This window comes from Capsicum annuum, chromosome 4 (assembly GCF_002878395.1).
Source record: "Capsicum annuum cultivar UCD-10X-F1 chromosome 4, UCD10Xv1.1, whole genome shotgun sequence".
In the NCBI taxonomy this organism is placed as follows: Eukaryota; Viridiplantae; Streptophyta; class Magnoliopsida; order Solanales; family Solanaceae; genus Capsicum; species Capsicum annuum.
The window spans coordinates 175,770,384-175,842,472 of NC_061114.1; the positions used below are offsets into that span (position 1 = coordinate 175,770,384).

Below are 72,089 nucleotides of genomic sequence, written 5' to 3' on the forward strand. Positions count from 1 at the left end.
AAGAAATGTAACAGAGTTATATGCAGAATAAGTTAATAAAATAATATGTAAGACATGTGGGTGGAAAAAGGGAAGCATCTTTTGGGATTTTCCATACTAGAGTTCTAACATGATTAGACATAATCTTGATGTTATGCATATTGAGAAAAACTTCTTTGATAATGTATTTAACACTGTTCTTAATTTTGATGACAAAACTAAAGATAATCCACAGTCACGGTTAGATACGGCAAAATATTGTGATCGACCTCAATTGGGAAAGAATAGTAATGGCCAATATCCAAAAGTTGTCTATACATTAGACAAAGAAGCAAGACCGATCTTGTTTAATTAGGTGAAATGCTTAAAGTTTCCAGATGGGTATGTTTCAAATTTGGGTAGGTTTCTAGACACAAATGCGAAAAGGTTATTTGGAATGAAGAGTCACGATTGTCATGTGTTCATGCAACGACTAATGCCTATTGATTTTCTTGAACTACTTCCTAGTAATGTGTGGCAGGCACTTACAGAATTGAGCTTATTTTTTAAGGATCTTACTTCGAATACTCTACGAATGGATGATATGGTGCGATTAGAGAGAGATATTCCACAAATTTTGTCCAAGTTGGAACGTATATTTCCTCCTGGGTTCTTTGACTCAATGGAACATCTTCCTGTGCACCTTCCATATGAAGCAAGGGTTGCTGGACTTGTGCAATATCGATGGATGTATCCTTTTGAAAGGTAAATATGTAGCTCTATGTCAAACTTGTGACGGTTAATTAATACATAACCTTCCAAAACATAATGTTACATCTTTTTCTATATATAGGTATTTAGGAACTCTTAAAAAGATGATTAGGAATAAAGCTAGTGTTGAGGGTTCCATTTGTGAAGCGAACTTGATGATGGAGTCAACACAACTATTTTCTCATTATTTTGAACCTCATGTCATGTCACGAAATCATAATGTGGATCGTAATGATGATGGTGGTATTGTGGAATATCTTAAAGGAAATCTTTCAATATTCTCCCATCCAGGTCGACTTTGGGGAGAAGCAAAGAAAAAAGATTTAACCTTAGATGAAATCAAGGCGGCTCAAACTTATATTTTACTAAATTGTGAGGAGGTTGAGCCATTTGTGAGGTAACCAAATTCTCTTAATTAATAATAATAAAATCTATTCTTATATCGTGACTTCTCATAGATAAATTAATTTGTTGCAATGAAGTATGTACCTGCAACGTTTGGAAGAAGAATTTCTGAATCTCTCTCAAAGCGAAATAGACGAGAGCCTTGAAGAAAATTTTGCTATATGGTTCAAGGGATATGTAAGATTTAAATAAATATTAACTTTCATATAATGATGCATGTACTTAAATTGGCTTCTCATGTTTAACTAGATCTTTGTTTTTTTTTTAAATAGGCTCGGTGCAATCCCATTGAAAATGAATACTTGCGTAGTCTTGCTCGTGGACCATTAATAGGAGCTACATCCCATTCAGTTTATTTTGTTAACGGATATAAATTTCATACAGAATGTCATGGTAGCATGAGATCAACAATGAATAATGGAGTTTGTATCTCGGATCCAAATTTTGGGGATTATTATGGGTGAATAAAAGAGATCATACAAGTGGACTACCGTGAATCACCTTTAAAGCAAATTGTGTTATTCAAATGCGAATGGTTTGACCCAATAATAGATGTCGGTGTTAATAAGCAACCATCATCGTCGATATAAAAAGTATGAGCCTTTTATTCTTGCAATGCAAGCAATGCAAGTATGTTATGTACCTTATCCAAGCAAGAAAAAGGACAAAGAAAATTGGCTAGCTGTATTAAAGGTCAAACCTCAAAATGTTATTGAATTACCAGTTGAGGAAGTGGTGATAACTTCAGAACTGAATGTTTCTTTTCAAGTTGAAGAAGTTGAAGTCCATGAGATAGATATGTCTGTTTCTGTAGATGAAGATATTCTATTGCATGATCCAAATGGGGGTGTACTTAAAATGAATGAACGTATTAATGATGGTTTATTTGAAGAGCATCATGAAATTTAAGATGGATGTACAGAAGAAGAATATGAAACCGAGGAAATTGAGGAGGAGGATGAAGAGGAAGAGTTTGAAGAAGACATAGATAGTGAATAGAACTTGATAAATATCTGCTATTTTAGCTTTGTTGTATTTTGTTTTTAGTAAGAAACTACGGAATCTGCTATTTTAGTTTTGTTGTAGTTTGTTTTTAGTTCAAAACATAGACTATGCCAAGTTCTTCAAAAAATGTGTTATTTTAGCTTTGTTGTATGTTGTTTTTACTAATTTTTCTCTAAGATATCATCATTTTATAAGTTTTTGATTTCCTTTTAATAATCTGCTAATTTTTCATATTGCATCATTTTAATTTGATTTTTAATAGTGATAATCTAATGACACCATTATTTTTTCAGATATGACTCAAGGTGCATATCGTGCTGGTGATCGAACAGGATGATACAAGTTCCATTCCAACCATGCCACCCGATCAAACACCGGTCATTCCTGAGACATCTCATGTTTCACTTAACCAAAGCAGACCAACAGGCTAGAATTTGAATGCTCAAAGCAACACAGCAGCTGAGGCAATATCTAGTCAGAGAAATGTATCTGCTTCAGGAGATTCCAGTTGTAACAATGGCCGGACCCTTATTTTTCTGACTTCTTCAGGGTTAGTACCTAATACTTATATGTTTACTATTTTTGTACATAGATGTTATGTAGCGTTATTGATTTTGAATTTGATGTTGTACAGGTTGGAACCATCTTCCAAATGCTCCAGTTCCATTACATTGTCTTTCAGAAGTGAAGTTGATCCTAATGGGATCAATTGGAAAGGTGTTTCAAAAAGATGTCAAAGATGGTTATTTTGGAGAATTCAAGGTATGTTTTTTAAGATCATAATCAATAGAAGTTGTTTGAGTTTGCATCTAACACTTAATTATATTACTTTAAACTAAATTTCAGAAGAATTTCTGTTGGGATGCTTCCGTTAGTGAAGTTTTGGTGAAGCAACAATGAATGAAGAAGGCTACATTATGCTACAAGAATTTCATTTCCAATATAAAGAAGCATAGAGCTACAGTTCAACTGGAATTTGTAAATGACCATGTAGGGGAAAAGTGGATGGAACTTTGGCAAAGTGATGACTGTGTTAAGAAGTCCGAGATAAATTCAAAGAATCGTTGTGGTGGACACGAAGTAGCTGCTGGGACACACACTGGTGGCTCTATCACAGCTGGAGAGCACCGGAAAAAACTTGTAAGTATATATTTCATGAAAATTGTTCATCAACCCAAAAAGTTATTTTGTTTGGGCTGCTGCTATGTTCTTTTGGCTGTTGACATACTAGTTTTTCCACTTTATTTTGGTGCTATATGTGATGCTCTCGTCTGCTGCTACGTACCTTGAAATAGCTGATTAGTTTTAAGTCGTTACTTCGTTGTTTTAGTCACTATGGTTGTGTCTAAAGTGCGTAGCAAGAAGCTGGTAGTGGTGCTACCTTGTTTGGGCTGCAAAACAAGGATATTAAGACAGACATTTTAACCCTAAAATATCTGCCTTAATATCCTTTACTTCTATTTAAATGCTATCTACTATTTATATTAATGATGTTTCTTCAATCATCAACTTTTTTTTTATTAATTCTATTGGCAGATCTTTTCAATGAAACATATCCTCATTTTGTTCCTAACTGTACTTCATGGTTCCAACCAACAACGTAGCTAGTGTAATCTCACCGTGTGCGTGAGGGTAGTGTATTTACAATCTTACCTCTATCTATCTTGCAATAAAAAGAGTATTTTCTCTGTGGAATATATCTGCTATTTTCTATTATTGCAGCTGCTGCTGGTTTTATGCTACTTTACCAGCAAGCAGTTGTTTTCCAAAACTGCAACATACTACCCAAGAAACCAATAGTTGTTGTTTTCCAGAACTGTAACAGCTGTTTTCTATGTGTACATTCTTATTTGTTACACTAATAGTTGCTGGAAATTGTTACTGCTGTTGTTTTCTGTTATTGCAGCTGCTGCTGGTTTTATGCTATTTTTTCAGCAAGCAGTTGCTGCAGTTTCTCTTGCTTTTCCTCTTTATTTTGCAATAATTCTTTCCTGCTACTCTCTTCTTTTTCCTCTTTATTTTTCTGCTATACCAACATGTTTGGTGATATTTTTTTTGCTTAGAATAGGGCAAAGAAACTTCGTGGTGTGTCATGATTCTCTTTTGGTATACTGCTAATATACATTGGTCTCGTTCTAAATACCTGAAAATTCTGTATAGGCTCTTAAAATAGGCCGAGATCCAACTCTAAGTGAGTTACATTTGCACGTCCATACGCATAATCATGATGGAAAATCTTTTGTTGGTGAGCGTTCCCGACTTCTACATGTAAGTCCATAACTTACATATAACGATATGATACTCGATCTCTTATTTTTCTTTTGTGTTGACATGAACTTGAGTTTATTTTAATAACTTCACTTGTTACAGGAAAGGTATAAAGAAATTATACGGAAAAAAGTACAATGTTAATTTGAAATAGATCAATTGGAGATATATTATGAAGCTGCAAGAGGAGCAAAGAAGAAAAGATTGTTTGGTCTTGGATCTGAGGCTACAAGTTACTTTGGAAAAAAACTGTGTGCCTGCAATGCTTCCACCTCATCAGTACCACCTTCGATTTCTTTATCGACAACAAATATGGAGGAGTTGGTGAAGCAATTGATTCCGTCCCTTACTACTCATTTTCTTCTGATAGTTATTGAGCGTGTTGGTGGCACTAGGGTATAAGATGGGGCCGTGCTTGATCCTCCTCCTACTCATGATGATGATGACGACGTTGATTCGTAGCTTCATATTATTCGTAGTCCATGATCGTTGCATTAATTTTTGATAGACTATTTTGACATTAGTTTATGTTTGATAAAATACTTGAAATTGTGGGTGTTGCACACAATTGTTGTGAATTTTTCTATCTATTTGAATGTTGAATATTTAATCATTTTATAATTTACGTGTTTCAACTATTTTCTTATAAAATTATTAGCGACAAAAAATTAGTGACTAACTTTTGTCGTTGCTACTGAAAAACTTTAGGGACAGATTAATTTAGTTGCTAAAGACGGTTGTAATTAGCGACAAAAAATTAGTGACTAACATCAGTCGTAGCTACTGAAAAACTTTAGCGATGGATAAATTTGGTTGCTAAATAAGTAGACCAAATTATGTTGCAACAGATCAATGACAAAATATTCCGTCGTAAATTAAGCCACGACCAAAATGAATTTTGGGAATAGCAACGCTATAGCAACGGAAATGTACGTCAGTAATATCAACAACCAAACTTTTTCGTCGCTAATTGGTCACAAATTTTGCGACGAAAATTAATTTTTTGTTGCTATGAGGTTAGCAACGAGCAATATAGCGACAGAACAAATTTCGTTGCTATTCCGTCGCTATTTCAATTTAGCGACGGATTTTCATATGATAGCGACGAATATGGTGTGTCGCTAAATGCTTTTTTTTTGGAGTGATATGATAATCGTCATTTATGGAAAATGCTCCACAAAAATATTACTGAACAATATATAAAGTATCAACACATCTTTGTGAGCAATAGCTAGCGCAGCTATCAAATATTTTTTTATAAAAATAAAAGTAAATCTCTATGTTAAAATGTACATAACTAACTAATCTACATCTATCCAACATTGATTAAATCTTTTTCGTTCGAAGGTATGAAGTTGAATTTTAATTTAGATGAATCGCCATTGTCACTAGAATAACTATTTTAAGCCTTTATAACTCCATAGTTGCATAAAATAATGTGTATCTCATGCGATGAAATTCAATATCAATCTCTGAAGATATTACTTGAAGTCCATTACTTAGGTACTCAACAAATTCAGCTTTATAAATTTCACAATCCCTATAAAAGCATGTATCATTATTTAAAAATTTGCTGACACTAACATACTCGGTTAAGTATGAAAAATGCATAAATTTAAAAAAAATCCATATACAAACTACCATTTGCTTGTTGAGCAATACCAGGACATATTCAACATCAAATAAGTGTTGCTCATTCTTTTATTTGTAAGATTCAAGCAAACACCAGTTGGTTCGATCATTTTGATCTAAAAAATTATTGATTTGAAGGTAAGTGAGTAACATTACAAAAAACTTTTGGACCTCAATGGACTTTCTTTATGTGTTGATGAAAACATCGAATCATTCACATACATAAGTCTCTCCTTTAGTACAACAACAACCAACACCTAATGAAATTTTTTATCGCAATTTATCAAAATGTATATCTCGTTTATCAGATGTCAAGACATATTAGCGAAGGTATTAAATTCATTGATAACATTATAAATTGAATGTTCATTCTCAACCACAATCATAAAATGTACATAATCCTCCTGCATAGGAAGAACCTCACTCCTTCCCTCCTTTTTATAGAAATCGGATAATACCTTCTATATGATTTATCAATGTTAGTTTTGAACAAAAAATTATCCATAATGTATTTGTTGTAGATATAGTTATGTTGCTTGGACTTCTTCTACAAGTAATAGAATATGACATAAATATATTGCACAAATACATCAAAAATTGATAACTTAATAAAAAAATATAAACTAATACATGGTCATGACATGTGACTTTGACATATACATTGATATCCTTTGTTTTCTAAAAAAAATTATCAACGTGGCTGAATTTTACAAAATCTAATACATAAATTTGTATGTATGAGCTGCATAATATATTTTGATATTACATATTCATGTTTTAAAAGTAATTTTTATGTTATACCTCATCATTCCAACCTCTTCTTGGTTGGGACATCAAGTAGAATCAATTTTTTGTCTTAAAATTATAACTACAAAATTAAGTTGTTCAAATTCAAAGTCCCAGCATCTAACTTTGTATGATCATCCTTGTCTTTCCTATATGAGTAAAAAATATTTAGATAATATTAAAAAATAAATAATTTTTTTATTGAATAAGATAGCATAATTGTCTTACTTGTATGCATGTTGCTTGAAAGTCGCTTCTGTTTACTTCTTGAACTTGAACCAAAATTCATCAAATAAGATGACTTGAATATCTTCAATGTCTATCTAGTGTCGTCATCTTGTAATTTTTAATTTAGTTATATAATGTATCAGATATATAATTTAGTTAACTTTTAACAAAGATTTTAATGAAGAATTTGATATAGTTGATACATAGCTAAATTATTTAAAACAAAAATATATTAGTGTATGTAATGTCTAATACACTACTAGTGTTTCAATAGGTACAAAGGATACATCTACTATAATCGATGTATCAAATACATTGATAATGTATCTTATACATTATTATTTTCTGTTTTATGCATCTCTGTAGCGTGTTGTTTATTTACCATAAACAACACGAGAAGATGTATCATTATCTGCTATAGTAATTTTTAATGTTTCCAACGGTTATTTTTTTTTTTATGCAAATGTTATGAATTTGTTAATTTCTCTTTTCATTATACTTTTTTAGGATATAAATAATATTCCTCCTCTTAGTGGAGAGGCAAATGATGTATTATAATTGTGTCAGATGATTTTATACTAAACTCCTCAAAGCCATTATATTTAAAAATAATTGTCGGTTCAGTACCTCCAGGCTCCATTTGTTTGAGGAGATCATCTCATGTAGCCGGCTTAGATAATGTGGCGGGATCATATAATACAATACTCAATGAACCAGGAAAATCAAGTTTATCCAACTACTCCACTGTAGAAACTAGATTGAAATATGAATACTATAATTATAAGTTACAAAGAAAAAATTAAAAATAATTACAAAAACAGTTAATAGATTTGTAACTGCACTTTATTTGACAGGTTATATGTATCAGTTAACCCATTTTTATATTTAATTAATTCAAATATATCAAAATTTCCTTCTATATAAAAAAAGTACATAAGTAGTGATGTATCAATGAATTGTATAGTGTATCAGGGATGTTTAGATAATCATTTACAGAAAAATATATCCTCTTTGTAAAATTAAAGAACTTTAGTAAAATATGAAATTTACCTTGCTAAATATTTCTCTCATAAGTTTATCGTATTTAAGTTTTTTCACAACTCTTCATTTTAGTATCCTCAAAATATGGTTATCCACATAAATTTTTATATCTTTGTCAACTTTCAAACAACATACATGTATTCAGACATTCAATTTGTATGACATGCCCTTTCGATATAATTGTTTCGCTATATATAATTTTTGTCTCGAGAAATGATCAACTTGGAGAAGGTAGTCTTTTTTCATGAAAAGGTGTTTATAACTATCATATTCTACTATTTTAAAATCTTCTAAGGTAATCAGTGCAACATCTTATTGTGATAGCAGATCGGGAAAATATTTCACCATCAGACAACTAGGAGAGGAATTGGGTTATTCAAAATTTAGATATTATCGGTGCACTTCAAACTGGTAAGAAGAGCAAACTCAAAAACAAAAAATCTAAGCATAATGTCCTTGATGCAAACATGAAGTTCATCCAATTTGTTTTTGCTCTAACTCAAGCATTAAAAAATATTTGATAATGTATCCTTGAAAATTATATTCGGACATTTGAGATATAAATCAAAGCTTGTTTGTCGGAATAACTCCACTATCTGTTTGTCCATAACATTTTTAAAATCGTCTAAGATATTGACATTGCATGAGTTGTCAAATCTGAGAGAATGAAGTGGAATATCTTGGATAAGATATTTCATACGCCATATTTAGATATACTACAAGTATCAACATATTATTCTGTACATATTATGTGTGAGATACATTACACTAGACATAATTTTTGACATATACGTAAGACTTATGTATCCAACTTAAAGATCTAACAAAATATAATGTATCGTTCCCTTATATTTACATTCGCTATAAAAATTTTGAGCGAGATATAATTACACTAGACAGAATTTGAGATCGATACATAAGACCTATGTATCGCACACATAGACTTGACAAACAAAATGCATTTTTGCCCCATTTGTTTATGTATTTTCATGTCCTTTTATTCTAATACATAGACATTGTACCATCTTAGAGGATCTCTTGATGAATCTTCAACAACTTTTCCTTTTAAAACATCAACATTTTATTTTTTTTACTTTTAACTACCTCCTTGAGCAGCTTCTTCATCATAACAAGATCGTTACATTGTTTTAATATTTTTTCATGAAATTCTAAAAGAATCCTTATTAAAAGTACCAAAAATAAAATGAACAACACATGTCGTTTAAGATTTTTCTAATTGAGAAATTCTAATACTAAAACATGGTCCTAAATTCAAATCCATTAACTAAATTAAATTTGAGTTAAGAACAGTAAATTGAACCCATATTGGTTCAAACATTTGATCTACTCAATTTTAAAAAATCATGAAAATAAACTAACCTTCAAAAAGTTGAAGAAGAAAATTAAATGGAGATTTGAAAGTAGTTGTTGAAAATTTTAAGTTGAAATTGAAGATGATGTTGGGAAAAACATGACTCCAATTCAAAATCGGAGAATTAAGATAATTGCAAGTTTTTTTTTGGTTTTTCATTCGGTGTTCGGTGCCTGCATTGGAGCCCTGACTAATTCGGATCGCGCGTTGCAGGGCTCATTAAGGTGGCAGCTCTCCCAACAAAGTTTTCTCCATACCCAGGGTCGAACCCTCGACCTCTGATTAAGGGTGGAGCAGCCCCATCCACTTCATCACAACCCATGTTGGTAGGGTAATTGCAAGTTACACTTGCATGATTTGCGTCGTTAATAGCAAAAATGTGGTTGATATGGGGTGAGAGTAATGTATTCGATATTTTGTATAAATAAGGTAAATCAAGAATTTTAGTGATTAATCAAACGTATAGGAATTTTAAGAAGATAAGGTAAGACAAGGTGTGATATTAGGTAGTTTTTTCATAAAGTAAAACTTTTAGCAAGAGGGCAACTAAAACAAAATGGAGAAAGTGCTTCTTGTGTTCCTATTTACTTCACCTTTTTAAGTTACACACTTTTTAAGAAAAACATTAATTAGAAGGTAATTTGACTAAATAATTTTTATTTATTATTCATCTTTATTTAATGGTTCTCTGTTTTCCACTATATTAATATCTCTCCATATTTATTACTAAAGGTAAAAGTGAAAACAAACAACTAATTATGCCTAGGTTTTGTGATGTTCAACAATACTTGTCCAATTTATAAAATCAATGAATAATTTACCTATTTTTATCCATTTTATCTAGCCGTGATGGGTATCTAGACTTCCACGTAGACTAGAGACCACCCCCTGCACCTAACCAAGTAAACACAACATTTCAAATGTCGTATGAATTTCGAACATATAACAAGATAGATTTTAGAATAATTGACATTTCTATGACCAATATCTAAAAATCCGACCGAAACAACTGACCAACACCACCCAAGTCCACAGTAATCCAACAAGCCTTCTAAACAAGAACCAAAATTGAACATCAATAAAGTATTGGGACACGCTCCCGACAATAGCCAAAACAAGTCTAAGCAATCTAAACATAAGATACAAAAATATGGAATTTAGTATTCCGATGTATAAAAGCTCACCACTTCAATGTCAACTCACGAGATGATCTCAAATCCTAATCACTGAGAAAGAGAAGTAGAAGTACAGCCAAATCCTACATCGCGTGGGGATACAGTGTTCGAAGACGGTTAGCGATTGGAGCGCTAGCATGTAACTCAGGAATACATGATAACATAATGTCATGATCAACAATACAAAATCATTGAGATTCCATGCACATCCTCCAATACATATATATATGTATCACATGTCAAGATAAGGAACAAGGTTTAACATGTATTTTAAAACCTTAGTCTGGATTGTATAGCTTAAACGTCATAACATACAAGGCACCCATGTGCTATATGAGCCCAGCTCTCCCCCAGATGGTAGGGCCCCAGTGCGTGTGGCCGCACAAACCATAGGGTGTACATATGCACTTTGGGAGACTCAAACCTCGATGCATATCAAGGTGATATGAGCACCAAATCATGTAATGAGATATGGGGGACTCGAACCCCCCAATCATATAATCATCATCACCATCATCATTATCATCATCATTCATCATCATCATCATCATCATCATCATCATCATCATCATCATAATAATAATAATAATAATAATAATAATAATAATAATAACAGGAGGACTCTAACTACCCGGTCATATAGACCCCAGCGTCGGCAATCGTAATTTCCAGTGTTGGTCTCTCAGACCTACACTTTCATGACTCAGCTACACAATCCTCTTTAAAGCCCAATTAAAAAAATTATCATAAAATCTCATTCAATGAACCATAATACACATTTAGGCATACATTGTTGGTATCGTCATACCAACCACACTTGAAAAGTAACATCAACATGCCAAAATAATTTGATTACTTAGGAAATTCACAAACCCTCTTTGTTAAATTATGCAATAGCTTTTGAAAATACCAACCCACAAGGTTTAATTCAACATCTTAATGCAATAGTTCTACAATAGTTAAATTCCCATATTTCTCATAACTAAAATAATTTTACAATATGGGGTTAGGACATAATCACTTCAAAAGTCACAAGTTTGGGGAAAATTATAATTCTCAAGTTCATTCACCATACCCATGAACCCACAAGTTCATAGCCATAGTTAAAACATGAGTAATGCACAATAAAACCATGGGAAAATAAATAATTGACCCTTCATGTCAAAACTCTTACTTTTAATCACGTAAATAGCCATGTAATTTCATACAATAGAGATATTAAGTTTAAGGGTAGAGTCACATATCTGAAATATAAAGTTTCACGGAGAGAATTTAACTCTAGAGCCCTTAGATGACTAACTTGAGGATACCCTAGATTGACTTACTTGAGAAAATTTTAGAGAGCCTTTTGAAATGTTTGAGAAGTTATTTAGATTAGTTTTTGAGTGTTAATAACACCCTAAAGAGGTTATAAAACATGGGTGTTGACACTCAATTTTGGCTCTCCAAACATAAAATTAATGGATTTAGGCTTCCTGATCATTAAATGACACAATATATAATTTTTTTTACTTATTTTTTGCAATTGTTAATAAATTGTTGATAATCGTCATTATTTTACAATTTTTACCCATTTGTTGTCATATTTTAATTTTACATTATTTATTGATAATTATCTTTAATTTCATAAACTGTAGGATTTTTATCAGTTTATTATTATTTTAATATTCTTGCATAGTCCTCTGCATACGTATACGACATAGCACTGCAATTCTTTATAGCATCGTATAATTTTAATCATTTATAGCATAATATATTTTTTAGGACAATTATATTTTTTATTTGTTGTTTATTTTTTTCTGTAATTATACATCGGCATTCATATTTTTGTATATTATTTGATATGACTTACAAATGTGAGTCGATTTAATTATTTTAACACACAGAATAATAAATTAGTCAAGTTAAAGTCTTATCATTTTTTAATTTTTTGACTTTATTTCACCCACTATCCTTAATTTAAGGAACTTGTTGGGAAAAAGTAGATATGAATATTATTTTTTATTATTTATATTTTTTTAAATACTCCACACCAAACAATACACATACATACACACGTATATTTTCCATTAGATTTTTCTTTCTCTGTCTCGAAATCCAACGCCACTTCTCTCACTTTCTTTCCCCTTTCTCTCATCTCTTTCTCCCAAGACTAAGACATTACCATCCATGGCCGCTTCACCGCCAGTCTCCAGCAAACCACCATGACGCCACCACTCCTTTCCCACCTCCAACCGCACCACAATACCACCAGCCCCCTGCTCTCTTTCCTCTTTCACTCTTTTTTTCTTTTAATGTATCAACTGGATGTGGTCTGCTTTGGCCGGATTATTGTTACTTCGGCGTTGCTCCGGCGAAGGCTGTGGAAGCAACGTCATTTTCTCCACTTGTTTATTGTGTTGTCCCCATTGAAGAGGTCTTTTATTTTTATGATGTTGCGTTATTGTACATATCTGTTAAAAAAATAAGTTCACTCCGATCACCGCTTTGTTTTGTTGTAATACATTAAATATGATTATTTGATTTTTATTTTCACAGATCTGACCGGAGTTTCTCATTCTCCGGAGAAACTTCATTAAAAATGACGAAGCTCCACTGTTTTTACTATTTTTTTTAATGATTGCATTTACAATTTTTTTCTTTTGCTTGCTGCCTGTAACATTTATAGTGCTATGATTTTGCTTTATTTTTTACTGTCTTTGTTATTGATATGTTGTTGTTGCACTTTATTGTTATTTTATGATTAATTTTTAGTCAAAAATTAATTTAAAAATGTTGCTGCGTTGCTACTGTTTTGGGTAATTTTTGAACTGATTTGAGTAATTTTATTTTACTTTTATTGCCTTGTCATTTATTAGACTGATAACGAATAAATACTATGATAATGGCCAATGAAATTATCTCTCTGTCTGGATATTTGAGGCCACCCCATTATAAAAGACGCACTTTATTTTATCAAAATTATTATTTTATATTAAGGGTTGACACTTGACCGATGAAGGAATTTTCCGTCGTTTTCGAGGCCTGCACAAATAAAAGACGAATATTACATGTATAAATACGTAATAAAATAAATTAATTTAGGCGATGACGAAATTTTTATAACAACGCAAAAAAATTTATGATTCGTATCTTGGCAAGACAATTTAGGCCGGCTAATAAATCAGCAACCACTTCGTAGTCATGTCGTATTTAAAATCTAATCTGAGCCCACCTTTTAACGAAAAATTATATTTTTTATACATATATGCACACATACGTTCTCAATTTATTTTGATAGTTGTTTATTTGTTACTAATATTTTACTACAAATGTTTATACAGGTTATTAGGAATATTTATCGGGAATGGCATGCAAAGAAGATTTTAATTTTTATGTTTGTATTTTATATTCTTACACTTGTACAAAGAGTGATTATAGTGAAAACTTTATTTTTCGGGGCATTGGGTGGGGATATTTTTACTTACACAATATCCATAGCACGTTTAGGCAAATTTAGGTCGTCAATATTTATATTAAAATGATTTAGATATTTAATCAAATAATTCACTCTTTTTAAACTAAAAATATTACGTAGTTTTTTCCTTAAAACAAGTTTTCTTTATTCGATTTAGTCTATTCTTTACATACATACACTAATATACATTTGTTAATATATTTTACGATAGCATACATATTATATAATTTAATGCATATATTTGTAATTACAAACATTAATTTTTTCCTTTATCTTTTAATAAACTTAAGTCTGCCCCGGAACCATATTTGTGGATTCTGAAGGATGTCTAATCCCTTTCCTTCAGAATAATTTGAACCTTACCTAGAATCTAATTTGGTTCGTAAATTAAATGAAGTTATACTTGTTAATAAATAAATAGGTTTTCTATTTTTTCCTTAAAAATTAGGTGGTGACTCTGTACATAATTTATTCTTCTATATTTCATAATGTCGTGCTCGTTTTGACCTTAGGTAAAAATCGGATACGACTGTTTGGCGACTCTGCTGGGGACAATGCAAAAGGTTCTAACCATTACAGACTTAGGTAAATATTTGCGCTTTTATACATTATTACTTATTTCATACTAATTGAATTGATTTATCTTGTTTATGTGACATAAATTATTTATTTGTTATTATTTTGTATAGATTGTTTATTTGTTTATCGCTTTACATAAATTGGCATTCCGTTCATATCTCCTTCATTTTGGAAAATTGACATTCACACACATTGTACACACGAATTTCCAAAGTTCTTTCAAATTACCTTAATTTAGAGAGTCGGCATATGCGTGGGGTGAGTGGGAGTTTTACTTCCGGGGGACTACGTGCCTTCGCATAAAGGAAATTCAAGTCTGTGTCCACTCACTCTTAGTCAACATAGGATAGAACTAAAACAATATCTTTTGGGTACATGCATATTAGTTAATTTTGTGTAAGTGTCCGAAGGGTTCACGACTAGTGACAATATTATTTTTTTGTACATATTTGAAGAATTATTGTATTTGTACATATTTATTTGCTCTAAATTGATTATATTTTAGTGGGAAGGTGTAATCTAACCTTTGTTTTGCATAGCGGATCATTAAAAAATGCACCTTAGCAACATCTCCACTGGCTGCATATAGGTTTGAACTATGTTTTGACCTGATTCTTGCCCTAACAAGATACGTAGCAACCCTGCATTAGGGTCCCGTCTCTTCACTATTTTAGAATAATTTCTCTAGTACTTAAAACTAGGGCAATTTTCTAGAACAGTTCAAAAAACGCTCTCCAAAATTCTTCAAGAGCACAAATCAATAAGTCCTCAAATTCAAATCTTAATTATATTAGTGCCTAACCGGCCTACCTTCAATTTCTCGCCTATTTTTGTGTAAGAATACTTGGATTATGCTTTCGAACGTCGTAAACCATTAAATTTATGGCGTGTCGATCCTTACTTTCAAAAGAAAGGGTTCAATATTATTCAGTTATAATAATCCTACCAACTGAGGCGAAATAATATCATAATTCCTTCAATGTCTGACTTTTTTTAATTCTGTTAGCATACTGAAGTTGTGTCAAAGATCTCCCCATGCTTTAACGACATTCTTTCAATCATTTGATCAAAACAATTTTGATGATAAAAACAGTTCTTTCTTGATTGTCTTTCACATTATTTTATGAATGACCATCAACTTTTTTTTTACAATCATACATTGCACATACAAATTTGCAAATTTGCCTGAACTACGCAGGCCTGAATTTTGTTTTCACAAGATACGTAGGCAACCCTCGGTTGGGTTCAGTCCCATTCTTTTAGAAAAATAATAAATCGTGACTTGGTTGGTATCAATACAATTAGGAGTGTGCATGCAAAAGAACTAATTGGTATGATAAAAAGGACCGACTTTATGGTAAACCATAGATTCTTTTGATACCTTTTATCACACCTAAATAACACTTGAAAATTCTTTTGCATATACTTAAGACAAAGACGAAGCAAACCTCATTGTTTCATGTGCATTGTATGGCGAGCTTTAGTTTAATTCATTGCATTGCATTGCATTGTTGATCTAGAACTTGGCCTAAATGTTTGTTGAGGTGAAATTCTGAGTTATACTTGATTTGGTAAAGGACCGTAGGCATTCTTTGACCCGATTGAGCCTTTCACAACCCACCAAATAACATTAATCCCTAGCATTCCCTTTTTTGATCCTAAAACCTCTTTTTTGGACAACCGCATCTGAGCCTATACCTTTTTGAGTGATTATATGCACTATCCTTCTCTTGGCCCTATCTCCTTGAGCGCACTAAATATGTGCAAATTGCGTATGAAGATTCAAAATCAAAAATGCAAAATGCAAAATGCAAAGAATATGTTGTCCAGATAAACAAAAATTAAAAAATAACTTCAAAAGGAGCAAAAATCCCACAAAAAAGAAAGAAAAAAAGAACAAAAAATATATAGTTTGTTAAAAAAAAAGGAAAAAAACTCCAACACAAGGTTCAAAAGAAGTTGAAGCAAATACAAAACAAGGGGCAACAAAGCACAACAAAGAAAATCATGCGTCAAAGCACAACATATGTTGAAAGCACAAATGCAGTGTAATGCTCATTGAGGAATTAGTCACTTTTATCCCAAATATTATCTTACCCGTCTCCAAGACTATATTACAAGCAAATAGCAAGTCCTAAGAAATTCTATTTCAAGTGTTCTCACATTAGTAGATCTTACATGAAGGTCAAGCCTATGGTATCACAATTGCATTTATTGAATTTCTTTTTGAGTGTGAGTGTATCTCTTTAAATGTCCCTAAATTTCAAAAAAAAATTCCAAATATGTTTAAAATAGGACTTTCTTTCTGGAGAGGGTACTTTAAGAATGAGGATAGGCATAGCCCAAAATATTTTTTTTTGTAGCAAGACGAGCAAGCCTTGTGGATACTTAGGCGTGTGTGAGGTACCACTTGAAACTATAAGAGTTACCCTGAAGTCGATCTCGGTTAGTTGGAAAGGATATGGGAAATTCTTATGCACACTACTAATTATTGGTACCAATTGAAGTCAAGATACGATTGTACCTTCTTCATCTTTCAACATTTTTTACCTAAAAATACAATAGTTTTGTTTCTTTTTTATTTTTCAAGAGGCCTACTTTCATAGACAGGCATTTTCTTACCTTTCATTCAAGGCACTCACTTTACATACATGCATTTTTTACTTTTCATTCAAGGCGCCTAATTTTGAAATACGGGCATTTGACTTTTTCTTTCAAGCACTTACCTTTAATATAGGTATTTTATTATTTTTGTTAGACACTCATCTTGAGTATTTTATATTTTTTATAGTCTTACCGATTGAGAGGCTATTAGATTTCAGTCACCTCACTAGTTGAGGGCCTCAGTCTGCATTGACAATCGAAAATAGCAATCAGCATCAATCCCCGTACGCAATCGAAAACGTCATGCATCTTTTCAATCCACAATAGCAAAATTATTTTTTTAGTTTCCTTAGAACAAGACAATGTCAACATAAATAATACATTGGGGCAAATTTTGAGAGCCGCCTCAAAATTTACTCTATTTTTTAATTTCGAACTATATTAATCTGATTCTTGTGACACTCAAGATATGTAGGAAGCTCTATGCAGAGTTCGATCGTCACAACCCCATAATCATTCTTTCTCCCCAACAAGTACATAATTTTGCATTTCTAGTATCTCACAGCTTGATACAAGGGCAATTTAAAAGCAGCATCGGGAATATGTGAATACTTGAATTTCCAAAAATATTCTTTGCTCGATATTCATCTTTTTACCTGGGTTTGTCCACCCTAAAATAGGATAATTAGGTCAGTTTGCCCTCTAATAAGACAGTTATGTTTGTTTTTCTTCAATTAAATATTTATGCTTTGTTGCCTTTACTTGCACATATCGCACTTCATTTATTTCTTTTGCACTGTATGATATCTTTGTCTGTACTTGCACGTATCACAATTTATTTGTTTTAGCATTTGTTATTTAAGCATTGTATGTTTTTCTTGTCTTAATTTTTACATCTCACAATTCATTCATTTTATTATTTAAGCACTGTGTTTCTTTATGCCTTTGCCTACACATACCGCAATGCATTTATTTTATCATTTAAGCACTATATTTTATCTTTGCCTTTATTTTATGCATCGTAATGCATTTATTTCATCGTTTAAGCATCACATTTTATCTTTATCTTTACTTGCGCACACTTCCATGTATTTATTTTATAGTTTAAGCACTACAGTTTATCTTTGTCTTTACTTGCACCCACTTCAATGTATTTATTTTATAGTTTAAGCACTATAATTTTTCTTTGCCTTTACTTTCACGCATCGCAATGCATTTATTTATTTTATTATTTAAGTATCACATGTCACTCTTGCCTTTATCGACAAATGTTGCTATACATTTAAGCACCGCACGCACATAACACAATGCATTTATTTTGTCATTTGGGCACTACTGCCTCGCAAATATTGCAATACATTTATTTTGTCATGTAAGCACTGCACGCACATATCGCAATGCATTTTATCATTTAAGCACTGAATGCCTTGCAAATATCGCAACACATTTATCTTAGCATTTAAGCACTGGATGTCATCTTTGCCTTTGCTAGCAACATATCTCAATGCATTTATTTGTTATTTAAGCACTGCATTTTACTCTTACCTTTACTTGCACGCATCTCAATGCATTTATTTATTTTATCATTTAAGTACCACATGCTATCATTTTCTTTATCTGCACGCATCGCAATGCATTTAAGTACTGCATGTTATCTTTGCCTTTATCTGCATGCATCACAATGCATTTATTTTATCATGTATTCACCGCATGTCATTTTTGCCTTTATCGACGAATATTGCTATGCATTTAAGCACTGCACACATATATCGCAATGCATTCATTTTATCATTTAGGCACTGCACACCTCGCAAATATCGCAATCTATTTATTTTATCATTTAAGCATCACATGACATTCTTGTCCGCACTTATCGCAATGCATTTATTTTATCATTTCAGCATCGCATGCCATTCTTGCCTTTATCGGCGCATATTGCTATGCATTCAAGCACTGCATGCACATAACGCAATGCATTTATTTTGTCATTTAGGCACTGCAGCCTCGTAAATATTGCAATGCATTTATTTTGTCATTTAAGCACTGCACGCAGATATCGCAATGCATTTTTTTATTTAAGCATTGCATGATTCACAAATATCGCAATGCATTTATTTCATCATTTAAGCATTGCATGCCATTTTGCCTTTGCTGGCACATATCTCAATGCATTTATTTTATTATTTAAGTACTAGAAGCACATATCACAATGCATTTATTTTAGCATTTAGGCACTGCACGCCTCGCAATTATCGCAATGCATTTATTTTATCATTTAAGCATTGCATGTCATCTTGACCTTTACCAGCATATATTGCAATGCATTCGTTTTATCATTTAAACACTGCATGTCATTTTTTGCTTTTACTTTCACATCACAATGTATTTATTTTGTTATTTAGCACTGCATACTTTGTCTTTACCTGCATATATCGCAATGCACTTATTTTACCATTTAAGCACTAATGTTATCTTTGTCTGTATTTTTTTTCTTATTTAGTTAAGCACTACATATTATCTTTAATTTCTCAAAAAAAAAAGAAAAAGGAAAAAGAAAAAAAATCCACCTTAATTTTTTCTAAAAAAATTTCAAGTATGAATGGAGTTTGTCCATGCTAAAATAAAATATTTTGGATTAGTCTGCCCTCTAATAAGACCTTTATGCGAGTCTGCCTTCAGTGGAATATTTTTCTTATCTTTGATTTCAATTGTGCAATGCCTTTATTTATTTATCTTTACATTAGTTAAAGCATTACATGTCTTTTTTGAAATTTCTTGAAAAACAAAAAAAAATCAAGCTTAGTTACTTGTATTGTCTACTGTTTTTTAGTTTAATAAATTTTGCAAGCATAGAATTCAATGACACATTGGGTTTATCCAACCCAAAATAGGACATGTCGGGATAGGTTTTGAGCTATACCTTACCTGTTTCCCATGCAACTTGAAGCATATATGCGACTCTAAATTGGAGTTCACACAATTTTTTACATCAACAATAATTTTTTGTCGAGTAAAATTTGCTACACGTCAACGTTTTCATTTGAAGACTTCTACATTATCTTCAAACGAAAAGAGGCAAACTTTTGACACCCAATTTTGGCTCCCCAAACATTTAATTAATGCATTTAGGCTTCCTGATCGTTAAATGACATAATATGCAACTTTTTACATATTTTTTGCAATTGTTAATAAATTGTTGATAATCATCATTATTTTACAATTTTTATTCATTTGTTATCATATTTTAATTTTACATTATTTATTGATAATTATCTTTAATTTCATAAATTTTAGGATTTTTATCAGTTTATTATTATTTTAATATTTTTTGCACAGTCCTCTACATACGTATACAACATAGCACTGCAATTCTTTATAGAATCGTATCATTTTAACCATTTATAACATAACATATTTTTTAAGACAATTATATTTTTTATTTTTTTCTGTAATTATACATCGGCATTCATATTTTTGTATATTATTTAATATGACTTACAAATGTGAGTCGATTTAATTATTTTAATACACAAAATAATAAATTAGTCAAGTCAAAGTCTTATCATTTTTTATTTTTTTTTACTTTACTTCACCCACTATCCCTAATTTAAGGAACTTGTTAGGAAAAAGTGGATATGAATATTATTTTTTTTTATTTTTCTTTTTTAAAAAACTCCACACCATACAATACACACGCATATTTCCCATCGAATTTTTCTTTCTCCCTCTCTAAATCCAACACCACTTCTCTCACTTTCTTTCCCCTCTCTCTCATCTCTCTCTGCCAAGACTAAGACATCACCATCAATGGTTGCTTCACCGTTGGTCTCCGATGAACCACCATGATGCCACCACTCCTTTCCCATCTCCAGCCATACCACAACGCTGCCAGCCCCCTACTCTCCTTCCTCTTTCACTCTTCTTTATTTTTAATGTATCAACTGGATGTGGTCTGATTTGGCTGGATTACTGTTTCTTCGGCATTGCTCCGTCGAAGGTCGTGGAAGCAACATTTTTCCCACTGGTTTATTGTGTTGTCCCTATTGAATGGGATTTCTTATTTTTATGATGTTGTATTATTTTATAGATTTGTTAAAAAATTAAGTTCACTCCGATCACCGCTTTATTTTGTTGTAGTACATTAAATATGATTTTTTGATTTTTATTTTAACAGATTTGATCGGAGTGTCTTGTTCTCTGGTGATGCTCCATTAAAAACTGACGAAGCTCCACTGTTTTTACTATTTTTTCGTTGATTACATTTACAATTCTTTTCTTTTGCTTGCTGCCTGTAAAATTTATATTGTTATGATTTTGCTCTATTTTTTACTATCTTTGTTATTTTATGATTAATTTCTAGTCAAAAATTAATTTGAAAATGCTTCTACGTTGCTACTGTTTTGGGTAATTTTTGAACTGATTTGAGTAATTTCATTTTACTTTTATTGCCTTGTCATTTATTAGACTGATAATGAATAAATACTATGATAATGACCAATGAAATCATCTCTCTGTCTGGATATTTGAGGCCACCCCATTATAAAAGACGCACTTTATTTTATCAAAGTTATTATTTTATATTAAGGGTTGACACTTGACCGATGTAGTCTTTTCTTTAAAATAAGTTTCTTTATTCGATTTAGTCTATTCTTTACATACATACACTAATATACATTTGTTTATATATTTTACGATAGCATACGTATTATATTATTTAATGTATATATTTGTAATTACAAGCATTGATTTTTTCCTTTATCTTTTAATAAACCTAAGTCTGCCTGGGAATCACATTTGTTGATTCTGAAGGATGCTTAATCCCTTCCCTCCAGAATAATTTAAACCCTTACCTATAATTTAATTTGTTCATAAATTAAATAAAGTTATACTTGTTAATAAATAAATAGGTTTCCTATTTTTCCTTTAAAATTAGGTGGCGACTCTGTACATAATTTATTCTAATAGAGTCCATAATGTCGTGCTCGTTTTGACCTTAGGTAAAAATCGGGTATGACAGTGGGTTTCAATTTGGTTAAGAGAGAAAATGTCCAGAATACCCTTAACTTAAAAGCTAAAAAAGTGCCACCATTGACTACGGGTTAACTATTGACTCGTAGCCACTCCTTATGACTCTTAATGGGTGCACACATTAGGATCCCAACTAGATATTGATACTTACTCCAAAAGAGGAATAGTGACTAGGAAAAAATAAAGACAACAATAATTTGAAGTTAATTGTCATCTATGCTACAATGGAATATAGTGAATGACCGTTAACTGTAATCTAATAACTAGAGACTCAAAAGGTAATAGTTAATTGGGATCAAGATAAAGGTTAGTAAGGTGACATCCTAACACTCAAAAGGTAAAGGGTGAAATCCTTCTACTTGTCCAAAAAACTGTAGAAGGTACATAACCTATCGATTCTGCATACAAGGTATTGGGTTGGTTCAACAACGCATGATAAGACTACGGAGTTGAGAAGCCAGGGGGAACACAATCCTAGTGTTCACCTACACTAATTACAACCAAAGTTAATATAGTTACTTGCTCGAGATTACTATACAAAAACCCCCATTTACTTTTCTTGTTTTGCCCATTGACTACAACTGCTGAGATCTGCAAAGTCACGTGTTCCCATGAGATTCGACCCCAAACTTTGTTGGATTACTATATTTTGGCATGAACGTATCATTATCTAATAGGAGGTGTTGTTTGGACTCCAATCAAAATTTTGGCGCCATTTTTGGGGAACATGATGTTGATTTGTAATTTGTGGTTGTTTGCAGTTTTTAAGTTTTTATTTATTGTTTTGTTCATAGTTAGGTATATGTCGGTATTTTCCTAGCACACGGAGTATATTCAATCCTTACTCCCCATGAATCTGAATCCAGATAGGATCCTACAAACACCAAGTATGATGTCTGACCAGAAAAGAGATGAACTTCTTGAAGGGGTTTATGATGTTGTACCTCCACCTTCTCCCGGTGGAGTTCAAGATATCGTTGATCGTTAGATGGGTGAGCTGTTAGCTCAAGATGAAGTCGTGAGAAGGGCAACTGAAGAAGCTTAGAGAGTAGCTAGGGAGGCAGAGCTAGATAAGCAGATAAAGGCAGCAGACCTATTACAACCCGAGTTGAGGCCCTAGCTGCGATGGGCATCCCAAACCGTGAAGGCCCGAACGCCCTTCTCTATCTGGTAATCATACACACATTCATATAATATGAAGGAAAAATACAGAATAAATCATAATATAGAATCATGGTCAATAGGATAATTCAACTGAATGGTTCAAAATGAAATACATAACCCTCTGACAACATCCAACATCAGTTTGTGAAATCTCTACTAACTGAAAAATAATATTTGTCTGAGATCTGAGACAAAGCCCCCAATCAGACCATGAATCAAAATAAAATAATGACTTATAGATTAGGCCTTCCAGAATAATGGACGCTCACCAACTGCAAATCTCTGACAATTCAATCTACATTTTGGCGGGCCCCTGAGCCTAAGCCTAAGATCCTTAGAATGCTAGCTTTACACCTCTAATCACAGAACTTTCAACTTAAGAAAATTTGCGAAACTATACAAAAGGAACATATTACCTACCTATATTTTCTCAATTCCGCTATAACGAACACCATACAACAACTCCTTAGTCTTCCCCAGACGTCTCCATACTACAAATTTCAAAAACACAGACTAGGTACACCAAACACTTATACACATAAAACTTAATCTAACAACCTACTACCTGGGGTTCAACTTATTCCTTTATACTCACGTTCTTATCCACTTAATGATACAACCATAGTTCATCGTTTTAACACTAGTCCTCATGTATACATATATCTCACGATTACCACTTAAACCTTTCATAAATTATCAACCTAGGCCATTTCACACATCATATCAAGACTGCTAATTAATTCTAACAAAACATGCATCATTAATCTTAAGCTACTACTCTTGCCACCATACCTTACATCTAACTTTCAAGCCTATAGTCTAACGTCAATCATGTACCACCAACGACGCATGCCACATGCTATGCTAATCCATCAAATTTGGAAATTAACCCAAAATACTTTATTTCGTCTAGCTACTTCCTACAATCACATCCCCCCATGAAATTACTATTACACCTCAAATTCCACTACCTATATTCTCACATAGTACTAGTTTACAACTACTAAAGAAAAGACAATCAAAAGGGGTGAAGTCACATAATAGGGATAGTCGATCTTAACCTTATAATATAATCCATTTCAATCTTATCAACATATTCTAATTTCTTACATCATACTTACTTACCCATGAATACATTCTCACTATCACCAAATTCCATAAACACCAATGAGCCTCTACCCATAACTTATTAACTAGTCTACCCCTTTCCATTCATAACCTATAACTAATTTCTATAACCACCATAACTATACACTCTAGGCTCCTTCCCTAATTTAAATAAATAAAGATCATATCCTACCACTTTTTTCACGGACTACCATACAATCTACAAATATTGCTACCACATTAGTCTACCACTATAAAATGGCAAACCATCCCTAAATCAATGGTTATACAACTAAAACTACTTATTTACACAAAAGTCACCCTCACTTTGACTTCTAACCTTGTGACTTCATATCACAAACTTTGGAACTATTTTACTACCGGTAGGTTATGACATATTAACATATACTATTACTTGGGTGGTAATACAATTCCAATATTCTGCTACACATCATTACCGGTATACATGACATCGACAACAAGAATTTTATAAAGGAGACTGAATACACTTTGTACCTTAGGCTGAAAAGCATAATTTCATCAAGATAAAGGTATACACTCGAATTAATACACCTTGAAGCACTAATGGACTCCTCTCAAGTCCTTGTGATATCTCATAACTTTATGGATAACTCAATAAGAAAGAACCACCTGGATGGGAGAGCTAGACTCTTAGACTTGTATCACCTCGATAATGAGGCATGGCCCATGAAATTAGAACAAGAAAGAAATTTGGATAACTTTCTTATGGAAAATGCTATTGCACGAACTAGAGTAAGAAAGAATAAGAACTAACTCCTAAATGCCCGGTAGCCTCCTGATTATAACTATGGTGCACAAAACACCCATAAGAAAGACTCTACTAGACATGACTTTGCAGACACCATGGGACTATAAACCATGCTCTGATACCAAGTTTGTCACGACCCAAGTTGAGGCCCTGGCCACGATGGGCATCTCAAATCGTGAAGGCCCGAGCGCCCTTCTTTATCTGGTAATCATACATATATTTATATAATATGAAGGAAAAATACAAAATAAATCATAATACGGAATCATGGTCAATAGGATAATTCAACTGAATGGTTCAAAATGAAATACATAACCCTCTGATAACATCCAACATCAGTCTGCGAAATCTCTACTAACTGAAAAATAACATCTGTCTGAGATCTAGGATAGGGTCCCCAGTCGGACCATGAATCAAAATAAAATAACAATGACTTATAGATTAGGCCTTCCGAAATAAAGAAGGCTCACCAACTGCAAATCTCTAACAATTTAATTTACGTCTTAGTGGGGCCCCGAGCCTAAGACTAAGATCCTGATATATAGGGGGTCAATACAGATGTACTAGTACGTAGAGCAATCCTAAATAATGTACTTTTATATATAACATAAGTGAGAGCATTTCATAAAATAAAATGTACTTTTGAATCATGCTTCTCAATATGCAATAAAATAATGCACAACATATGAAAACAAGGGGTTTTATAACAAGAGGGGGATTATAATTCTTTATGCTCTCAATTCAAGTTTCAACAATCAAACCACATGCATACATACGTATATATATATATAAATATATATATATATATATATATATATGAAAAAAATCGAGTTTAAGGGGGAAGGCTCAAGACCAAAACATTTTTATCAAGAATGTTTCATAGTGCATGATTGTAAATGTAAATTCAAGCCCCTTTGTAAGTTCATGATTTCTCAACCTTTATACATAATTAATAAAATTTTACTATGCCCATGTAGTTTAGGAAAACCTCACGTACCTTAAATTACTTAGTTTAAAGTGTAGAACTCGAATCTTGATTTGTTCCTTGGAAATCATGGACTTAAGGATTGATTTTTCTTGATTTCTTGTTCTTGGAGGAAACCCTAGTTTGATCTTGTACTTGAGAGTGAAGAGAGAATTTTGATGTTGTATAACTAATAATGATTGATTAACAACCTTTAGAGTGTAATTAAATTTGTGGGAAAGGTTTTTGGAGTGAGAAAAAGACCAAAATAACCCTAAGGAAACCAAAAAAGTCATAGAACTTCATCAGTTGACGACCAAGGTTGATGGGCCGTCAACTAGGTCATCACTTTTGGGATGGATTTTACTACTTTCTGCTCTAGGCTGAGGACTAGGGCTGATGGGCCGTCACCTACCTGATAGGTCGCCAGCTTCGTCGTCATATTTTGGCAGACAAATACTTCAAAGTAAAATGAGCGTAACATTCTACTATGATATCGGATTAAGGCAAAACCAATGGAGTTGGAAAAAATACTCAAATACCTTTTATTTGATATATAGTAGTCCCTCTAACTCATTATATCCAAGAAGTTATGGTCGATAGAATTTGACCCAAGTTTAAACATTCACTAAAACTTAAGCGATAGGAAAGTTTTCAACTCGTCTTTGAGCTAGGATTTTTTGTGACATTAATTCATATTTAAAGGTATTCACACACTATAGGATTGATCATCACCCATTGACTAACAAATAATCATTGGGTTTGGGTCTATACGAGTAGAGACAGTTCAAACTTTAGGTCGAAAGTACATGGTGTTACAAGACCGCAGAGCAACACTCGGTGGAAATTAGAATTGAGCTAGAGGTGCTCGTGTTCAAATAATTCCAGCATACCAGTATGTGTATACATATATAGATGATAAAAAAGATCTTGGATACATTGAACCGACTGAGACTAGAGCCATAGTTTCTCCCGTTTTACCCCAAGCATCAAATTTGGCATCACGAGCGCAATGATCCAACTTCTAAATTTGAATGGTGTGTTTGCAGGTCTGCCTAGAAATGATGCAAATTTTTACATTGCCAATTTGCTTGGGACTTGTAGTTCATATACGAATCCAGGGGAGAATCAAGAAGCACTTAAATTGAGGCTTTTCCCCTATTTCCTTATAGGAGAAGCATTTTTATGGTTAGGGTATCTGCCAAGAGGCTCTATCACCACATGGAATGAATTCTTCAATAGTTTCTTTCCTCTATCCAAGATGTTGTAGCTAAAGGATGAGATTTATAATTTCAGGCAGCTACAGTCAGAGTCTATGTACGAGGCTTGGTTCAGGTTTAAGAAGAAGTTTAGAATGGTGTCCAATCATTGGTTGTCAGGGATGAGCTTACTGGAGATATTTTATAGATCCCTGACTATTAGTTCCAGAGCCATGGTAGACACCATATCTAGAGGATCTTTTATGAGACTACGCTGGGAGATAGCTTCAGAGATGTTAGATTAAATCTTACTTACTAACTGAGGGTGGCAAACTCGGGAGGCTGGGAGGGGATCTGACACTTATGATATTAGTGCCTCCTGCAACTAAAAAGTAGATAATAACACAGTATCGCAAAAGATTACATTGCTAAGGATAGATCTAGCGGTACTAGCAAAGTATCTTGCAATAACAAATCTTGAGAAAATGAATACAGCAGCAGCAGAGGGGTTAGCATCCAAAGCATACGAGTCATAATTGGAAGAGAAATAGAATTATCTAGATCATCATATAATAGGTTTTTGATCCCTAGGGTAAGAGAGCCAAGTTTGAAACTACTCTGATAGATACAGAGACCGTAGTAGGGAGCGAGATGGTGACTAGAGAAAGAATGATGACAACAGAGAAGGGAGATAGATAAATTCCACCTAGCAGACGAGATGTTGAATCCAGAATGGAAGAGATGTTAGCTAAGTTCGTGAAGGGTCAGGAAAATCAAGAGATCAACCTTAAGGAAATTAAGGTTGATATTTCAGGATTGACCTAGAAGGTCGAGTTAAATGCCACTGCTACCAAGTAGTTATAGCACCAGTTCAGTCAGATGTCAGCCACTCTGAACTAGAGATAGCTAGGTACCCTTCCGAGTAACACAGTGCAAAATTTGAGAAATAATGGTCATGTACTTACTATTACCACGAGGAGTGGTCCACTACTATGGATCCTTTATAACCTGCTGCAAAAGCTACTGATGATGAGACATCTGATATTGATTCTAGGAAGGTAAAATGTGATAATGGTAATGTTGTCAAAGATAAAGGTAAGGGTCTGGTCACTGAGCCGAACCTCAGACAAATTCTGAGACCACCCCCACCTTATCTTTAGAGATTGAGGTAAAAAAAAAAAGGTAAGTTCAAGTAATTCATTGAGATGCTAAAAAATTTGAGCTTGAACATACCTCTTATTGAGGCGTTAGAGAAGATGCCTCGATACTCCAGTTTCATGAAACAATTGGTCACGAGGAAGAAATAAGCAATAATTGAGGATGTTGATGGTATGCACCATTACAGTGCCGTCACGACTAGGTCTTTAGCGTAGATAATGGGTGATCTTAGAGCATTTACTATACTATGAACTATTGGGTCACCCCAATTTGCCAGAGCCTTATATGATTTAAGAGATAGCATAAATTTGATGCCGCTGGTTGTATTCAAGCAATAGGGCTAGAATCCTTCAGAACTGACTCCAATATGGCTATTGATGGCTTACCGCATAATGAACAAGCCTGTGGGAATCTCTTTTGATGTGATCATAAGGGTGGATAACTTTATCTTTCCAGCTAACTTTGTCGTCCCGGACTGTGAGGTTGACACCGAGATGCCCATTATTCTAGAGCTATGGTTGACATGGAGAAAAGGTGAGCTGGTTTTTTGAGTCAACAGTAAGGAGGCCACATTTAACATCCGAAATTCAATGAAGCATCAGACTAACATGAGGGTCGTGTTGGTGATTGATTGTATTGATGACCCTGAGGATACTCCTATGGGTATCTTGATGAATTCTGAGTTGCCAAGACACCCGTGTAGTACCACGATGTTAAATCAAGAATTGCATAGGAGGCAAACCATGGGATAGTTAGTTAAGTTTGAGTAACCAACACATCCATGGCATGCAGAAATACTAAATCAAGCACTGAGTGAGAGGCAAGCCACTATTGTTAGTGTTCACATTATTGTTGTTTTTCCTTTTTGTAGGTTTTTAGCTTTTAGACTTACCCAAATTACAGTAAAAAATTGCTACATTCATCGATTACCAGGTAAGGGGACTGTGTCATCATCCCATCATTGTCATAAGTCCCACACGGTAAGTTGAGTAATAAGTTGAAAATTTGAAATTTTGAGGATGAAAAATGAAAAGTTATGGACTTTGCCATCTAATTTTAATTTTGGGACCTTAAACTTAGGTTACGGGACTATAAGTATCTAGTAAAATATCAAAATGTCAAGTTTGGTTTGCAGGAAAGTGAGCTAAAATTTTTGGCCCAACACCTTTTGGCCGCAGATGGTACTTGCCCCTACAGTCTGACCGCAGGTGTAGGCCGCGGGTAGGCTATTTGTGGGCCCAATTTTTAATTTATATTTTGGGTGCACCAACACTTATATATGACCTTAAATAGCCCCCCGCATATATAAAAATATCCTTAACCTCATTCTAACTCATTCAAATCCTAAAAACTTCATTTTCTCATTAAATTCAAACTTCTCTGTTAAAACATAAACTAACCCCACACTTCAATAAATTCTAGATTGACACTTATTTGAGATATCAACTTGTCCCAACAATCCAAAAACAAGTTCAACTTTGTTTTTGCTTGAGTTCTTCATTATTCACTTCTGGTTCTTCATATAAAAGGTAACTTTCATGGCTCCTAATGGTTATGTCTTGATTTATTTGTTCTTTAAACAAGTTGATATGTGCATTCCTTTGCAAAATATATATAATGCATCATTCTTGTGAATAAGATCCTTGAAATAGCCTAAAAGTTGTTTTGAAGAAAAAACTAAAGTAGGCCCCAATCAGAAGTTGAACTTGAATGAATTTAAATGATAGCGTTAGTTGATCATGTTTATTTGCTTTTAAAGTTGTGATTTATGATAGGAGTGTGGACATTGGACTTGTTGGGATTTCAAAGAGGTTATAGGAGTGTGAAAATAGAGGAAAAATTCAAACTTTTTAAATTTTGAATTTTTCTTCAACTTTTGCTATCCCTCACTTTTGTTGGAAACTAACAACCAATTTTTTAGGTACATATGGCACATAAAGTTGTGAAGAAGATGAAGGCCGATCCTTTAGGAGATGGTCAAAGTCTTTCGAGCCTAGTGGCCCAGGCAGAGACGTAGAGATACTACCATTGGGGTGACACGCCGAGTTATAAGAGGTCAGATGCTCCAGGCTGCTCAGACAATTGCAGCCCGGTCAAGGATGAATTTGGCAAGGATATCACCCTCATACACTCTTCTACCTGGTGATAATTATGAGGAGACAATTTTTGAGTCTACTCTACAGGTTACTGCTTAGGACCCCCAGTCTGAGGAGGGATCCCAGGATTCATCTAATGAAGTAGAGTAGGAGGAGTCATTCATGGTACCCCAGTCTGAGAAGGGTATCGCTACTCAGGTACAACAGTCAGAGGTACCCTAGTCTGAGAAGGGTACAAAGCAGCCTTGATACGATGCATCAGTGCAGCAGAGTCCCGCTCCCACACCTGTCTCGGATGCATCTCCCAATGAGGGACATCAGAGGTAGTATGTGGAAGGGATGCGGGAGATTTATGATATTGGAAGTTGTGTTTAGAAGGCAGGCAAGCCCACCAGGTACATATATTAGGAGCACCAAATTGACCTATTGAGACTAGAGTGAGTACCACAGTTATGGGCAAATATTTGATTGATATTAGCTAGAGTGGAAGACTAGGCCATCGGTTCCTACAGTCCAGCTATGGTACGGGAACTTTATGCATCCTACAGAGCTATGGTAGTCATTCCTATGAATAGACATCAATACCTTGTTAGATTTGTGAGGCAGCCACACCTTAATTATACACTTGTTAGAGCGGCCAGAGTTGACATTTTGATAGAGACTAACCGCAAAATATCGACATATCATATGGGAGGCTGAGAACCTACGATAGAGAATGGAGATGGCTAGGTGGATAGTCAGTTATATTTCACCTTTGGGTGATGTGACCCCATGGATTGAGGGGCATGTTGTGATCAAGAAGGGCCAATTGACATTTGAGGCCAAGTTTGGTAGTTTTTGATTAGATACCGATTGAAACCCACTACTTTGGATAATACGTTGATGTAAGAGGGAGCAACACAGGTTGCTTGTCTGATGGCTGGATATGATGTTGATTTTGCTACTATTCTTCATCATGATTTACATGACAGAGCATTTAGGAGTTGATTAATCTGCCCTTCCCTTGCATGATTCAACAACTATGTGATAAGTCTGGCGTGCTTGAGATACCGAGTGTAGAAAAGAGGGTAGCTGATATGATGACTGTGCAGACAAAGACTATGAGAGACCTAGAATATCCAGGAACTTCTAGGAGATTAAGACAACAGAAAGCAGTACCATGGGCTCGACCTGAGGTCCCAGTAGTTTCCATGGAGCCTGATGAGGCATATCGAGGTGGTATGGGTGTTAGTATTGAGATGGAGATAGGAGCAGAGAGAAGCAGTATTGAGATGGAGATAGGGGAGCAGGGAGAGGCTCCAGATTATAGTATGCAGGGCGAGGGGACATCGGCTACTTCTTCTTCAGCCCCGGCTTAGACCTCAGAGCGGGTGGGTGTACCTTTAGAGCCTACTCTCCCATCCACTACAGCTTTTGGTTAAGGTATGATCACTATATCTAGCGATTTTTTATAGAGCTTAATGGACAGCTAGAGGTCCATCGATGCTAGGGTGAGGGTCGTTGAGACTGATATGACTACATTATATGATTAGATGAGATCAGGGGTTAGGACTATATTTGAGCAGGCAGAGGCCAGATGGGAGGCCACACTGAGTGTTATGTTATTTGGGCTACGTACTTATTTCTAGGCATAGCTCAATAGTTTTAGAGATGGGTTATAGCCCGATATACAATGGCAGTTGCACCAGATCTAGCCCAGATGAGAAAGGAGTTTCATGTATTACAAGCAAAGGTACGCTCTCTCACAAAGAGTCATGTTACAGCCACTCCCTCAGTTATACCCCAGGTGGTCCAAATATCACCTTCATATGGACCGAGATAGTTTGATTTCTTCGTAGAGAATATTGGGAGGTCCAATAGTTAGGACCAAGAGAGGTCATATTGACGACTTGCAGGATCCTCACTTACCATATAATCAGGTCGTTAAAAGGACCATACATGATTCTATAGAGACTGCATTCATAGATAGGTAGAGGCATGTATCTATAGTAGTAGGTACCTCATCTAGTAGTGCACTGCCACCACCACCGCCTTCGCCAGTTGATATGCCCCCATCTGGGAATGTTCATGATTTGGGCACCTAGTGAATCCTAGGTATGTTCTCATTTTCCTTTGTTTTACTTTATTTTAGTGCATTGAGGATAATGCACAGTGTTTAGTTAGGGGTGGGCATACCATGTCATCGCGGATTTTTGTTGTTGTGCTTCTTTTCCTATCGGCCACGGTATGGTTGTAGAACTGGCATGTCTAGGATAATTTTATGTCGTATTGTATTTTCTTCGTATTGTGTTGTTTTGGTGTAATTAGGAGATTTTTAAGTATTTAGGACAGTGGTCATGTTTTGACTAATTTTTGATACCCCTCCAAAATTTTGTGTTTTAAGAACTGTGTGTATATATATGTGTGAACTTTATGGATCTTGTTATGGCATTTGGATTAGGAACATGATAATCACTTGACAACAATTGCATGAACTGGATAGGTAGTAGTTGTTAATATTGACTCTGTGCCATGTGTGTGTGAGACGCTACCTAGTTCCCTTTGTGTGTTGAATACAAAACTTGCCTGGTTAGTCTTGCCTAGATTGAAGGATAGTCGGTTAGGAAAGAATCATAGGGCATTTTTTATTTCAATCCACTTTTATCCTAAATAACCTTCCATGTGTAAATAATATCCCTTGATCCTTACTTTGAGCCTTGTAGCCTATTTTTCTTGTTTCATCGTTCACCTTCCCCTTTAGATTACAAAGAACCTATTTTGGACATTGTACACCTTAACTCATGCAAAATGCCTAAGTTGAGGGTGGCAATAATAGGGGTGTGTAGTGTAGAATGAGTATGAAAAAGGGTGAAATAAGAGAAAAAGTTAGTAGGGATGGGTATGGTAGAAGAAGAATAGAAAACAAATGAAAAGAAAAATTATAAAAAAGTGAAAAAGAAAGAATAAAAGACCACATCCAACCTGAATACGCAAAAACGAATAAAAGGGCGGAATAAAAAGAAAATTTGTTAATAAGTGAGACCTTAAGGTTAGTGTAGTGCCAAGGAAAATTAGTCACTTGATATGTCCATATGTACCATACCAGCCCCCAAGCCTACATTGCAAGACAATAGAAACCCTATAATAATCCTAACCAGACTATCTGAATGCTAACGTAATGAAAATAAGATCAAGCCTATGGTATTTGACATGCATTGATTGGAACTTCTTGTTGAGTGTGAGTGTCTCGTGACCATCCCTGCATTGGCATGCATTATTTCATATGAGTGAGTGAGACATCTTTTTTGTGAGGGCACTTGAGTTATATTGCTAGCTATTTGCTTGTTTCAGGTAGTGTAATTTATATATATGAGTGGTTGTCTATTGCTAATGTAATTGTCATACCTTGATCTCATTGTGTCACCTTGTTGTGCTTCATGTTCATACACAGTTGGTTTTGAAAAGTGAGATTGGATGGGCTGCTGTGCTTTGAACTTAATGTGATGACTAACTTCCTTGAATAGCTTGGATTCTCCTAGTTAAGCGTCGTTTTTGTTTGTGTTGTGTGGACTGGGGACATGCAAATATTCTAAGTTTAGAACTTTCAATGCTTAAAATGAGGAAAATATGAAGGTTTCTGAGGTTATTTTGTTAGATATGATGTGTTTTGGGTATGTTTTGCAGGAAACTATGTTTTGTAAGCTAAGTTCGTAAAAAAGATGAAAAAGGAGTTTTTGTCTACTTTTTGGAACAATTATGGATATTTGGGATATTTTCCAGCTTGTTCGTGATCAAAGCACGTTCGAGAATTAAAGAAGAGCTGAAAAGATAACTCCCGATACTTACCAAGTCAATATGTGGCCGCATGTAAGACCTACGAACCGTATGTAGGCAAAGCAACTACCAGAAGTCCAAAATCCGAAAAGCTGAATTTGCAGGATTTTTGCTCCCGGTACCTATGGTTTGTACCTGCGTCTAGTGTCAGGACCGCTGGTGCTACCTGTGCCCAGTGCCAGACCGCTAGTAAAAAACACATGTGGTCACCGACTCAGTTTTCTCCTATTTTGTTTGGGCTTTGGTTTTTGGGTTTCCTCATGTACTCTAAATACCCTTTATGTACTTTTTAGGAGTTACACACTTTTGATACTCATAAACATATTTTGATTCCAAGATCCGATTTTGATCTTGGGATTCTCTTGTATTGACGTTAGTTGATTAATTCAGTTTCGATTGTCAGTTTTTACACTTCTTATCATTGTGATTTCATCTATGCTTTCTATTATGAATGTTATTGATTTCTTCACAAGCATGAGTGGCTAAAAACTCATAGCTAAGGTTGCGCAAACCCTGGCGGATTAACGAAGTAGGAGAAGTGCAATTGTTGATCTGAACTAATACCCATAGCATGCATTCTTTTATCTTCAATATAATAGATTTCTTAAAGGGTGCACACATTAGGATCTCACCTAGATATTGCCACTTACTCCAAAAGAGGAGTAGTGACTAGGAAAAGATAAAGACAACAGTAATTTGAAGTTAATTTTCGATCCATGCTATAATGGAATATACTGAATGACCTTAACTGTCATCAAATAACTAGAGGCTCAAAAGGTAATAGTTAACTGGGATCAAGATAAGGGTTAGTAAGGGACATATTGAGACTCAAAAGGTAAAGGGTGAAATCCTTCTACTCGTCCAAAAGACTATAGAAGGTACATAACTTATTGATTCTGCATGCAAAGTATTGGGTTGGTTCAACAACATAGGATAAGCCTACGGAATTGAGAAGTCAGGGGGAACACAATCCAAGAGTTCACCTACACTAATTATAATCGAAGTCAATATAGTTGCTCGAGATTACTACACAACCCCCCCTCCATTTACTTTTCTTGTTCTGTTCGTTGACTACAACTGCTGAAATCTGCAAAGCCATGTGTTCCCTTGGGATTCTACCCTAATATTTGTTGGGTTACTATATTTTGATAGTGACTATATCATTATTTAATAGGAGTTGTTGTTTAGACATAAATCAATACCATACAACTCGTAGGGTCCATTCGTAGTCAACACAGAACCCAAATTAGGGGATATTGTATACATTGGACACCCTACGATTGACAACTAATGATTCGTAACTTATCCTTATGGCTCTTAGCGAGCCATTCATACTTAAAGTAGAATCTAGCCACAAACTTACAGATTTGGTTATGACTTGTCCCAATGACCCGTCAAGACACCCTATGACTCGAAACCCAAGTCGTATCCATGGAAGTGAGTGCAAAATTCCAGAAATTTCCAAGGACCAAAAACCTGGGGCGTTACATACTCCCCCATTTGGATCATTCGTCCTCGAATGATAGGACAAGGCATGTGCTAGCACGATTTAACACAAGGCATCCTACCATTACATTTAACAAAGACAGAAAACAAAGATACCAAGGAAATAACAATTCCCCTTAATAAAGACAAAAAACAAAATATTAAGGAATTACACATACCTCCCGCATGATTATCAGGAATGGGGAACAAGAACGGATACTTGAACTTTATGTCCTCCTCGGCTTTCTAAGTATCTTCCTTAACCTTTTGATTCCACAAAATAACCTTCATCGAAGCCACGTCCTTAGTCCACAACTGATGGACTTGTTGATTCAAGATTTCCACTAAAACTTTCTCATAAGACAAGGAATCCAAAACACCCGCGCTTTTCAAAGAAAAAATCATCAAAGGATCACCCACGCACTTTATTAACATTGAAACATGAAACAACGGGTGAACTAAGTCCAAACCCAAAGGTAACTCTAATTCATATGTAACATTACCAACCTTCTTCAAAATCAAGTACGAACCGACATATCAGGGGCTAAGTTTCCCCTTCTTCTCAATGGCGTCACTCTCTTCATGGGAGAGACCTTTAGGAAAACCCAATCTCCTACCTTAAATTTTAACTCTCTTTGCCTCATGTCCACATAGGTCTTTTGGTGACTTTGGGTAGTTCTAAGCCTATCTTGAATCATCTTCACCTTTTCCATTACTTGGTGAACCAATTTTGGGCAAAACACCTCAGTCTCACAAACTTCAAATCACCTAATAGGAGATCTACATCTCCTACCATACAATGCCTTAAAAGCAGCCATACTAATGCTAGAGCGATAACTATTGTTGTAAGCAAACTCTATAAGTGGCAAGTTGTCAACCCAGCTACCACCATAGTCAATTATACAAGCCCAAAGCATATCTTCCAAAACCTGAATCATCATTTCCTCTTACCATCCATCTACGGGTGGAAAGCGGTGCTAAGGGTCACCTTAGTTCCCAAACCCCTCTGATATGACCTCTAAAAATAAGAGAAGAACTGAGTACCTCAATCAAAAATGATAGAAATTAGAGCACATGCAACTTCAGGATCTTCTCAATGAACAGCTTAGCATAATCCTCAGAAGAGAAATTGTCCTCACTGGGAAGAAGTGAGCAGACTTAGTCATCCTATCCACAATGACCCAAATCAAATCAAACTACCGGTGATACCACAAAATACCGATAACAAAATCTATATTAATTATCTCTCATTTCTATAATGGCAGCTCAGTCTCTTCAGACAACCCTCCAGGCCTCAAGCGTTCCAACTTCACTTGCTAGAATACCATGCACTTAGCCACAAAATTAGCCATATCCCACTTCATATTATTCCACTAGTAAATCTCTTAAGATCATGATACATCTTCGTTGACCCGAGATAAACCGTATATTGACTCATGGGCCTCGGCCAAAATCCTACCTCGCAACCCATCAACGTCGAGAGCACACAACCTCCCTTAGTACCTCAAGATACCATCACTGGCAAAATCAAAAACCACCACCTTCTGCTTGGCTACATCATTATTGATTTGCATTAAGATAGGATACAACACTTTCTTCTCTTTCACTTCTGAACCAAGAGATGACTGCGCCATCTTTTGAACAAACACACCAAAATTCTCAGAGTCCAAGAGACGAACTCCAAGTTTAGCTAAATGGTGAATGTCCTTCATCTAATCCCGCTTCTCCTCATCCACATGAGATAAGCTTCTCATAGATAACCTGCTAAGAGCATCAGCAACCACATTAATTTTACTTAGATGGTAGTGAAGACTCATGTCATAATCCTTGAGCAGCTCAAGCCACCTTCTTTGCCTGAGATTTAGCTCTTTCTGAGTGAACACGTACTACAGGCTCTTATGATCAAAATAAATATCAACATGTACCCCATACAAATAATGTCACTAGATCTTTAATGCTAACACCACAGCTAACAACTCTAAGTCATGAGTTGAATAATTCTTCTCATCAACTTTCAACTGTCTAGAATCATAAGCAACCACCTTGCCATACTGCATCAATACACATCCAAGTCCTACCCGAGATGCATTAAAATATACCATAAAACCATATGTACCCTTGCGTAGGGTCAATATTAACTTATTCTTCAACTTTTCAAAAGTGCCCTCACAAGCATCCGACCACAAGAACTTCATCTTCTTCTAAGTCAACTTGGTCAAAGGGTAGCAATAGAAGAGAAGCACTCCACAAGCCTTCTATAATAACTGGTTAAACCCAAGAAGCTTCGAATATCGGTTGGAGACGTGGGTATAGTCCATTTCTTAACCACCTCAACCTTTTGTGTATCCATCATGATCCCCTCACTAGAAACATGACCCAGGTAAGTTATAATATTCAACTTAAACTCACATTTAGAGAGCTTAGCATACAAACGTTGATCCTTTAGGGTCTACAACACAAGGAGAGGTGATCAGCATGATCCACCTCACTCTTTGAATAAACCAAAATATCATCAAGAAAGATAATGACAAATATGTCAAGAAACTGAAAGAAAACCCAATTCATGAGATCCATAAATGTTGTCGGAGCATTAGTCAAGCCAAAAGATACACCAAGAGCTTAAAATGTCCGTACCGGGTAAGAAAAGTAGTAGAAGGGATATTCATCTCCCAAATCTTCAACTAATGGTACCCAACGATGATTAATCTTGGAGAAGAATTTAGCACCCTAAATTGGTCAAACAAATCATTTATCCTTAGAAGAAGGTACTTATTCTTTATCGTCACCTTATTTAATTGACGATAATCAATATACATTCGAAGGGAACCGTACTTCTTATGCATGAACAAAACAGGTGCACCCCACAAAAACACACAAGTATGAATAAAACCCTTGTTCAGAAGATCCTTTAACTTCTTTTTAAGCTCCTCTAACTCAGTTGGAGTCATTTTATGCAGAGGGATAGAGATAAGACAACATCTAGAAAAAGATCTATCCCAAAATCAATCTCCCTATTAGGAGGAACACTATAAAGATCATCAGGGAAGACCTCAGGATATTCATTTATCATGGGGACAAAATGTCGGAAAGGACTTTTCGAGGTAGAATTCTTAACCCGGACCAAATGATAGAGACACCCCTTGGAAACTAATTTCTGGGCACTAAGATGCGATATGAACCTTCTCTTAGGCAGTAAGGAACTACCTTCCCATTCAATAACCGGTTCATTAGGGAAATAGAAGATGACCTTATAGGTCCGACAATCTAAAGAAGTATTGGGGTAGTCCATCCCTAATATGATATCAAAATTAACCATGTCTAACTCTATTAGATCTGCCCGAGTTTTTCTACCACCAACAGACACCACACAGACCCTATAAACTCTTTTAGCAGCCACAGAGTCACCTATTGGGGTAGAAATAGAAAATGGGTTAAAAATACACTCGAGATCAAATCCAAAATGCACAGCCACAAATGGGGTCACATAAGAGAGAGTGGATCCAGAATTAAGTAAATAATACATATCATGAGAAAGCAGTTTCAACATACCAGTAACAACATCGGAGGATGCCTCGAACTCCTGATGGGTAGTGAGGGCATAGAGACGATTTCGACTAGTGTTATAGCCAGAAGCAAAAGAAACACCCTTTGGTACAGAAGCTGATGCAGAAATAATAGGAATCTTGTTTGCCCCAGAAGCAACCCTAGAAGGACAATCTCTCTATATATGACTAATTTGACCACATCTAAAGAACTTGTTCCTCCTTTCTTCATAAATACCACGATGCACCTGACCGTAGAATCTACAAAGAGGATATATGGAGCTGACTGAGTCCTATTAGCCTGATTTTGGGCATCCTGAACCCTAAAACCATCACCATTCTGTATACGGCAATCACCCGACGGCTTTGGGTAGGGAGCACTAGCCATAGAGTAGGAACCGAAGTTACCCCACTTCTCCTTGGACCATTTTCTCTATCTCTATCATTTTGCTGCTGACCTCCACCCTGATTCGAGTAGCGAAACCTCTTGCTTTGCCTCTTCCCAATTTCAGCCTGCTTCTTTTTCTCTTCTTTGACTTGCTGCATATAAACCACAAGCCAAAAAATATTTATGTCTTTGTTTAACAAAGCAACATTACTCTCCAGAATCAAGTCCCGGGATAACCCGAAAGTGAACTTCCTCATCCTAGCCCTCATGTTAGTCACCAACTTCGGAACATATCGAGATAACTAATGGAATTTCAATGTATACTCCATGACTGACATCTTGCCTTGCTTCAGGTTGACAAAATCTTCCGTTTCTGTCTCCCTCAACTCTTGGGGAAAGAAGCAATCAAGAAAAGAACTAGTGAAGTCGTCTCACAAAGTGGACTCATTATTGCCCCTAAGTTGCTCCCATTCTTTATACCATTAGTATGATACATCCTTCAACTGATAACCTGGGAATTCTACACCTTCCACCTCAGAAGTATGCATCACATGGAAGATTTTTTCTATCTCATCAATGAAATGTTGACGATCTTTCTCAACTTTAGAACCAGTGAAAATAGGAGGACTCAATCTTATAAATTGGCCAACTCTAGTGGCCTCAGAGAATGGAGCAACAGAAGCAACCCGCTCAATCTGAGAGGCCACCAACTAGGTAGGCAAGTGAATTGACTGGCAAAACTCGGTATTAGACACGTCATCCTGAGGTGCCTGAAGAGGGATAGGAGGAACTGTTGGAGCTCCATTAGGGCAGTCAGAAGAAGCGACCCTAGATCGAGTTTGAACTCCTGAAGTAGGACGAGCTCCGTCCACGTTGTCCTTAGATGGGATAAAAGAGTTCCCACGATTATCATATCTTCTTAGAGGCATGATCTAGAAGGCAAACAAATGGGGATTAGAGAGATTCAAGACCTTAGACTCTATAGCTTGAAAATAGAACAACAAGAAAGGAAAACATTTCTAAATATCTCATAGCCTCTCCCTTATAAGTGTGGCGCACTACATACTCATAAACGAGACTCTACTTGACACTGCTTTGTTGGATACCCAATGACACTAAACCTAGGCTCTAATACCATCTTTGTCATGACTTAAACCAAGGCCTAGCCATGACGAGTATCTCAAGTCCCATGTGGACTAAAGACCACCCCCTGTACGTAACCAAATAAACACAATATTCATAAATGTCGGATGAATTTTGAACATATAATAAGATAGATTTTAGAACAAATTATATTTCTATGATTAACATCCAACAACCCAGCCGAAACAACCAACCAACACCACCAAAGTCCACAGTAATCCAACAAGCCTTCTAAATAAGAACCAAAATTGAACATCAATAAAGTGTCGGGATATGCCCCCACCTATAGCCAAAACAAGTCTAAGCAGTCTAAACATTAGAGACTAAAACATGAAATATAGTCTTTCGATGTATGGAAGCTCACCACTTCAATGTCAACTCATGAATTGATCCCGAATCCTAATCACTGAGTAAAAGTATGGTCAGTTCCTGCATCGTATAGGGATGCAGCGTCTTAAGACAATTAATGGTTAGAGCGCTAACATGTAACTCAAGGATACAAAATAACATAAAGTCATAATCAACAGTTCAAAATCATTGGAGATTTCATGCATATCATCCAAAGCATATACATACATATATATGTACACTTATATGTCGGGATAGGGAACAAGGCTTAACATGCATTTTAAAACCTTAGTCTGGATTGTGTAGCTCAACCGTCATAACATACAAGGCACCCACAGGCTATATGAGCCCAGCTCTCCCTGAGCTGGTAGGGGCCCAGTACGTGTGACTGCACGAATCAGATGGTGTACATATGCACTTTGGGAACTCAAACCTCCCTGCATATCAAGGTGACACGAGAATTAAATCATGTAATGAGATATGGGGGACTCGAACCACCCGGTCATTGAGACCCCCATGTTCGCAACCGCGATTTTCAGTGTTGGTCTCTAGGGTCTCCACTTTCACGACCCAGCTACACAACCTTCTTTAAAGCCCAATTAAAATAATTATCATACAATCCCATTCATTAGACCATAATACACATTTCGCAATATATTATTGGTATCGTCATACCAACTACACTTGCAAAGTAACATCTGTTGACACCTAATTTTTGCCCTCTACTACTAAATTTAATTCTGAGTTTTTTGGGTTTTTAATAAAATTAAAATATTTATTTCATCCGAATAAAAAATTTTCAAAAAATTTTTTGTACGTAAATTTATCATTTTATGTAGCAATTATATATTATCGTGTTCAATTATACGAGATTATATAATTTGATTACTTAAATATTTATTCTATGGAATATCAAATTTTAATTAAGGACTATTTTAAAAATAAATATAATGATTAAAATCTTGATTTTAATATAATTTATTATCAAAATAAATTATTTGAATAAATATGCATCAATTTTATTAAATCAAGAAGCTCAGGATTAAAAGAAGTATTAATTTGTATCAAATTTCAATTTAATTTAACCAATCTATTAGATTTGTCCATAATTGAAATAAAATTAGCCATAATTGCAAAGCAATCTACCAATTGATTTATAATTTGGTCAAAACTAAATAAATTTGGCTAAATTTTAAATCCCAATTGGAGTAATATTTTAAATAACCCCCAAACTCCCAAAAACCCTCATAAATTTTACCCAATTCCCACCAAAAAATAATTTCAAATTATACTACATTGTGTTATCCCCCCCCTCCTCCAACTTCGTCCTTTCTCAATTTTAAAATTCAAAAATTGTACTACATTTTATAATTTTTCCCCACATTATCTTCCACCTCACTTTATCTTTAATTTTAAAATTTCAAAAACACCCTAAAATGTTTTTTCTCCCACATTGGTGGATGACAAGAAATAAATCCTCATCCTTTTGTATAAATATTTTTCTCCCACATTGGTGGAAGAGAGAAAATAAATCACATTCTCTCCTATAAATACTACCACTAATTTGGTAGAAAAAGAGGGGTGAAAAGGTTTAAAAAAAAAGGTTAGAAAGGTGAAAAAATCTTTTTGAGCAAAAGGGTTATTTTTATTTAGTAAAAATTTTTGTTTTATAGAGTTGATCGGTTAATCAAAATTTTCGAGTTGCTGGCGACATTTTTCGGTGGTGGTTGATTTCGATGAAGCTCATAGTCTCGTTTTGCTGCCCCCAAAAGATAAACACATTTTTTTTTAGTTTTATTACCGTTTTCTTCTTCATCTTTTTCTTCTTCGTAGTTCGTAGTTATAATTTGGTTTGCTGTAGATGGCCTTGAAGGCCATAGGACGTTGTGGTATTGATATTTTAATTATTTTTATGTTCATGATATAAAAATAAGCTAGCAATAGTTGTACGTGCCTTTTTTGACTTTATTCTTGGATTATTATAGATAAAGTTTCAATTTTTGCTTACAAGATGTAATTATGTTTTGTTTAAACTCATTGTTGGTGGATATGTTTCTTTTTAGCATGTAAAGTTATTTTCTTTATGTTGAAAAGAATAGTTAATATTGATTGTTTCGCCTTTTCACCTTATTCTTTAATAATTTTGGATAAAGTTTAGATCTTTGCTTGAAAACATACTCATGTCTTGTTTAAACTCATTGTTGGTGGATATGTTCGTTTTTAGCATGTAAAGTTATTTTCTTTATGTCGAAAAGAGTAGTTAATATTGATTGTTTTGCCTTTTGACTTTATTCTTTGATTATTTTGGATAAAGTTTAGATCTTTGCTTGAAAAACACTCATGTCTTGTTTAAACTCATTGTTGGTAGATATGTTTGTTTTTAGCATGTAAAGTTATATCCTTTAGAGAAAATGGCCCAAAAGTCCCTCCAACCTTTACCCCAAATCCCAACTACACACTTATACTTTGTGGGGGTCCTATGACTCTCCCTGAGCTATTTTAAAGTGGAATTATTATCCCCCTCCGAAAACTAACCACCAGTCATTTGGAATGTGGTGTGATGCACGCGTCAACAACCTTTTTACATGTGTTTTTTAATTTAAAATTAATTTTTATTTACTTTATTCTCCATTTTTACCACTTTTCATCATTTTTTCACCATTATTTTTTTCACCATTACTTTCATCTCTTTTTCTTTTCAAACTTAAATAATTTTTCAATGAACTTGAAGTGAAAAATAATGGACAATTCCAAATTTGAAATTTTCAATGATTTTGAAGTCATAAATAATAAACAACATTGAATTTGAAATTTCCGACAATCTTGAAGTGGGAAACAATGAAAAATATCATTATTAAATTTCCGACGATCTTAAATTCGGAAACAATGAACAATATCAATTTTTAAATTTTCGATGACCTTAAAGTCGAAAACAATAGAGAAATTTTAAAATTTTCGACGATCTTGAAGTCGGAAACAATGGGCAATACTCATTTTAAAATTTACGACGACCTTGAAGTCGAAAATAATGGACAATATCAATTTTGAAAATTTCGACGATCTTGAAGTCGGAAATAATAAACGACATCAAATTTAAAATTTCTGACAACCATGAAGTGAGAAACAACGAACAATATCAATTATTAAATTTTCGACGATCTTAAATCCGAAAACAACGAACAATATCAAATTCAAAATTTTTGACGATCTTGAAGCCGAAAACAATGAACAATACCAAATTTAAAATTTTCGATGACCTTAAAGTCGGAAACAATAGAAAATTTTGAACTTTGCGACAATCTTGAAATCGAAAATAATGGACAATACCCATTTTAAAATTTACGACGACCTTGAAGTTGAAAATAATGGACAATCTCGATTTTGAAATTTCCGACGACCTTGAGGTTGAAAACAATGAACAATACCCATTTTGAAATTTTCGATGAACTTGAAGTCGGAATCAATCAATTTTGTGCTTGGAGATACGGAAGATGATAAATTAATCTTGGATGTCATTGATGAGTTCTTGAAGTTTTTTGTTTGAGAGAAAGAAGAAGAAGAAGAAGAAGAAGAAGAAGAAGAAGAAGAAGAAGAAGAAGAAGAAGAAGAAAGAAAATAAATAAAGAAAAAGAATAATTAAAAATGAATAAAGAAAATAAAAAATATTAAAAATAAATTTTTAATAAATAATTACGTTCTCACTCTCTTTAAAGAGAGTGAAACACACTCTCTCACCATGTCAGGTTTCGGGGGTAATAATTCTACTTTAAAATAGTTCAGGGGGGTCATACGACCCCCGCAAAGTATAGGTGTGTAGTTGGGATTTGGGGTAAAGGTTGGGGGGCTTTTGATCATTTTCTCTTTCCTTTATGTTGAAAATAATAGTTAATAGTGATTGTTTTGCCTTTTGATCTTATTCTTTGATTATTTTGGATAAAATTTAGATCTTTGCTTGAAAAACATACTCATGTCTTGTTTAAACTCATTGATGGTAGATATGTTTGTTTTTAGCATGTAAAGTTATTTCCTTTATGTTGAAAATAATACTTTCTCCATTTCAAAAAAAATGACCTACTTTGACTTGACACAAAGTTTAAGAAAATAAAGAAGACTTTTGAATCCTGTGGCCTTAAATTAAAGTAGTGTCAAATGTACCAAAATATCCTTTAATCTTGTGATCCTAAATATATTATTTGAAAAGTTGAAATTAAAGTATTGCCAAAAAAGAAAAGAGGTCATTCTTTTTTAAACGGACTAAAAAGGAAAGTATGTCATTCTTTTTTAAACGGAGGGAGTAGTTAATATTGATTGTTTTGCCTTTTGACTTTATTATTTGATTGTTATGTATAAAGTTTTGATCTTTGCTCAAAAGACGAACTCATGCCTTGTTTAAATTCATTGTTGGCGGATATGTTTGTTTTAGCATATAAAGTTGTTTCTTTTATGTTGGAAAAATAGTTACTATTGTTTTTTTCGCCTTAATAAAAATAGTAATTAGTTAAGTCAAGAATTGTCATTTGCTTGCTAATTATTTTAATGGATTTCAAAATCCTCATATAAGAGATGAAGTGTTAGCTTTATTTTCATCCAAGATGTTTATTCCTCTTTTGTTCGCATGTTGTCTTGTCAAAATGATGAGAAAATTCGGACTTTTGTGGCTAAATAGAATTATTTGGATATTTTTTACTCATGCATAGTATGATTGTTGAACGATATTTAACTTTTAGAGATGCTAAACTTTTATTCTTATTTTCTTACTCCGGATTGTTATATGTGCTCTTTGTGTGTGTAAAGACTTGATTTATGTCTCTCTTTTATTCATAATATCAAAAGAGAATCAACGATGTCTTAGAAATATAAACCATAGTCCGTTACACATATTGGTTGTAATGTAGATGTATGAATTTTCGTTAATATCGCCTCAATTGAAATTTAAAGATTCTTTTTCTTGAAAAGTTAACCTTTATTTTCTTTTGTTATATGGATTAGTGTCTATGTTTGTTCAATTTTAGAAGTCATGAGTATTTTTCTTGTTGCCTCATCCCCTTACTTTCGCAAGCTTACGTTGTTTGTTTCTCGCATTAATCCATTGAATATGACCTTCTTCCTTTTACCTTTATTCATTCTTATTATGAACATAAATCATGAGGCATGCAAGTTGATGTCTTTGCTTTGCATTTTATCTATTGACTCTCACTCTTGTTATATGTGTGCAAGTGTGCATATAATTGTAATTCAAAAATTAATTCTTGATATTTTCTTTTTGCTTTGAAATATGTAACTGTTATGCCTTGAACGTGTATTAATTTCTTTATCTTTTCTTTGCATGCAAAAAATATCTCGAGTCCAAATGGACTCCTCTCCTCTTGTATTTCATAATGGGTCAATGAGGCTCACCTCTTCGAGTCAAGTCCGAAGTTTAAACCCAAGGTCCACTACATGGCGTGCGTGGGTCAAAACTTATTGATGAGGTCACTAAGAAACTTGAAAAGTCTCAATTTTTATTATTGTCTTCTTTTTATTTATTCATTTATTTATTTCATTACTTATTCATTTGAGCTCGAAGCCAAAGCAGTATTTTAATACAGGTGAGGCGGATTTTGGGCCTCAAAGGTCCAAAAACTAGCTTAGGATAGGTTATGGGCCAAAAGTCCAATTAGATTAGGACAGGGTCTATTGATTTGGGCTCAATGGCCTAAGTCTTTTATTTTTTCCCCTTCCTCTTTTACATGCTTTGTTATTAATTTGTTTAGACTTAGTTAAAATCTCTACTAAGCCGTCCAAATCTATTTTACACAAGTCTTTTCCTAAATTCAATTACTTTTCAACAATCAATCTTTCTTTTTGAAGTTAGTCAAAAGATATTTTCAAACAGTCCGGACAACCGCAAGTTAGCGGATACTCTTGGTGCGTTAACAACCTTCCAAGAGTATTAATAGGAACCGCTTACTCAGAATCTTCAAACTAAAATGATTTTTTGTTATTTTGAATCATTTAAGTAACTTTCGAAGGTTTTCTTAATTCCTTTTAAAAATAAATCAAGTGGCGACTCTTAAAAGTCAAAATTTTCGCAAAACAACAGCAACATGCCAAAACAATTTTATTACTTGGGGAATTCACAATCCCTCTTGGTTCAATTATGCAATAGCTTTTGAAAACACCAATCCACAAGGTTCAATTCAATATCTTAATGCAATAGTTCCAGAATAATTAAATTTCCGTGTTTCTCATAACTAAAACAGTTTCACAATGTGAGGTTAGGGTCATAATCACTTCAAAAGTCACAAATTTGGAGGAAATCACAATTCTCAAGTTCATTCACCATACCCATGCACTCACAAATTCATGGCCATAGTTAAAACATGAGTAATGCACAATAAAATCATTGGAAAATAATTAATTAACCTTCATGTCAAAACTCTTACTTTTAATCACGTAAATAACTATGTATTTTCATAAAAGAGAGATATTAAGTTTAAGGGTAGAGTCACATGCCTGGAATATCAAGTTTCACAGAGAGAATTTAACTCTAGAGCTCTTAGATGACCAACTTGATAAAACCCTGGCTTGAATTACTTGAGGGAATTTTAGAGAGGCTTTTGGAATGTCTAGGAAGCTACTTAAATTTGTTTTTGAGTGCTAATGACACCCTAAAGAGGTTATAAGACGTGGGTTTCAATTTGGTTAAGAGGAAAAATGTCCAGAATTCCCTTAACTTAAAAGCTGAAAAAAGTGCCGCCAGTGACTGCGAATCAACTATTGACTCGTCACCACGAGTCGTGACCAAGACAAAGCCACCAAGGCACCCTACACTGTTGACCCTACGACTCAGTGACATGGCTCATAATGGGATCCTACGTCGTATGATCCAGTCGTAGCCAACACAGAACCCAAATTGGGGTATACACTGGACACTCTACGATTAACACCTAATGACTCGTAACATATCCTTACGGCTCTTAGTGAGACACTCGTACTCAAAGCAGAATCTAGCCACAAAATTACTATTTGGTTATGACTCATCCCAACGATCCTTTAAGACACCCTACGACTCGTAGGTCAAGTCGTAATCATGGCAGTGAGTGCGAAATTCCAAAAATTTTCAAGAATCAAAAACTCGAGGCATTATATTTACCAGTTGGTATTAAATACAATACATCACTCATAGCATTTTTTCAAAGCAAAAACTTTAGGAAAAATGATCAAATTTACCACTCAACTTTGTAAAATTAGGTAAATATATCCTTCGTGATACTTTAGGGCCAAATTTATCCTTACTATTATACTTTCGGATCAAATTTACCCCTCTTCTTTAGAAAATTAGCTAAATATATCCTTCGCTATACTTTGAAATCAAATTTACCTTTGATGTCATACTTTGAAATCAAATTTACCCTCTTTGTTAAGAATCTTTTCACGTATAGTCTTTCTTTAATAGAAAATTCAAATCAACATTAAAGTTTCATTTTTAAAAATAAAACACACTCTAATCTACCCCTCCCCCCTCCGACCAGATTCAAACCACAAAAAATAAAAACAAATATATCCTTCCCAATTTCGTTGATCAAATTTTTCCAACAAGATCAATGCATAGCTCATGAAAAATTGATCAACATCAATGCAAACACAAACAAAAATACCCCTCCCCCAGTTCATAGATTTGCATCAGAGCAAAGCTCATAAAAATGACACTTAGCAGTCAAATGCAACAATTAGGGTCACTGAATATTTCTCTAAATGATTGAGTTAAGATGTTTCTTTATGTGTCAATCTAACATATGTTCCTTCTTATGTCTTTATATACAATATGGATCTACACAAATTTTTCATCATGTCATTTGCTCAGAAAGTTTATCCACTGATTCTAGAATCTAGATGCACATTGAATTGCATACTAAATTTTAAAATTTGAATGTAACTGAACAAGATTAGAGTTTGTAGTTCATATTTTCTCTAATTCCATGTTTCTGCGTTATCCCATTAATTTTACTTTTTGTTTATTTGCAAATAACCTACCAATGCTACACATTGAAAGAGAAGTATATTTGTTTATTGAAAAATTTTGACCAATGAGACTGACAGAGGGATATATTTATTTCTGTATTTTTTGTGGCTTGGATCGGCGGGTTGAATTAGGGTTATTTTATTTTTAAAAATGAGTCATTTAGCGTTGATTTGAGCTTTCGTTTAAAGGAAGGATACATGTGGAAAGTTTCTTAACAACGAAGGTAAATTTGGCCCCTAAATACGACATCGAGGGTAAATTTGATCCCAAAATATGGAAAGAGTATATTTAGTCAATTTTCTAAAGTAGAGAGGTAAATTTGGTCCCAAAATATGATAATAAGGGTAAATTTAACCTCAAAGTATGACAAATGATATATTTGGTTAATTTTTCAAAGTAAAAGAATAAATTTGACCCAATTTTTAAAAATTTATTATATTCAAAATACGACATAGTAACAGCACCCCTTTATTAATTATTTTTTAAAATATAAATTAAGTTAAAAATAAAAAAATATTTACAAATAAAAAAATATAAGAAACACCTATTTTTATCTTGGAAGCTGTAAAACCAAGTATTTTGAGACCCTGAAAATTATGGTCTGGAAAGTGGGTATTAAAACGTCCAAAATTGAATAAAGATGAGCCCTAGGGCCCAAACACACACAGCGTTGGAAATGTACGCGGTTTCAAAATGTTTTAAAAAGAGTGCGGGGAGGGGGCCAACTAAACCCCATAATAGCCATCATCATCTTACTCGCAAACCAACCCCCCACCCCGTCCTCCAATTCATTTCTTCCTCATTTCCACAAAATAGTACATACTACTCTATTTATTTGTTTATTTATTATTTATTTGTTCTTTCCTTCTTCTCGGGGTCCCGATCTACCGTTTCTTCTCCTTCGTAGTTTGCAATTACGCCTCCTCTTCCTCCTCCTTTCTTCATTTTCACCTCTTTTTTTGACTTCCAACATTTCTAGAAACCTCTTTTTTCCCCTTCGATCGTCTCTAATCCAGGTATAAACCTTTTTTGGTTATTTGAATTTGGTGATTTGAGGCTTGGAAATGATGTTCCGATCGAATATATTTCTTGTTTGAGTTGAATTGTTGATATACTAGTGTATTTGTTTTCCTCATCCTTTTATTTAATTTGTTGTTCGTTAATTTGTTTGATGATTTTTGTAATATGGAAGTGCTAGTTGATCTATGGACGTTGTTGCATAGTATGGTTGGATTTGAAGTTAGCGCTTAGTCTGCTTATTGCTTCTCAAGCTTTTCAGAGTATTCATTTTTACTCCATCCTATCAATTTGACTAATCTTCCGAGATATATTGAATTAGATTAATTCAATATTCTGAATTTAGATATTTGAGAACTATATCAAGAAAAATACTTGAAGTTGCAATCTTTCTCATATTAATATGATGAAAACACATCTTAAAATGTTGGTTAAAGTCCACGCAATTTGGGTCTCGAGAAAAGGAACACGACAAGTAAATGGGAACGGGGGAAGTAGTAAGCAAGGTATTGGGTATGGGATAATATTGTTTGGAAATTTATGCATTATATGCAGTCAGTCTTGAACTGTAAACAGATGCATAATTTTTAGGTATATTACAATATTCAATGTTATACGGAATAATACCATTCATTTTGTGGTAGCAGAAAAAGTTTCACTTGAAGGAAGAGAGAGCAACAGTTTTATGGTACAATGCTTAAAAATGCATTCTTTTATCTGTAAAGTCAATTAGAAAGTGCATATATAAGACCTTATTTGGATTTACTGATGGTGTTTAATGTGAACAGTATGACTGCTAATCGACATTGTATTTGTATCATTAACCTAAATGCTTCTACGGGTTTATTACTTTTTCTTTCACTGACTTTCTCCTTCAATCATTTGAAATTATGTCTTTGCTTTAACTTGTAGGAAATGGCTGCAGAGCCTACAAAAGAACATGTTGATGTTGCTGACACTGAACCTGTCACATTAGCTACTGATAATGAAGAGAAGATAAAAAAGGAGAAAAAGAAGGGATTTTTTTCAAGAATGTGGAATAGTATATTTAGGTCCAAAAAGGATGATTTTGAGAAGAGATTACAACACATTTCCAAGGAGGAGGCTGCTGTCATTGCCAGAATAAATAAGCGGTCTCAAAATTGGAGAAGGATGACAAGACATCTCATTATACTTTCTGTACTTTTTGAGGTAATGTACTGATTTCTAGTGTATGTCTTGACGTAGAAAAAGCACAGATCTTTTTTTCTAAATAGAATTACCTTTTTCTAAGCTTTGGAATTGGTTGTTTTATCTGTATGTTAATGTCATTGGGCTTTTGACATATTAAATTTGTTTGAATGCACTTCACTAAACAGTGAAGTGATTGAGTGGAGAGCCATGACTTCTATTTTATGGATCCCTAAGTGGCAGTTTGTATGTATTAAGGAAGAAACTACAACATCTTCCTTCTAGTATTATTTCCACAGCATGGTCACACTGTTTCTGCCTTATTACTTACCTTCTCAATAGAAAAAATGTTTGTTCCTACTGAGTACTGTCTTAATATGTTATTAATCTCTTTATATTTTTTTCTGAGGGTCAATTTGACTAATATTTGGAGTGAAATGGAACACTGATTATTCTGCCTTTTCAGAATTTTAGCTAGAGATTTTTGGAGTTTTCATTTTGTGCTTAGGAGATGCACGGATGCCTTAGTGCGGAGGTGTGAGAGGTTGGCAATGGATGGATTCAGGAGAGGTATACAACGAAGAAGTGTTGGTGATAATTGATTAGATAGGACATGGCGTAGTTTCAGCTTACCGAGGACATGACCTTAGATAGGAAGGTGTGGAGGACACGGATTTGGGTAGAAGGGAAGTAGGTTGCATGTGTTTATACTAGTTGGTAGGAGTGTATTGTCACATGACCTTAGATAGGAAGGTATGGAGGACACGGATTTGGGTAGAAGGGAAGTAGGTTGCATGTGTTTATACTAGTTGGTAGGAGTGTATTGTCTTGCTGTCCATTCTAGTAGTCGTAGTACTATTCTTGTTTCTTGTTCTTTGATTTCTATTATTATTTGTTGTTTCGTGTAGTTTGGTTATGGTATTATTTTGGTGTAGTACTGAGCTGCTGCTATCTGTTGTTTTTACTACTGATTGTTGTTTCTTGTAATTCTATTACTTCTTTTTCTAAATTGTTCTTATCTTGAGTTGAGGGTAACTCAAGGTCTTTCGAAAACAACCTCTCTACTTCTTAGGTAGATGTAAGGTTGCGTACACTGTACCCTCTACAGACCTGTGTGGGACTGCACAAGGTATCTTGTTGTTGTTCATTTCAGTAAGTAGCTAGAAATTTAGAATTACACCAGAACTAGTAGGAGTTGAAAACTTCCAGACCCAAGGGTATGGCCGAGTGGTCGGTGAAGTGGGTGGAGAATCATGAGGTTTCAGGTTCAAATCCAGTGGAAGGAGAAATGCTAGGTGCTTTCTTTCCATCTGTCTAAGCCTTGGTGGACAGAGTTACCGGTACCTAGGCTGATGGGAGGCAGCAACTACTCGATGGAATAGTCGAAGTGTGTGCAAGTTGGTCAGAACATCATTGCCATTATAAAAAATCAAAATACTTTCTTTCAGTCAACCAAAAACTAAATATTAAGAGAATGTTATGCATAAAGTTAGTCTAAACCAAATTCCTCTAACTCTTCAGAGAATATATTATCTTGGATTCCATGTAGGGGGAGGGTACTATGCTACTTCTCAATACACTATAATGTGATGTAATTGCTCTTCGGGACATTTTTGTGGAGGTTTATTTTGGTATATTCTTTTATTGGTTAAGCTTGTCGACTTCTTTCAATAAATGGAAAAATCTTTCCTTTCAAACAAAAAAAAGACTCAATTGAGACTAGGGGGACATCCTCTGAGAGTTGGCAGTGGACACAATGACATCCTAGAGCTTATTTTGGCATGCCTTGTTGCTGAAATAATGCAGAAAATATTGGGCTTCTGAGGGTTTAAAATAAGAGCAAGGTTTTTGACTATTTGAGACTTTTGTGAAAGTGGCTGAGAACATAGCTTTGTGGTTTTATGCTGCAGTCTAATTTTATGATGGTGATGGTGGATAGTTAATGGCAGTTGTGAAGAAATAGAATATGTTCTAAGTGCAGAAATCTAGTTGATGGTCTTTCCTTAATCTAGTTAATTTTTTCCTAATTATATTGAGCATAGGTGAAGAGCAGTTCAGATCTTTTGGGTATCCTGGTGGTTTGAACTATATTAAACCTGCACTTGTTGGAGATGTTACTTGTGCAGGTTATTCTAATTCGATGATCAGTGTGTATCCTTTATGTTATATGGGTGACTGCCTGAGTTTCACATGTTACATTATATGTTTACTTATTTTATGGGAGTCGTTATTGCGTTTATTTCGATTTTCAGGTTATTGCAGTGGGTTACGCTATCATGACAACAAGATCCCTTGAGCTGGACTGGAAAATGAGGGCATTGCGGGTTTTACCAATGTTTCTGTTGCCTGGATTGTCCTTCCTTACATATTCAGCGATTGGAAGTTTCACAAAGATGTGTAAGTAATTCATGGTTGTTAGCTAACCAAAGTTCTCATACTATTCACGTCATAGTCATATTGTCTGCCATACTCATTTTCCCCTTTCCCTTACTGTCTCTGCTTTCTGGTGCTGAATGTGAAATAGGACTTCAATTTTTATGAAGAATGATAAAATGCGCGAGTGATGACCAGATTATTTTGTGTTCTCTAAGTAGAAGCTATAGTTCGTAACTTGTTTTAGTTGCCTTGAGATCTTTCTCTAGAATTTCTGTGTGCTTTAACATGGGTAAATAAATGTGGTATACATGCTGGAGCCAGTATCGTTCAAGTAACAAATTAAGCATGGACAATTAATTCCTTGTTGCTAACATGTCAATGCCTTGACTAAGTAACAACTAACATAAATCAGGTAAGCAATATGTCATAATGTGTTACCTACCTTCATGATGTATATTTTTCATTGATTTGTGAGCAAGGTGTTTGCACAAGGCTCTCATTGACAAATACACAAAATACCTATGGTTATAGTATATCTATGATGTATGCTATGATACACGGGTCTCCCACTTACTGTGGTTGACCTATGGCGACATGGCACTCTTGATTTTTTGATAAAGCTCTAATGACATGTCAGAGCTCATTAGTTTATCTTTCGTTCTTTTGATCTCAAGGACGTATTGATTTGCCAATATTCAAATGGCTGACAGTATGTTTTTTTATGAACTAAGATGATTCATTAATAGGCTCCAAGAAGATGCAGCAAAAACAAAATTGATAGCTGAAAGTATATTTAATTTGGCTTAATGATTGATGTTTGGATTTCAAACAGCATGAAAATGTCCATTACCTATATTTTTAGATCATCTTTATATGTAAGTTTTTGAAAATACAACATACCCAGAGTAGTCCACAAGTGGGAAAAGGGCAGCCCTATGCACAAAGCATCCCGCGTTAGCAGGGATGTTATTGAAAATATTGTATAAAAATTAAAATTTTATATTATGCCAAATTTCCTTGTGTCTTTCACTGAAGTTGACATATCGTCCTTGATCATGAAGGCCTTAGAAGAATAATGATTCTTGTCTTTCACTTCTATGGCTTATCCGTTGTGTGTTCATGCAGGTGAACGCAAGGACCAGAAAACTCTAAAAAAACTACGAGCTGAAAGGCAGGCCAAGATTGAGGAACTCAAAGAGAAGACAAATTACTATATAACACAACAGCTCATTCAGGTGATAGCCATATGCAAGATTTTGGGCTTGTCCAAGTTCTTCACATATTATTAACCATGAAGATACTGTGGTCGAAGAATTTTTTTCTTGTGCTAAATTTTTTTTAAAAACCATGAAATGCACTCTGGGAGACTTATTTATTACTTTTCACTCTTTTGTCCATGCCTCTATGATTGTGATTTTCCAAAAACGCTTATTGACAAATTCTAAGCATCATTGTTGAATCTTTTGTCCAGAGATATGACCCCGACCCAGCAGCTAAGGCAGCTGCAGCCACTGTACTTGCATCCAAGCTTGGTACAGATACTGGCTTGAAAGTGTACGTGGGAGATGACACTAAGCATAATGTTCCTACTGGGAAGAGCAACGATGTTGAAGTAGTGCAATCTACTGGGCTGAGAAATAGGAAGCAGGCAAGGTCTAGTAGTCCAGAGAGTGCTGTAATGGATCATCCTGGAACAGAAATGCTTCAAAATACACAGCTTGAAGGTTCTGATATGACTCAGCATCAGCAAACGGTTGTTGAGCATTACAATCCGACAGGATCCAGCTCACAAGATGGAGGATGGCTTGCACGAATTGCAGCATTGCTTGTGGGAGAGGATCCAACCCAGTCTTATGCACTCATCTGTGGCAATTGCCATATGCACAATGGTAAGAACTAAAGAATTTAATGATTATTAAGCCCAATTAGTGGAGCAGATTCACTTAAAGAATGGTGAATAAGTAAAATGGCATTACTATCGTTTTCAGGGTTGGCCAGGAAAGAGGACTTCCCTTTCATAACCTACTATTGCCCTCATTGTCATGCCTTGAATAGGCCTAAGCAACTTGATGATCGTGTCTCTGGTACCGGTACACCTAACCTCGGTTCCGCTACTGCTTTGGCTGATGTTCATTTGGTCAAACAAGTCGGTGGATCCACTCCGGATAAAATACCTGCATCAGCAAGTGGGAGTCCTGTAGCAACTCCAGTGGAAACAGAAGGTGATAACATAGTGTCCAGTGCTTCTAACAGCTAGTAGATCGCGAGTTTTGAATAGAGTCATGCAGGCGAGTGCTTTTTCTCCCTATATGTGTAGCGGGTTTTTCTTCTTTTCTTGGTATGTGTAATTGTCTGTTGTAAACCTAGTACAAAAACATATTCATACGGCAGCTTCCCTGGAAACCTTTATACAGGTGGAATATACCTCAATTTCCTCCATTTTGTTTTCATTAGTTTGAGAAATATTTAGGCCATCAGCAGAGCTTTTGAGATTTTCTGACTGCAGAGTTCGCAGTTCCTCTCACGTGTTTTCTCTCGAATCGAATGTCAAGTACGTTCTCCTGCATAATTGAGTAATATATTATGCAAGTGAACTTTCCAATTCAAGGCTTTCCCACTTCCTTTTCACTTGCTTGGTTATTAATATATATATTTTGCCTTTCAATGTTCTCTTTTTTCTTATTGTTGGGAATAAGCATTGCCCTTACATCGATCTTATTGGTTGTGAATATGTTTCTATCTAGATGATGTATGATAAGTACACAAAACGAAATAAACTGAGATAATGATAACATAATCACTTCTTAAGACATCATACGAAGGGAAACCACAAACAGTTGCATAAAATGAATAGGATTGTAGAGAAAATCCCTAGAATTCTAGAGTCGTGACTAATAAGCTTTATATCCCGTTTTACCAAGCTTATTATTTTTTCTAAAAAGTGCTTTTTCAAAAAATTAAGGTGTTTGGTCAAGTTTTTGGAAGAAAATTAGTGCTTCTGCGGAGCAGTAAATGCAGTTTTTCATAAGCTGAAAAAAAGTAACTTCCCCCAAAAGTACTTATGTCAAAAATACAAAAGCATTTTTAAAAGTTTGGTCAAACACTAATTGTTGTTCAAAAGTATTTTTCTTTAAATTTATTGATCATACACGAACTGCTTCTCACCAAAAGTACTTTTTTGAAAACACTTTTGGAAAAAACACTTCTCAAAATAAATTAGTTTTATAAGTTTGATCAAACAGGCTAGTAGTGCGGAAAAATTTATAAAAATATGCAATATTGTCTAAAAGAAACGTAGATTTTCATGTCGGCTAAATGAAAAGTGATTGAGAATTGATAAGAACCATATTGGTGGCAATACCAGTGTGCATATGGTGGACCATGTAGAGGGAAAAAATAGCAAATATTTTGAGAAAGTGATTTATGAAGAAGGTCAAAACGAATCAGGTTGATTTTGTATATTCGGTGTAAAAAGTTTTGTATAGAAGATGTTGAATAACTTAAATATGTGTATCAATGAATATAAATGTTACCAGTCTCACATAAATTGATAAAAGTCACATTGTGAGTTCATATCGTGCCACATTTGAGATTTGATCTAATCCCAATATGATCAATTGACAAAAGCCATATTTTAGATATGTATATATTCAGGAGTTAATAACTTAAACGGTCACTCAACTTTGGACTTTTATTCTAAAAAATCACTTAACTTTGAACTTTACAAGTCATTCAATTTTAGATGTTTTACTCAGAAAGTCACCCAACCCATTTTATTATTTTTTAAACTAATTTTCATTTATGTGAAAGTTTTTTTAATAACAAAATTCTGAAAAATACAAAATATCTATTTAATGATCCTTTTACCCTTTCTTTTATTGATTAAAGAGTAAAACATTTGGCACTTCTTTCTGGTGAAATTTGTTGAAGGGAGCAGAACTTTTTTTGATGTCCGACTAAAATGAAATGATTGAAAATCAGAAAATACCTACGACATGGAAAATATCATTACTAAAATTCAATTGTTAAAATTTTTTTTAGATAAAAATGGAATTTCCTAAATGAAAAGGAATCTTAATTAATTCAAAATGGAAGTCTCTCTTAATCAAAAAAGCATCTCTATCATCAATCTGAAATATAGGTAATATTTGAAAAAAAATATCTCTGTTTGAACTGCAAATGGAATTGACAATCACAGATAAATCATAACTAAGAAAAAACAGCTTCAAAGTGGGGGCTAACTTGCTTAATCAGACGAGTCTAGATTTTGATTAGAGGGGAAGTAGAATCTTTAGTTTTACTAAATGTAGTTGTTAAATTGGCAAACTCTCTTTTGTCTATCAAATGATGTAAAACTATTTAGAAACCTCATGTGATTTTATCTAAGTGGATATACCTCAGGAAATATAAACTTGAGAAGTGAAGCCAACATATGCAACCAAGTGCCTTTGAATTCAAGAAATATAAGCCTAAGATTGAATTGCTTATACCTAAACAATCATATAGTTTTAGTTGCATTAAGTAGCATGCATACCCTAATGAGACAACATCTTGCATGTACGATTCATTTTGTTGACTGCTAAAAAAAAATAATATGAGGACTCAAAACTATTTACATTCCTGCTTTAATTTAACACTTGTTTGTAGATGGAAAACCATGAGTGAAGCTGTTAAAAGTGACCACGATAGATCTAACATTACATGAAAGAAAATTATCTTGAAAGACCTACAATTTCTTTGAATTCATGCAGACCTAGTGAAAACTAGAACAAAATAAAAGAGAAAAGTCTATATAAGTGGCAACAATTAGGTGAGAATATATAGCTTTTAGTCATATTAGTATGTTTGTGTTCCTATGCTTTCTAAGAGTCCTAATCTAATCATTTTGCCAACTTGAAATTTCCAACTAATATGTACCTAATCTAATAAGTAAAATATATGATGTGTGAACACAATTTAAGAATAAAAATGTAACTAAAGAATAATGGACACGATAGCTAAAAATTCTCTATCAAAAAAGTGACTGTCGATCATATGAACTAAGATGAACTATTGAAATACTGTAGGCTCTCAAACATTTAAATGTAGGTATCAAATGAAAGAAAGGAGAATGGAAGAAATGGGTAAAAGGGTCATTAACTGAATATTTTATATTTTTTAGAATTTTGTTATTAAAAAATAAATTCACATAAGCAAAGATTAGTTAAAAAAATAATAAAATAGGTTAGGTGACTTTCTGTGTAAAACATCTAAAGTTGAGTGACTTTCTGAGTAAAGTTCAAAGTTAAGTGACTTTTTGGGATAAAAATTTAAAATTGAGTAACCGTTTAAGTTATTAACTCATATATTAAGTCACTATCAATAAGATCAAATAAAGTATCAGAGAGTGTTGCATCTTTCATTTGAAGTGATTGTACTGATGATCGAACTCGGTACTCGGTAGGTTAGCCAAGTAGAATGTTTGTCACTGTAATCAATCTCTCAGCTTTCCACGTAAACATATTTGAAGGCTATGCATTTGAATGACTTAATATTTTCAACTTTATTTAAAATTTGAGTTCAAATTCAAAAGAATAAACTCGTTCTTAGAATTACATTAACTATTTAGAATAGTCCTTTTGTGATTTTATAAATTCAAGCCTTTTTAAGGGCAATGATTTTTCACGGCAAATCTCTTTCTTGCAATTTTGTTTTAAGTAAAGATTAAAAATCATAAAGAAGTTTAAAGGAAAAGATAAATGTGTGAAATATTGATACTACTATCATAGTTAGGGCTGGACATATTTTGGTTTAAATCGAAAAAATCGAAAAAAAATTCAGTTTAGTTTTTCAATTTTTTGAATCGATTTCGGTTTTCAATTATTTAAATTCGATTAAACGGTTTGGTTTTCGATTTTTCAAAAAAATAATTCGGATAAATAGGTTAACTGAAATTCTATAAATAATTAATAATATATATATATATATATAATATTTAACATATGATAATATAATATAAATATATAATAGCAACTCTAATAACTAATAAGTAATAGCACGCCACATATAACTAACAACAGACATCAGTCCAATAGTCGAACAATCGATCGAATCATAGACCGTCGGCGAGATCGTCATCTGTACAACAACACCAGAACCGGCAACCAGACGACCATTGTGGGTTGCAGCCTGCAATGCCGACTGTGGTCTTTCCGGCAACGATCACTCTTCCTAGTTCTGATTGTTTATGCAAACTTATGCATAATGAAGTTATATATTATGTTAAACTTATGGTTATATCATTTAGTTTCATCCATGTTGAGTTATTTATATCTGGAAATGAAAAATAAGTTTGAATTATTTTTTTAAAAAAAAATCATTAATTTTAAATGTCCAGTCATAACAAAGAGAGGTTAGCTACTTTAATCTTCAAAACCGAAATAAAAATCTGAAATAACCAAATCGAATTTGTAGAAACCAAACCAAACCGAATTTATTTCGGTTTTGTTACAGTTGTCATTTTTGTCAATCCGAAAATAAAAAAGTCAAACCGATATTAAACTATTAAACCGAACAAACCGAATGCCCAACCCAAATGATAGTGGTGCTAAAGGGATTATTTCCAACATCACAAAAATTGTCTACAAGTTAATTCACCAAACGAATTTATTGAAGCGTGTTCTTATAATATCAGTCTCCTATTATTTGAAATGGTGTCATATTTTTTGGGTAAATAACATATTTATTGCCAAGTATAGATATTTACATCTCAAAATAAATGACAAAATGCACTGTCTAACTGGACAAGACCAGTCTAGTGCTTAAACATCAACCGACTTCTCTTCATCAAAATGAAACTATAGTTAAAGACTATAGTTACATAGGATAATTGTTTAGTAGCTGTACATAGTTTGCAAGTTTAGGGACTAGGATAAGCCCATATTAATTGCTCCCTGACTAATCTTTCGTGATTTTTAATACATCATCAAATTCATCTTTAAATGTACCATCTAAATCTATTAAACCAATGCTTTAAATAAAATGTCATTGATATTATCATAATTTTTTTCATTCACAAAAATTAAATTCATTAAAAAGGAGAAATCTTAATTTATTTAACCTGCACCAATCTATTTGCAATTGCCTCACATAGAAGCTTTAATTTTTCCCTTTTGCATGAATATTACTTGGACCATCTTTAATAAACAAAAAAATGTCAACGAGTATTTGCTACTAGTAAATGTTGCCACCTAGTTGGTTTAAATTTTATTGGAGTTTTGATTTTGATGTTTGAAAGATTCAACAAAGGGACCTGATCCATCAACTGGTGGGTTGCCCTGTTGCCTATGAGCACAGTTGTAAACAATATCTTCTTGCAACTAATCGGTGAAACTGTTGCACTTGCAATTGGCATGTCCAAGCTGGACCAATAGAGTATTGATAAGGTTTTGATCTCTAGTATAAAATCACGATGTGACAAGAGTAAAATTTAGTTTTTGCAATCAAAGGTTTCTCTTTTAAGCAAAAGCCTTCAAGATTACTACTCACTGTCAACAAGGGACCCATCGAGTTTATTTTGTCTATGTTGATTTCTTGAGTAGTGATATTTCATTTTCATTATTGAAAACCTACTCTTGAGATATAAAGGATTGTAGATATTAGTCTTGTTCGTGTTCTTAAGATGAGCAGTGTCAACTAGAGTTAGTTGCTCAATTCAGCTTTTGTTTTATCAAGTTTTCTTCATCATGGTATTTGTTATTCTAGGTAGAGTTACCTAGGGAGTCAACTAAAGTTAGTTGATTGAAAGGGTGTTGTAGAGTTGTTGCATTATACTTGTAGTAGAGATGTTGCAATGTGGGTAGGATTAACAATTTAATCCTTCTGATTATTGGAGTCTATAATCACACTTTTAACTTGAAGATAGTGGAGATTGGTAAAAGTCCTATGAGACAAGTCATGGTTTTTCCTTCCTTGAACAAGGAGGTTTCACGTAAATGTTGTATATTCTTTATCATTGATATCGCCCAAATTATACCTCCAAGAAATATAGCGTGGTTGTTGTCAAATATATAACCCAACAAAGATTGTGTTCCCCTGACTTCCTAACTCTGTAGACATATTGTGCTCCACCAAGCTATCCCAATACCTTGCATGCAAAATCTCATAAGATATGTATCACTAACTGTCTTGTGAACGCTTTTGGTGAATTTCACTCATTACCTTCTCCTATTTTCAACTTTTTCAAAACCATCTGTGTGGATCTATGTAGCACAACAATGCGACAAAAGGAGTCAAGTTAGGCATTACATTAGCAATAAACAACCAAGCAAACATGTAATATACACTACCCAAATAGATAAGTAGCTAGCAACACAACCCATTACCCTCACAATAAAGAAGTTCCAATCTCACAGTATGATCATGCATGTCAATACAGGGACTATATCGAGACACTCACACTCATAAAAGAAATTTCAATCGATATGCATAGAATACCAAAGGCTTGCATTATTTTCTTTACCTTAGCTTTTCAGACAGCTAGACAGAGATCATTATAGGACTTTATTTGGCTTGTAATGTAGACTTTGGGGCTGGTATGATACATTAGGGAACTAGTGACTTACCCTCCTTAACGCTACAATTACATTTAGTGTGCACTTCTTAATCAACTTTCTTTTATTTCTCTCTTATTTCTCTTTTTTCTCTTTTAGTGCTTATTCAGGTTGGGTGTGTTTTCTTTATTTTCACTTTTTCTTTTTCTTTTCTTTTTTACTTATCTTTTTTTTGGCTTTTCTCTTTTTTTCATTTTTTTCTTTATCATTTTTTCTTTTACCACATCCAACCCTACTTTCTTTTCTCTTATTCAAATCCTTTTTCATACCAATTCTAACTACACATTCCTATGATAGTCATCCTCAACTTGGGTGATTTGCTTGATTTTTGGTGCACAATGTCCAAGGAGGCACAGGACCAAAACAGGTTCATTGTAATCGAATTTGGGAATGTAAAAGGTGTAATCAAGGGATACTTATCACATTTGGATGGTCATTTAGGCTAAGAATTGACTAAATTAAAAATGGTCTATGATCATGTCCTAACCAACTATCCTACAACCTAGGCAAGACTAACCGTTCGGGCAAGTTCTGAATTAAATGCACAAAGGGAACTAGGTAAGTATCTGACACACACATGTACAGGATTACATACCTATCCGATTCATGCAAATGTTAAGCTAAGCTTATTTTGTCCCTAATCCTAATGCGATAACAAGATTCACAATAGTCACATATATATTCTCATCACATAGTTCGCAAAATCTTTTTAGAGGGGTATCATTTTCAAAACACTTAAAAACAAACAAAATATGTCAACTGCCCTTAGGTTCCTAATTAATAATTAAATACAAATAGGACATAGCACATATACGACACAAAAACAAAACAACCTAAACATGCTAGTTCTACTAAGATAACGTTGCTAACGAGAAAAAAACATGGCAAGAAAAGTCCTCGATTGTGGTATAACCCCACCCAAACTAAAGCCTATACACTGTCCCCAATGCATAACTATAATATAAAATAAGGGAATGAAGATATCCCGGGATGCTCTAGGCATCTGTATCATACTCGCCCCCATTTGGGCATCTCGTGGCTCATCCTATGGAGGTGGTGGTAATCGTGCGGTCATCCTAGCCTCATAGCTATCGATCTGATCATGAATCTCCCTAATATGCTCGGATATCTTCGCCTTTATCCTTGCCTTAAACCGAGCCTTAGCAGTATCAAGTGTAGTCCAGAACCAAGGCCAGATCTGTCTATATAGTGCAGCTAACTGAATCTCCATTTGAGTGAGATGGGTTATCACCTCATCCTGTCTCTCAACCATGCACTATAGAAACTCATGCGGCACCCAAATCAAACTAGTAATTGTGGGGTGAGAAAGCATAGTAGATATCCTAGTTGGCTCAAAAGTCAAAGTCGAGGCTGGTGCAGATGAGGTCGTGGTCCTACACCAATAGCAAAAGTCTCGAGCTCAGCTCTCTGCTCACCCATCTCAATATCCATAGTAATATTTTGCCTCTCAACAGCCTCACTCATAATATACGACCCCTCAAAATAGACCAGAATAGCAGTAAGGGGTGGCGACGCTCTTTGTACAAGGACTGGATTTGTCGGATCCTTTATTAAGCTAATATTAGTTATGTGTATCACCTCAATACTATGGTCAACCTAAGGTATAGACGGAACTACGATCGCACCACATAGTTGTTGAATCAAATAAGATAAAGAGAGAGTGATGGTCTCACCGAAAACTCTAATATAAATCTTCAGGAGAATCAGTCATGTAAAATCTATGTCATATCCAACAATTAAGCTAGCAATCAAGGATGCTCTATCTATGTCAGTAAGTTCTCTGAAGAAGTAGACTCACTCTATGACGTACCACGATCTATCAAAAATTTATTGTAAAATAAAGAAACACCTTCTTTATCTCTCCCTTTTCCTTAAGCCATGTGGCCTCAGGGCTCAACTCAATAATATGGGTGGCTATTTATCTAGCCAAATTAAGTCTTTGTTTTCTATGCTCTAAGTCTCTCATAGCACACATATCCCGTGCTAATTTCACTCTATAATCAAACTCAATTATCGACGCTGGTCCCTCATACTGTAACCCAAATAACACTCAGCGGATGACTGCCTCATAAATATCCACTCGTAACACCGGACCATATTATGGATCAACTATGGCTTCTCAACCCCTCTACCCTCAGATGGGGTAATCAAATAGATCGTCGATGTATACCACACATAGAATTTCCAAACTAGAGTTGGGTTGTATGAACCTTGGGGCCAAGTCATCCACCCCAACTAATACCTATCAAAGAAGGCCCACATGTCTGATGCTCCTGCTAGTGCCATCAAATAAATTTGAACCTTTGCACAATACTTCTCTTTGGATGACCCTACTCTGTTATGAAGCTATCTCTCTCATAAATATATTACAGCCCCTCCACACATTATTTTGGCAAAATTTCAACAACAGATGTAACCAAGACATATGTGGAATCAGATGCTGGAACAACAGGTGGTGGAGTATGAAGCTCAGTGTCCTGTGTAGCCGGTTGAGAACCCTGTACCGATAATGAAGATATCAATTAGGGACCCTCAACTACACCCTCCTCAGACTGCGGTATAGCAGATCCAGATGTCGACTCACTACCTGAAGCATAGTTTCATCTAACCCTTTCTCATACTGAAAGTCGTGTGCATCCTCCATATCTCCAAAACTAGAAATTTATCCTGACTCAACCTTTCTCTCTAAAGAAGCAGTTGAATCATCCTCTTCCTCCTCACACTAGAAAGAGTGTGATGGTGTATGACTCGAATTCTTCATCCAAGGTCCTATTTAAAAGACAGGGAATGATGAAGTCTAGGCCCCGACCTATGATGGTGTGGGCTATGAACCCGGCTTAATAATAATTGGTGTGGGCAGGGTGCCCAATATGGCAATAACAGTTACAGCTACAGCCTGTCTATGTGAATGACCCCTAGTCTATCGCGGGGCCAGCGGGGTGTTTTCTTGACTCACGGGGCAATACTCCATAGAGCCACTCTTCTCGGACGAATCGTCATAGATGCTAGACTGAACTCTCTTCCTTTATGCAACTTTTAGTGCCATTGTACCTGAAAAAGTAGTTGTTAGTGATTGAAACACATAAAAGGAACAATTTAAAAAAAAATTGAAGACCCGGGGTAGGGTACGTAGGTGCGCTCGTAGGTATCAGACAAATCCTTAAAGTTTCACGGCCTCAGGTCTGATATTTATGAGACCACTTACACCCTCGTAAGTGCTACTTACGAGGCCTGTAAGTGCCTGCATAGGTACCTTCATGAGTGTACTTCAACATTTTCTCAAAATTTTCATCCCAAACAGTGTATATTATAGTTTTAGGCCAATTCTGTACACTATAAATGTATCAATTTAAGTTCAACAAGTAATATACATGTATTTTGGTTTTTTCCTACACTATTCAACTTCTACTTCCATTTATGATATGATCACGGGTATTTCCAACATAAATTATGCATAATTTTAATTATTTTCAAAATTTAGGATCCATTAATTTTAATATTCATGCTAAAGTATCATTTTAAGTTGCATCAATCATTAGTCTTAAATTCCTTAAGCAAGAACATGATTTTCACAAGTTGGAGCCAAAAATATTTACTTGGATTCAAAGAGTTGGAAGTAGAAACCTAACTTTCTGTTGATTATATGTGTAAGTGATTGTATTTGGAGGAATGTTTGCCTTTTATAGATTAAGAGGGAAATTAAGAAGTTTAAAAAGGAGTGGGAATTTTAAAATTTGAAGTTGTTGGGGTATAGGATCGTTCTTGAGGGTTTTAAAGGTCGAAGTCTAGTCGGATCAGGTCGGGTCACCTGAGCCCAACCCATATTTCAAAAATTTAACCGCTTATTTTTGGTACTTACCGGGCCACTTATGGCTCGTAAGTAGTACTTATAATGATCGTAAGTGCCATCATAAGTGATCCTGCAGTTTACTTTTCTCTTATTTTGACGACCCTCGTAAGTAGGGTCATAAGTGTTACTTACGACCCCCGTAAGTAGGTTCATAAGTATAACTTCAGAGACTTAAAAATCCCCTAAAAAATTTTCTAACACCTACGACACCACTTACCTATCGTAGGTGGGATTTACGACCTCCATTAGTGGGTCCGTAAGTCCACTTACCTGGATTGTCCGAATTTTTCAATTTTTACCAGCGTCCAGGTGTTTTCCCATGCTTTAAACCTACAAAAACAAAGTAACCACTACAATATTTAGTTTTCTCCCAATTAGTGCTTTATTTAATGTCACGGCACGATGTGGCTATGTTGGATACTCGAACTTCACCAATCAGCCCATGGGTTGCTGAAACACCCTAGATTTTGGCCCTTGAAAACTTTCTGATCTTTGAGTGCCCTGTTTACGACTGGACCCTATGAGTCATAGGGTATCCTGATGAGTCATTGGGATGAGTCGTAACCAAATCAGTAAGTTTATGGCTTGATTCCACTCTGAGTATGAGTGACTCACTAAGAGTCGTAAGGGTATGTTATAAGATGTTAAGTGTAATCGTAGGGTGTCCAATGTAAGTCTCAATCTAGGTTTTGTGTTGACTACGACTAGACCCTACAAGTCGTAGGGTCTTATTACGGGTTGGTTGGTTGAGTTATAAGGATAACAGTGTAGGCTGACATAGTGGTAATGCCTTGGTGACGAGTCATAAGGAATGGCTACGAGTCAAGAGTGGACTCGTAAGCAAAGGAGACCTTTTTTAGCTTTTAAGTTGAGGGCATCCTAATATTTCCCCTCTTACCGAACTTGAAACCCACATCTTATGACCTCTTTAGGGTGTCATTATCTCTCAAAAATAATCTAAGTAACGTCTTAAAAACTCTCAAATTCTCAAGGTCAAGAACACTTAGTATTTTCAAGAGGTCGATCAATTAGGTCTCTCAAGGGTGATTTCTCTCCGTACATCTTACTATTACAGGCATGTTACTCTTCCCTCATTGTTAATTTTGTAAAAACATGTATTTCAAGGTATTGTTCATGAGATGCTTATATGGGATTTGAAACAAAGGTTTTTTTTTAATGTTTATAAATTGAATAATGTTTCTCATGGTATATATATGATTTCCATGTTTTTAATATGGTTTCGAACTTGTGGGTGCATAGGTATGGTGAATTAACTAGGGAATTGCAATTTTCCTAAACTTATGACTTTGAAGTGGTTATAACCCAACCCCATAATGTGAAATTGGTTTTCATTATGAGAACTATAGGAATTTGTAAAATTGAATTAGTTTGAGCTATTACATGATACAAAAAGGTATATGAAATACAATGGGATGATTTAATGAACAAAGGAAGTCGGTGAACCCCTCCGTGTATTAATAAATAAAGGGAGTTGTTTTCTCCAAGTTAACGGGAATTATTTTGGTATGTTGTTGTTACCTTGAAAGTGTATTTTATATGACGATACCAACGATGTATGCCTTAATGTAGAATGTGGTTAATTGTATGGGAATGTGTGATAATTGTTTTAATTAGGCTTTAATAAGGGTTGTGTAGCTAAGTCGTGAAAGTGGTGGTTCGAGTGACCAATATTGGAAACCGCATTTGCTGACGTGGGGGGTAAAGTGACCAGGAAGGCTCGAATCCCCCTTATTATTATTTCATGATTAGGGAGGTTCAAGTCTCCTGCAAATCATTTTATGATCAGGTGCTTAAGTCACCTTGGTATATGTTGGGAGGTTCGAGTCCTTCGTGTGCATATGTATGAGATTATTCTCCAGTTCGTGTGGCTACACATACTAGGGGCCGACTATGGGGTAAGAGTTGGGGCCCATATATTACGTGGGTAATATTATATCACAGTTGAGATACACAATCTAGGCTAAGGTTTTGAAGCGCATGTTAAACCTTATTCCCTATCCTAGCATGTGATATATATATATATATATCATATATGTTTATGCATTGATTATTTGCATTGGTTTTGAATGATTTTAATTGTTGTTCATGTAATTATCTTATCCTTATCCTCGAGTTACATGCTAACGTTTACCCTGCTAATCATCTTCGGATGTTGTATCCCCATGCGATGTAAGAATTGGCGATATTTCTACTCCTTCTGCTCAGTGACTTGAATTCAGGATCAACTAGTGAGTCATATTGAAGTGGTGAGTTTCCATACTTCAAAAGACCCCATTTCATGACTATGGTTTTCTTTATATTTTGACTATTCCTTTGGATTTGGGTTTTGGCTATTATCGGGGGTATCTACAGATACTTTATTAACACTCAGTTTTGGATCATTGTTTAGAAGGCTTTGTTTGGACTACTGTGGATATTGGGCGGTGTCAATCGATCGTTAGTCCAATCATCATTTATATACATGATACAACTTCATTTTCTTCTTGTACTCAAGTTCAACGGCAAGTTGTATGACTTGTCATACACAAGCTGATATGGAGAGGCACCTATAAGGGTTTTAAAAGTTGTTCGGTAGACCCATAGTGCAACATCTAACTTTCTTGACCAATCAGTATGGATAGCATTCACAGTCTTTGCCAATATGGACATGATCTCTCGATTGGAAACCTCAATCTGCCCACTCATCTACTGATGGTAAGGTGTTTCCACCTTATGTTTCACACCATATTTTTTTAGCAAGGCCTTAAATAGATGATTACAGAAGTGAAACCCACCATCATTAATAATAGCACGTGGACTGCCAAACCAAGAAAAAATGTTCTTAAAAGATGTGGTGATACTTCGATCCTCATTATTGGAAAGTACAACTGACTCTACCCATTTATAAACATAGTCGACTACCACCAATATATACTTCATCCCATAAGAACTAATAAACGAACCCATGAAATTAATTTCCCATACATCAAACAACTCTAACTCCAAATGGGTGTCATAGGGAGCTCATGTTTTCGCGAAATATTTCCTTGTCGCTGGCACTGGTCACAAGCTCGAGCATAATCATGGGCATCTTGGTAGATAGTCGTCCTATAGAACCCATAATGTAGAATTTGTGGGTTGTACGGGTACCACCATGATGACCCTCAACTGGTGATGAGTGACAAGCCTCAATAATGCTCATAATCTCCACCTCAGGAATACAATTTCGAATAACTTCATCTGCACATACCCGAAATAGATAAGGCTTATCCCTGAAAAATTTGCATACCTTATGCATAAATCGTTTGCACTATTGAAACGACAAGTCTTCCAGGACGACCTTGCCAAATAGTTGGCAAAATCAGCAAACCGGGGGATTAAGTCTTGAGATGCTGCCAAGACCCACTAATCTGGAAAAGTATTATTAATTTCAAGCTCATCCCCTAATTTCAGCACTGCCTCCTCTTCGAGGCGGGATAGGTGGTCTACAACCTGATTTTCAGTGCCTTTTTGGTCTTTTACTTCAAAGACAAATTCCTACAACAATAATATCTAACGAATCAACCTCGACATAGTATCTTTCTTCGACATCAGATAACTCAAAGATGCTTGATCAGTATGAACAATGACTTTGGTCCCTATCAAATAGGATCAAAATTTCTCAAAAGAAAAAATCACTGCGAGTAACTCCTTCTCAGTAACTGTATAATTTTTTTACGTAGATTTTTATGCTCTGCTGACATAGTAGATTGGGTGAGGATCTTCTCACGTCATTGGCCTACGACATGTCCTAAATCTACACCACTAGCACCGCACATTACCTCAAAATGTAAGGACCAATCTGAAGACACAATAATAGAAGCCGAGATGAACACTCCTTAAGGCACTCAAAGGCCTTGAGACAAACATCATCAAACATACACTTCACCTCCTTCCATAAAAGCTTACACAATGCATTAGCAATTTTAGACAAGTCCTTGATGAACCTCCTATAAAACCCAGCATAACCCAAGAAACTTCTAATACTTTTAACTGAAATTGGTGGAGGTAATTTTTCAATCACCTCTATCTTCGCCCTGTCAACCTCAATACCCCTCTTTGAAATCTTGTGTCCAAGAACAATCTCTTCTTTCACTATAAAGTGGTACTTTTTCCAATTTAAAACCAAGTTGCACTCCTCACATCTCTTAAGTGCATTGGCCCAATGGGCCAGATAATCATTAAACAAGTCTCCAACAAATGAAAAGTCATCCATAAAGACCTATATATTTTACTCAACCATATCATATCGACATCATACAACGCTGAAAGGTGGCGGGATCATTGCAAAGTCCAAAAATACCATATGGGCATGTAAAAATGGTTTTCTCTTGGTCTTCGAGGGCAATAGAAATCTGATTATACCCCGAATAACCATCAAGAAACTAATACCAACCTCTACCTAAAATTCCATTTAGCATATGATCCATAAACGATATAGAAAAATGGTTTTTTTGTGTCCAAGTGTTCAACTTTTGGTAATCCATGCACACTCTCCATCCAATAATCGATCACATGGGCAATAACTCATTCTTCTCGTTTGGGGCCACAGTGATTCCACCCTTCTTAGGGATACATTAAATTAGGCTCACTCATTTATTGTCCGCAATAGGATAAACTACGCCTATATCTACCTATTTTATAATCTCTTTCTTCACTACCTCTTGCATAGGTGGATTTAAACAACACTGGTGCTCGATGTTGGGCACACAATTCCAAACTAAATTTTATAATAAAAATCCTGGGTGGAATCCCCATAATATCTGCAATAGCCCATCCAATGGCCCTTTTAAATCTCTTCAATACTGAAATCAATGCCTCAACCTATGTATCCACCAAATTAGCCGCAATAATGACCGACAAGGAATTGTCAGCCCCCAAAATACATATCACAAGTAATAAGGAAGGGCCACAATTCCAAGACCAATGGTTCCTCAATAAATGGTCGAGCTGACATAGTCATTTTATTTTTTAAGTTATGATATAGGTTTTTTGGTGCATAAGAATAAGAACCTATGTCATAGAGTGCGCTCATCATACTCATCGATGCCATCAATGTCAAAGTTCATAATCACTGCTGCTAGTGCCTCAACACCAAGTTTCTCCTCAATGGGCACACTCACTGCATCATCCTCAATAATGTCTATCACAGACACCATTCTCATATCTTCGGCTATCGTATTGACTGACCCACAGTAAAGTTACCTGTCCGTCATTGAGTCTGAATTTCATATGTCTCATCAACACATCAATCAATGCCCTACTCGTGGTTAGGAAGGGCCTTCCTCAGATAATAGGAACATTGAAATCCACCTTACAGTTAAGGATCACAAATCAACTGGGAAGATGAAGAAAACTACCTTCACTAAAACATCAAACAGAAGACCAACCAATTTTTTCACAGTCCGATTGGCGATCAATAATCTCATCAACATAGTCTTAGGTGACCCCAACCCCAACTGTTTGCACACCACTAGCAACATAAGATTTATGCTAACTCCCAAGTCACATAAT

At 34.7% G+C, this 72,089-nt stretch overlaps 1 protein-coding gene across 1 annotated transcript; it reads left to right on the forward strand.

Annotated features, from left to right (window-relative positions):
* Window positions 1-50,220: 50,220 nt before the first annotated feature.
* Window positions 50,221-56,513, forward strand: LOC107867722 (uncharacterized protein At2g24330). Its single transcript, XM_016714097.2, has 6 exons — window positions 50,221-50,527; window positions 51,441-51,719; window positions 53,951-54,095; window positions 55,200-55,309; window positions 55,546-55,963; window positions 56,063-56,513. Exons 2-6 carry the CDS (start codon window positions 51,444-51,446, stop codon window positions 56,329-56,331), a joined length of 1,218 nt encoding a protein of 405 aa, XP_016569583.1. The 5' UTR covers window positions 50,221-50,527; window positions 51,441-51,443; the 3' UTR covers window positions 56,332-56,513.
* The last annotated feature ends 15,576 nt before the right edge of the window (window positions 56,514-72,089 follow it).

Coding starts and splice junctions, on each gene's coding strand:
- LOC107867722 (XM_016714097.2), top strand. CDS start 51,444: ATGGCTGCAGAGCCTACAAAAGAACATGTTGATGTTGCTGACACTGAA. Junction 51,720..53,950: donor TACTTTCTGTACTTTTTGAG/GTAATGTACTGA, acceptor TTCGATTTTCAG/GTTATTGCAGTGGGTTACGC. Junction 54,096..55,199: donor TGGAAGTTTCACAAAGATGT/GTAAGTAATTCA, acceptor GTGTTCATGCAG/GTGAACGCAAGGACCAGAAA.